Source organism: Leucopleurus acutus (genome assembly GCF_964270905.1).
Source record: "Leucopleurus acutus genome assembly, chromosome: X".
In the NCBI taxonomy this organism is placed as follows: domain Eukaryota; kingdom Metazoa; phylum Chordata; class Mammalia; order Artiodactyla; family Delphinidae; genus Leucopleurus; species Leucopleurus acutus.
The window spans coordinates 96564160-96629762 of NC_139148.1; the positions used below are offsets into that span (position 1 = coordinate 96564160).

General features: G+C 44.3%; 1 protein-coding gene across 1 annotated transcript; it reads right to left on the reverse strand.

Moving 5' to 3' along the window:
• Positions 1-8939: 8939 nt before the first annotated feature.
• Positions 8940-32581, reverse strand: CAPN6 (calpain 6). Its single transcript, XM_082864145.1, has 13 exons — positions 32486-32581; positions 26005-26184; positions 17129-17260; positions 15874-16082; positions 15169-15361; positions 14413-14606; positions 14079-14156; positions 13793-13979; positions 11739-11861; positions 11358-11560; positions 10665-10786; positions 9970-10106; positions 8940-9130 (listed from the first exon to the last, which is right to left on the reverse strand). The coding sequence occupies exons 2-13, from the start codon at positions 26167-26169 to the stop codon at positions 8948-8950; spliced, it is 1926 nt and encodes a 641-aa protein (XP_082720271.1). The 5' UTR covers positions 26170-26184; positions 32486-32581; the 3' UTR covers positions 8940-8947.
• Between the last annotated feature and the right edge of the window lie 33022 nt (positions 32582-65603).

Sequence of the window (65603 nt, forward strand, 5' to 3'; positions counted from 1 at the left end):
GTGCTAGTGTTTGTTCAGAAAAGCACACCTGACCACGTCGTGACCCTTCTTAAATCCTTTCCATAGACTCTCTGGCACCATCAGCATGGACCCCTTGCTCTCCATTATATGCCCTTCATGTGGATCCTCATATCAAGTTCAAAAGCTTGTCTAATACTTTCTAAACAGAAGCCATGACCCCTGCTTATAGATCCATGGAGAGATATGGGAACCACATAACAAAGTCACATCAATAAATCAAAATTAATGATCCCTCTGCCAGTAGGGAGTGGAAAAAAGATGCTGAAGAACATTGACTGTAGTTCGTGATTGCAAACTCTCCCTGTATGATGATCCCATAGGAGAAGCATATAAGGCCAATGATATAATTAGTTCTGAGGCTGAGAATGCACAGACTGATAAAGAGGGGAGGGCATCTTCGTACTGGGCAACATTCAGAAGAAATCACACCGTGTTCCCTATTTTGTAGTGTTTGGATTTGCCCTTCCAATTGCTGCAAGCCAGCCTCCATCCAGGAAAGTAAGCTAATTCTCCTCTCTCCTTGATGCTCAAGAAGGTATAGTCCTTCAGGGAGAACAGACTTGCGGTTGCCAAGGGGGTGGGGGTGGGGGGAGGGATAGAGTAGGAGGTTAGGGTTATCAGATGTAAGTTATTATATATAGAATGGATAAACAACAAGGTCCTACTGTATAGCACAGGGAACTATAGTCAATATCCTGTAATAAACCATAATGGAAAAGAATATTAAAAATAGAATGTGTATATGTATAACTGAATCACTTCGCTATACAGCAGAAATTAACACAACATTGTAAATCAGCTATACTTCAATTAAAAATTTTTTTAAGAAAGAAGGTATGGTCCTTGGCCAATAACCTGGCTGGGTTCAATATATTCAGAATCCTTGGAAATGGCCTTATAGTGGTCTAGAGATAGACACGCAGAAATTTTCCATTATGGAGTAAAATGGGTTCTTTACACAATTGTCACTGAGACCTTTATCCCAAAGGTTTTACCAGGTGAGAGGTTTACCCTAAAATCCAAACGTATGAGTGTTGTTGGTTTGTCTCTAAGTCCAGCCCTGGGACAAAAGGCAATGCCCATCTCTGGGCAGAGCTCTTCTGGAGAGTTGTGCCAGAGTCCAGGTTAGCTGGGATAAGAACCCTGGCACAGACTACAGACTTCCCTTGTGACCCTTGACATCTGTAAGGAGAATGTGGGAGCAACTCAACAGCCTAAGAAGGTCCAGAGAAAGGAGGTGAGACCCCTCTGCTAGGTCTGGGAAGCAGGTTTAAAAGGGATTTGGACAGATGTTTTCATACTCTCAGTGCTCTCAGGGCATGGGAGCACTGGGACTATCAGAGGCTCTGGAGTTAGAACAACTTTGTTTCAAATCCCACCTCTGCCACCTAATAGCCCTATGAGTTTGATCCAATTTCTTAACCTCCCAAGGCTTTCACTTCATCATCTGTAAAACTGGAATTGTTATACCCATGTAAAATGTCATGGTAAAGATCGAATGAGACCATGTTGTGGGAAAATGCAGGGCACTGGACTTGGCAAACAATATGCTCTTGATAAATGATAGTTTTCCTCTACCCTTGCACAACATGGGACTATACAACAGAGAGTCTACAAAACCAAGAATTCTCAGGGTCAGAACTGCCTCTTTTTGATATGCCCCAGTTCTAATAGCAAGGTCTTTGTTTCTGTTTCTAAAGAACCAGTTAGAAACAACACGGGGCTTCCCTGGTGGCGCAGTGGTTGAGAGTCCGCCTGCCTATGCAAGGGACACTGGTTCGTGCCCTGGTCCGGGAGGATCCCACGTGCCACGGAGCGGCTGGGCCCGTGGGCCATGGCCGCTGAGCCTGCGCGTCCGGAGCCTGTGCTCCGCAACGGGAGAGGCCACAACGGTGAGAGGCCCGCGTACCGCAAAAAAAAAAAAAAAAGTAAAAAAAAGAAACGCCACAAGAGGGAGATGGGGCACTTGCTGAGAGGGGACCTTAAATGAGGTTAGTGCACCATTTTGTAGACAAATAATATTAGTTTTACTTTAATCTAAAAAGTAATGCATGTCCCATGTTCATTTTGATGTTGTTCAATTAAATGCTATTTAACATTGTTAGATGGCAATATTACCCAATTTGATCTACACGTTCAAAGCAATCCTTGACAAAATACCAGCTGGCTCTTTGCAGAAATTACAAGCTTACCCTAAAATTTATATGGAAGTGCAAGAGAGCCAGAATAGCCAAGACAATTTTGAAATGGAAGTACAAAATTGGAGGTCTCCCATTCCTGATTTCAAAACTTACTACAGAACTACAGTAGTCAAGACAGTCTAGTATTGGCATAAAGACAGACTTATAGATCAATGGAATAGAATTGAGAGCTCAGAAATAAACCCATACATTTGTGGTCAACTGGCTTTCAGTAAGAGTGCCAAAACTATACAATGGTGGAAAGAATAGTCTTTTCAAGAAATGGTGCTAAGACAACTGGATACCCATAGGCAAAAGGATGAATTTGGATCCTTGCCATACATCAACATACAAAAATTAACTCAAAATGGGTCAAAAATCTACATGAAAGAGCTGACACTACAAAACTCTTAGACGAGGACATAGGCATAAATCTTGTGACATTCGATTAGACAGTGGTTCCTTAGATATCACACCAAAACCATAAACAACAAAAGATACAAAAATAGATACATTGGACATCACCAAAATTAAAAACTTTTTTACTTCAAAGAACACCATCAAGAAATAGAAAAGACAACCCACAGAATGGGAGGAACTATTTGCAAATCACATATCTATTAAATGAATTAGATCCAGAATATATAAAGAGAAACTATAACTCAATAATAAAAAGACAACCCAATTAAAAATGGACAAAGGATTTGAATAGACATTTTTCAAAAAAATATGTACAAATAGCCAATAAGCACATAAAAAGATGCTCAACAGGCTTCCCTGGTGGCGCAGTGGTTGAGAGTCAGCCTGCCGATGCAGGGGATGAGGGTTCGTGCCCCAGTCTGGGAGGATCCCACATGCTGCAGAGCGGCTGGGCCCATGAGCCATGGCTGCTGGGCCTGAGCGTCTGGAGCCTGTGCTCCACAGCGGGAGAGGCCACGGCAGTGAGAGGCCCACGTACCGAAAAAAAAAAAAAGATGCTCAACATTCTTAGCCATTAGAGAAATGCAAATCAAAACCACAATGAGATATCAACTTCACACCCACTAGGATGGAAATAATTAAGAAGACGGATAATAGCAAGTATTGGCAAGGATGTAGAGAAATTGGAAACTTTATACACTGCTGGTGGGAATGCAAAATGGTGCAGCTGCTTTAGAACACAATCTGTCAGTTACTCAAACAGTTAAGCATAGTTACTGTGTGATCCAGCAATTCCACTCGTAGCTACATACCCAAGAGAATTGAAAATATATGTCCCCACAAAGACGTGTACACAAATGTTCACAGCAGCATTATTCACAATAGCCAAAAAGGGGAAGCAACCCAAATTTCCATCAACTGGTGAATGAATAAATAAAATGTGGTATGTCCATACGATGGAATATTATCTGGAGATAAAAAGAAATGAAGTACTGATCCATGCTACAGTATAGATGAACCTTGAAAATATTGTGCTAAATAAAAGAAGCCAGGGGCTTCCCTGGTGGTGCAGTGGTTGAGAGTCTGCCTGCCGATGCAGGGGACACGGGTTCGTGCCCCAGTCCGGGAAGATCCCACATGGCGCGGAGCGGCTGGGCCCATGAGCCATGGCCGCTGAGCCTGCGCGTCCGGAGCCTGTGCTCCGCAATGGGAGAGGCCACAACAGTGAGAGGCCCGCGTAACGCAAAAAAAAAAAAAAAAAGAAGAAGCCAAACACAAAAAGCGACACTTTGTATAACCCTATTTACATGAAATGTCCAGGATAGGCAAATCCATTGACACAGAAGGTAGATTAGTGGTTTCCTAAAGCGGAGAAGGGGATTAGGAGGAAGTGGGGAGTACAGGGTTTCTTTTTTGGAAGTGATGGAATTGTTCTAAAATTGATTGTGGTAACGGTTGCTCAACTCTGTAAATAAACCAAAAACCATTGAATTGTACACTTTAAATTGGTGAGTGGTATGATATGTGAATTATATTTTTACTAAAGCTGTTATGATAAAAAATGATACATGTCCAATATAAAAGCACGAGAAAATTCAGAAAAGAAGAAAAAGAAACTCCATTCACATTAAAAAATTTTTTTTCTGTTTCCCAGTTGTCCTCAGGATTGGTTAAGTCAAAAATGCCTATCCTGAAATATAAGACCTCTCATGATTCGTTCCGTTTACTGCTTGAACGTCATCTTTCATCACTCCCACATTGGCACCATATGTTTCAACCGCAACGAATTGTTTTTCTCCAAACATTCCATGCTCCCTTGCAAGTCCCTGCACTTGCACACGTCATTCTCATTGCCTGTCACTGTTGGTCCCTCCCTCCTTCATTTGGCCAATTGTATTCATCCATTAGGTTTCGGCTTAGACATCACCTCTTCCAGAAAGCTTTCCCTGACCCCAGGGATTGGGTGTACCTCCTTGGTGTCTAACGGTTCTCTGTGCTTATTTCTATCAAATCATTCACCCCATGTAGATTTTTTTAATTAAAGTTAAATTATGAACAAAGCTTCCAAGATCTCTGGGGCAATATAAAAATGTCTAATAGTCATGTCACTAAAGGTCCAGAGGGAACAGAAAAAGAAATTGGTGCAGTAAGTAATTTTTGAATAAATAATTACTGAAAACTTCCCAAAATTTGATCAAAGACATATATTTACACATTCAAGAACTCAGTGAACTCCAAACTGTATAAACATAAAGAAAATCACTCCTAGACAGTTAATAGTACTGCTGAACACTAAAGATAAAGAAAAATTTTGCAAGAAGATAGAGCAAAATGAAACATAATATATATAAAACAAGAATTTGAATACTGTGGATTTCTCAGCAGAAACCACAGAGGGCAGAAGAGAAAGGAATAATGTCTTTAAATCGCTTAAAGGGAAGAACTGCCAAACCTGAATTCTATATCCAGCAAAAATATTCTTCAGGAATGAAAGCAAAATAAAGATATTCTCAGATGACGAAAAACTAAGAGAATTCATCAACAGATCTAAAAGAAATGCTAATGGGAGTTCTTCAGGGTGAATATAAATGATACCAAAGAGAATCTTGGAACTTCAGAAATAAAGACACACAAAAAAAATTTTTTTAAAAATTAAAAAAATAGAAAAGAAATAAAGATACAAAACAGAAATAGTAAGTATAAAATACTATTTTCCTCCCCTTAAGTTCTTTAAAATATGTAGGACTGTTGAAAGAAAAAATTATAACATTGTCTGGAGGAATTTTTAATCTATTCAGATATAATACCTATGAAAATTTAAAAGATTAGAAGGGGATGGTAAAGTGGTTATAAGGTTCCACTTCTTAAAAATTTATTTATAGTAAAATTCAGTTGAGTTTTGAGAAATGCATACAGTCGTGTAACCAACGAGACAACTAAGATACACAATAGTTCCAAAATTATGAACCTAATCATTACTCCCCAAATGTTCCTCTGGCCACTTTGTATTTCTTTCCTCTCTCCCCTCCCCACCTCCCCAGGCAACCAATGAGAAGTTTTATGTCACTACAGAGTAGTTCACATTTTCAAGGTTTTATGTGAACGGAACCAGGCAGGATGCACCCTTTTTTTTCTGCCTTCTTTCAGCCAGCATAATTATTTTGAGAGTCATTTATGTTGTTATCAGATAATACATATTGATATGTATTAGTGCACTGGATTCCTTTTGGGAAGACGAAGTCTACTGACACTTTATATGTGTGCATACGTACATATACGCATGCGTATGTAAGTTAGAGAGGTAAAGATTCTGAGAGAAACGTTTGGTATTTGTACAGTTCTTGGTACAATATTATGGATACACAGCTGGTACAGATGTAGGGAAGATGTTACCACTTTCTGGGGGACAGCATATTTTTATGGAAAAGTTCAAGGTTTAGGAGTCGAATAGACATTATTATCTGATTAATAATCATTATATGATTACTGACTAACAACCTTGAGTTGTTACTTCTTTGTTATTTATCCTCTCTGATATGTGTGATAAATGTTATTTATCCTCTCTGTTATAAGTGTGATAAATATTATTTATCCTCTCTGTTCCTTCATTTCCTTATTTTTCAAAAACAGGGATAATAACAACACTTCATATGGTTGTTATGTGAATTAAAATGAGATTACATATATAAAGCATTGAGCATGGAGTCTGACACATAGCAGACAATCAAAAACGTGTTAGTTCTTTTTCTTTTCTACTTTTTTTTTTTTACATCTTTATTGGAGTATAATTGCTTCACAATGTTGTGTTAGTTTCTGCTGTATAACAAAGTGAATCAGCTATACATAACATATATCCCCATATCCACTCCCTCTTGAGCCTCGCTCCCACCCTCCCTATCCCACCGCTCTAGGTGGTCACAAAGCACCGAGCTGATCTCCCTGTGCCATGCGGCCGCTTTCCACTAGCTATCGGTTTTACATTCGGTAGTGTATATATGTCCATGCCACTCTCTCACTTCGTCCCAGATTACCCTTCCCCTTCCCCGTGCCCTCAAGTCCATTCTCTACGTCTGTGTCTTTATTCTTATTTGGGGAGAAAATTTCTCATCCTTAAAAAGTGGCAGAGCGTTTGAGCTTAATCATAATATCATAGTGCCATCTGGTGACCATATAGAACTATTACATCATCTGTATCAGAGACTTCATTTCTGAAAAAGTTCTACCACACCTAAATGCCTGTCTTTAAGATGTCATCTCTAGTGTGTTCTGGCTTAGTATTGCAGGGACAGGGAATGAGGACTGTGCTTGAGGTCAGTTCTGCTGAGCTTGGAGATGCCTCCCCTGTCTGGGCATCCTGTCCTGTCAGGAGGAAGAGCTCAAGGAAAAAGGAGAGGAGTTTCCCTCCTAGCCTAACCCTAAAATGGGCAGATGACAAATTAAGTGTGGAAGCAAGTGAATGAAGTCTTCACATCCGTTCTGCTCTCAGGGATATGGTGGGAGGGGGGATGGTATCGTCTCCTGTTGGAAGGCCTGCCCTTGAATGATCTGGCCACTGTAGCTTTGGCCTTGAGTCCAATCTCAGAGGGGTTTCAAAATCATGTAACCCCTGATATCACACAAATACCCCTAAATATGGACTAGAAAAGGACCCCCTCTCCATTCTACCAGCCCCTCCCCCACCTGGATGAATACAGCCAAGGGCTCTGCGTCTATCAGACTTAAGCCTGGGCTCCGGTTGCAGGAAGTACCCCTCCTCCCACCCCCACCTCTAACCGCTACCCCTCCTCCCACCCCCACCTCTAACCGCTCGCAAAGGAGTCTCAGCAGACAGCCACTCTTGCCATCTCTCCTGTGCCACCAAATCAAGTCAAGACTGGTCAATTTATTAAACGTGAACTTTATTGTGGTTTGGATTATGTAAGGCAGTGTGGTGAAGGCACTGCAGAAGTTAGACTGAAAAACATGGTAGGAAAAGGAGCGAGCTAAGAAAACTACAAAATTTTTTAAATGATCGCGTGCTGGACTAGACTAAGTATACTACAACTATGTCATTTTATTCATCATTGCAGAAGCGTTGAAATATTCTAGGAGGTGGAGCTTGGGGGATGGGGAAAGGCTTCATGGAGGAGGTGGCATTTATGCTGGGCCTTGAAGGAGGGGTAGAATGTTGATAGAGGAGATGGAGGGAAGAACATTTCAGAATGACTGACTCTAGAGAAAATTCTATAGAAGGACTGAAAAAACAAGAGGGCAAACAAACACCCCCAGGGAGTGAACGCTCCCAACTGGGAGAAAAGCCTGAGGGGTCTCAAGCCCCCAGATGGGGTCTTCAGTACCAATGATATTAGGAGGCACAGGACAACGGGCTTGTTTGTAAACCTAGCAGCAGCAGGAGGTTTCACATTTGCAGTCAGGGGCCCCAAACTGGCGAGACTCTGCCTGGATGGAGTCTCTCGTCCTTTTATCCTGCGTGGTCCTCATTCGTCCTTCCTCTTGCCCGCTGACTGCCTGAACGGTAGTTCGTGCGCGCCCACGTGCGCGTGTGTGAGTGTAGGTGTGTGTGGATGCGTGGGGGACCGAGGCTTTGTCTCCCACTGCAGCTTCTTCCACTTTTCCCTCTTGTGGCACACAGCTGGCTTCCATGGAGCTGGAGCTCGGGCCCTTCCCACTGTCTGAGCCTCACGGAACTCCAGCTCTTGATTAAGCACCTAGGAAGCTTCCTCAACATGAAGGTAAAACCTACCGTGGGGGGTGACTTGGGTCAGGGCAGGACTACGCTTTCCAGAGGTGGTGGTTGGTGGTGGTGGTGATGGCGGTGCCGGCGGTAAGGGCTGGGGATGTATAAACAGGCTGTGGCTGCTGGGTAAAAGGCTGCTGGGACACCTGTAGTGTTCAGTCAGGAGCTGGGATGTCAGGCTAGACCTGCTTGGCCTTGATCACCCCTCCGCCTTCCTCAACATGCCCTACAGGGGAGACATTTTGGGCACCTGAAAACAGCTAAGACATCGGTAGGGTATCCAGGCTGTTGTCGTTGTCCTGCATGAATCTCACCCCCGGAAGCCCCAGAGATCTTTCCTTGGCCAACATCTGTCTGATCTCCAGATAGGACTGTCACCTCCCCCTGTCCAGCTGCTGGAGGTATATAGGTTACGTAGCTACTTACGCTACTCGGATGGGGAGGTATGGGGAACTTATCAGAAGAAAGGCAAAGTTAATTACTGTGAATTTCTTTCTTTCAAAAGATTATGAATCCTAGATAAGATCTAGCATCTGACAGAAAATAAAAGGATGGGAAAGCTCTGTCAGGATTCCCGGGAGCTGGAGATTTAGAGCTCAGTGAGATCATCACTGGAAATAACCTTGAAGCTGATGTGGCCTTGTTTAACTTTGGCAGTTGGGCCACCCTTCTTACGCAGGTACAGGGACTTCAGATCACGGCAGTCACTGGGGTCAGCATCCAGAGTGACCTGCCCCAAGAACTGATCACAGAACTTTCGTCTGTTCCAGACCTGGAGAGAGAGACAAGTCAAGAAAGTGAAGATGAGCAACCCTCTGTAACATTGGACTTTGCCGAGTGGCATCTAGAACCTAATGCCGGGCTTTGAAAGGTCTGTTTAAAAACCAAGGGACTGTATTTCCTGATACCTCTCTGGCTAAGGGGAAAGTACCTCAAAGAGGAGAGACGAAAAGCCACCAGTCAGAGTTCAGAATCAACCTTGATCTATGAGATGGCCGCCGAAAGGCAGCTGGTCAGAAGCATTAAGTCAGAAAAACGGCCAAACCACAGTGCTCCATTCTGAGCAGCAGGGCGAGGGTCGTGTGAATTGGCATATACTTCCCCACATGGGATTTACAGTACCTGTGTTAACATGTGTGTCTGCCAGCATGCGGGCTTCTGCCCACAATGAAAGAACAGAGGAGAGGAGATTTAGGATGGAGATTCATGAGGAAGCCAGTGATTGTGCCTGGTGGGAGGTGTCTTCCAGTACAAAACAAACAGACAAAAAACCAGGATAGGGCTTCCCTTGTGGCGCAGTGGTTGGGAGTCTGCCTGCCGATGCAGGGGACGCGGGTTCGTGCCCCGGTCCGGGAAGATCCCACATGCCGCGGAGCGGCTGGGCCCGTGGGCCATGGCCACTGAGCCTGCGCGTCCGGAGCCTGTGTTCCGCAGCGGGAGAGGCCACAGCAGTGAGAGGCCCGCGTACCGCAAAAAAAAAAACCAAAACAAACAAACAAACAAAACAGGATAAGCCTTGCTCCGTATCCTAGACATCTGTGAGGCACTTGGGATCATCCAGTATCTGGTACTGAATATGAGCCACGTGAGGGTCCCTGTTCACATCCTTACCTGCACTATAATAGGAATGTCAGTGGTCCTTCTGTAGAAAATGGCCTGGGTGTCAAAAATGGCATGAACAGTATTCTTTTGGACAGGAGAACGGACTTCCTCCTTTCCACACTTGATGACCAAATATGGGTTTACAGCTGGAACAAAGTAACATTTATTTTTAACACAGTGATTAAAAGTCCTCTTTCTAGATAGTCAAGACACTATTTCACTAAGTCTATTCTGGGACTTTTAGCATCACACCTGGGTACTAGAATGACCTAGGACTTTGGTTCCTATTTCCCTTTTCTTTTCTATACTTTATATAGGGATATAGAAATGAATATTAGATAGGCCCTTGCCCCAAGACTTTTATATCCCATTTTCTCTTTTTTTAAATTGAAGTACAGCTGATTTACAACATGGTGTTAATTTCTGCTGTACAGCAAAGTGATTCAGTTATACACATATACATTCTTTTTAAAATATTCTTTTCCATTATGGTTTATCACAGGATATTGAATATAGTTCCCCGTGCTATAGAGTAGGCCCTTGTTGTTTATATATATCCCATTTTCATACCACGGTTGACAGCCATTCTGACTTTTCTACACGGAAAACGCCACTGGAGAGAATCATGTGTGACCATCTTTTCTAACCATATATGCAATAAATGAAACTGATTTTGCTTTCCCAGACACCCCTGCAGTTCTTACTTTCATTGGCATACTTCTTCTCCAGGCCCTCGGCACTGTGCACTGTGATCTGGGTGACAACCTTAGGGTAGCCACGAGCCAGATTCCAGCAGGACATCTTGGGCATGTCCAGAGTCAGCTCCCTGGAACATCAAAAAGAAGACACGTCATCCATGACGAATGCCCTTTGATGAGGAGATAGGCTCGCCAAAGCAGACCCTGTTGTTGAAAAACACGAAATGCCAAGTGACCTAGCCCATTCCTCCTCCGACATGGCTTATATTTTATGAGTATGTTTTCCTTTCCCCTTGCTTTAAGGCCCAGCAGATAAAGATCAGAGTAGGCAGGGCTGGGGTGAAAAGGTAGCTTTGGTGACCCAGCACTCAGAACGTAACAGAGGAGCAGTGAGGAGTGCCAGCTGTTTAAGAGAAGAGTCGGCCAGAGAACAGAAGATAAAATATAAGTGGAAAAGCTTAGGCTATAGGCCTGTTCTCCTTAAATGGCAGCTCAAAGCGCTGAAGCTCTGACCTCCGCAGGGAACTTCTCACAACCCACACCACTTTGAGAAATCTTTCTCCTGCCATCACTGCAGTTAAATCTGACTTGCATAAGTTGTCCCTTTGAGTGTCCACCTAGGGGGAGAGGGCCAAGAGGGTTAGGACTGGAGGCAAAGCACAGAATGGGAGTTGGCAGGGCTGGCCAAGGAAACGGCACCTGAGCTGGACGGGCACTTCAGAGAAGATTCTCAAGAGAAACTCGCTGGTGCGGCCATGCTGGAACATAGTTGGGACAAGCACGTAGTTGCCCTTCTTCAGGCACTTGCTCAGAAACACGGTGCGCGTGTCAATGTAAGTGGAGGTCCCCGCACGCTCCTGGATGTACAGGTGGTGGAGGCGGAATTTGCGATTCATCTCCACCTAGAAATGCAAGAGAAGGAGATGCTCTATTGCACTCAGATCATAGTTTTTGCGTTTGAAGAGCCTAGCTCTTCTACTTTCTTTATCCCTCGACCTTTCTTGATTCCCCTAACCCCAAGCCGTCCTAATTTTGACACTGTTTGCCATCATTCTCTCTGCTCCAAAGGCCCATTCTTACCTTGAAGAGCTCAAAGCCGATGATGTAATTGTCGGGTCTTCCCATGCGGCGGTAACTGCGCAGGTCTTTTTGCTGCAGAGACATGATGACCTTGTGCCCATCCTCGGGCACAGTGAAGATGTACTAAGGGAAAGAGGCCAGCAAGAAGCTTAGTTAGCACTTCTGTTTCAGATGAGCCAGCTCAAATTTCAGGGAAGAATACTCTACCTTGCGAAGCAGAGACTTGGGTCATGTTCTGGGCTTCGCCATTGACTTGCTAAATGCAGATCCTAATGTTTGCTTCTCCCTATGGCATTCAGCATGTGTTGAGAGAGCCAACTTCATACCTAGGCCTTTGATGCCAAAGGGGGTATGCTTTGTTTTAATAAGTTCTTGGGAGGATCTTGGGTTTTTTAAAATTGTCCCCTTGTGGGCTTCCCTGGTGGCACAGTGGTTAAGAATCCGCCTGCCAATGCAGGGGACACGGGTTCGAGCCCTGGTCTGGGAAGATCCCACATGCCATGGAGCAGCTGGGCCCGTGTGCCACAACTACTGAGCCTGCGCTCTAGAGCTCGCGAGCCACAACTACTGAAGCCCGCGTGCCTAGAGCCCGTGCTCCGCAACAAGAGATGCCACCGCAATGAGAAGCCCGCGCACCACAAAGAAGAGTAGCCCCAGCTCGCCGCAGCTAGAGAAAGCCCGCACACAGCAACGAAGACCCAACGCAGCCGAAAATAAATAAATACATAAAAATTTTTTTAATCTTATAAACTGTCCCCTTGTTTTTAAAAGCTGTACACAGGAAAATTTGAGAAGCGACAAAGACAGAAAGCATCCTTGCTTGACTTAACCTGACACTGCAGCATTCCCCTAGGCTAGCCTCCTATTGCCAGCCCAGATGTGTGACTTGTGGAAGGGGCCGGATCCATTTCCTTGGTGAATTGATGCTTTGCTATCACCATTTTAAGGATGCTGCAGTCCTTTTCTAGAGACTTCCCAAACATCATCTGCGGAATCATGGTGCCATTGGGAAGTAAGACTAAAAGACATCAGATTTCTCTTGCTCTCCCCCAAACCTCCCACCAAGAAACAGGAAACAGATGCAGAAACATGTGCTCACGAGGCCCCCGTCAGTTCATCCTGCACAGACACTTAAACAGTGAAGCCAGAAAGCCCATTTCCCCAGTTTGGTATATGTTCCTGATAGTTAAAGCATTTCTAGGGCTGTAAATGAAGGGGGGTGGCAATAGGAGCTTTCTTTTCTTTAGAGGCAATTAAGGTGGAAGGAATGGAGAAAACTATGAGTTAAGTAAATCAGCCCACCAGCTTTAGTATCCTTCAAAGTGGCTGGCCAATGAAGCTCATGGAAAGAAAAGACACACTTGTGTAAGGCTGCAATATAGTCAGAAGTCTTGTCTCCTGTGGTTAGCTCATCAGCACATTTGCAGATAAAACCATCAAGGTTATTATAGGTTCAGGCTTTGGATGTTTGGATTTTTTGCTTTGGGGTGTGCCTGGGCTTGACCTCTAATGTGTCATCTGGAATAGCATTGCAATGGGAGATGGATGGAACGGGGTCATTGACAGGGTAGCGATTCAAATCCTGAGAAGAATGACCTGGTATTCTAGATGAGAAAAGGGAGGCCTAATGATGGGGTTCAGAAGAATCACCTGCATGAGAAAGAGGACACATATAGTACATGCGTACCCAAGAGAGCAATTAGGCAGTAAAGAAATGAAAAGAATTGAGAAAACGTCAGGGAGCAGGTCCTTTCTCTCTAATGTGGGACCATCACAAGGAAGCAGGGAGTGTCAAAGCATACCCAGCAATATGGTCAGGAGACAGGCAGCCAGAGGAGATGGCTTGGATTTGATAATGTCACCAAGTCACATCTCTACAAAGAGACACTGTCTGCTTTACAGGCATCTGAGACAATCCCTATGCATCTTGGTTGATGAATATTACACAATAGCTGCAAATGGGAGAACTGATGTCAGAGAAATACTCCAAGGTGAGACCTGGCTTCCTATTGCCTTGATAACTTGAAGGCAAAGAAAAAGAATTTGATTTAAACCTGGGGATTCTGCAGGAAGGTATCACGGTTGTTATAGCAGCCTCCTGAACGGTTCATCAGCGGGTCATCATCCACAGTCCAGCATCCCACCACCGATTCCAGCTCCTTGCGGCCAAAAATAGGGTTGTTCACATTGCGGCAGACATTCAGTTCATGGAAGTTGCGGCAAAAGTCCTCCAGGCTCATCCTGAATGGAAGGAAAGAGATGAAGATGATACTTAATACCTACCCCTGCAGTTCCATGTGGAAGCCCCAATTCCCTTGAGCACAGAAAACCTCTACTCACCAAAACTCTCCATCATCAGACATAACAAGCCCCAGGTTCTTGCGATCTGCTGCAGTCAGTTGCTGCCACTCTTCAGAACTAAAGGCAAATGAACAAAGGGATAAGCCATTATGTTTGCCACTGACTTCCTACAGTAAGCAGGATGCCAAAGGAACAGAATACATGAGGACTGGGACAGTTTTGTCTCACCACCAGCTAAGTCACAGGCCCCATGTCCGAGAAGGACCCACAGATGTCACTAAGTATTGACAGCCCACTAGCAGTCTGGAGGGATGAGATTGGGAGAACGCATAGGGCTTTGGGGATGCAGCAATCAAAGTGGAAAGCCACTCACATCTCACTCCAGGGCCCACTCCATTCTTGTCTTCCCAAGGGGTTCCTCAGACGAATCATGTACAGCTTCTCCGTACTGAAGACCTCCACGAGTCTTTCTCCAAGACGAATCTTGCGAATATCAGTCATGGTGTACGTATGGCCCTTCAGTAGACCCCAATCAGTTTCAACTTCTTGTTCCTCCTGATTGGGAAACTGAGAGCAAAGAAAGATACATAAGGGCATAAGAATTGGGACATCCAAGGCTTGGCTCTTCCTCTTCTTTGACTGGTTTACCCAAGTATGGTTGAAACTAGTTCTCTTATGCAGATAGAAATTTGATCCTGCCGCCTAACTTGACACAAAGCAAGCCAAGGAAAGGAAATAAAGAATTTAATATAACAACTCAAACAATTCAAATGACCCACGGTAGTACATTGATATGAAAAGTATTGAAATTTGTTGGGGTTGGGGTTGGTTAATTCTTTGAGCAAACAGCTATAACCGCCACACCCAGGAGCAGAGGCAGGAGGAATCATTAGCAGAGACTATTTCCATCAGCTCGGATGCTACATCGGCCTCCAGCGGGATGACTGGTACAAAAGGAAAATAGGTTAAAGCTCCTTAGCCTCTGCGCCAGGGCTCAGTGCCTATCGTTAGCTTTCTGAGTTTCAAAATGACTTGTCCTGGATCTCCAGGGTAAGGGTGATGTTCTCCACTAAATGTCACGGTCTCCTCTGCCGGAAGTGAGCGAAGAGTGGTTTTGGTGAGTACAAACCTCAATGGAGCAACAGATCAGACCTCCTTTGGTAAATGTTTTGTACAGTTCTCCAAACAGCTTGTACTTCTCCTCAACGAGCTCAGTGTATCTTCCCTTCTGCATGTCAACAGTTTCAGCCAATGTGCCAGTGAAGTCCACGATGATATCAGTAGTGGTCAGACCATCGAGGGCTTCATAACACCCAAGCAGCCTGGGGGCAAATATGCAAAGTTATCTTTGTAAAAGTATTTTTCCAGGTCAAGGACATCTTGTCCCCCCAAGTTAAAACAGTCCTTGCCCAGCCAGCCTTTACCGGCTAGCTTTCCTCTAGGTACAAAATGAGAGATATTTTGAGAATATAGTCACATTTCTAGGTTTAGGCTATGTTATCTAGGACGGTCCATGCAGAAACTTCTTTCTACAGGTAAATATTAGACAAGGAGAAAATCTGCGGCCATAATGCCATGTGATCTGTAGATCAGCAGCAGGAAGAGGGCACCTGGGAGCAGTAAGGGCTTAATGGAAACTGGGACAGCTGATTTCTTTCTCATCCGGAATTAGGGAGGGCCATTCCCAGGTGCAAAGCAATGCCTTGGATCTGATTGATATCCTACCCAATTTAAAGCCCAAGGCTAAGCAGGGAGAGCATGAGTTCCCAAGGATGAATGTGACCTTCCTTTCCTTGTGTAGCCTGACCGCTGACTAGCCAACCCCCCTCCTTACTTGGCATAAGCTTTTTCCAACAGAGCATTCCAAAACTCATTCATGGAGGTGGAGAAGGAGAAAACGAGATCTCCATTGATGGTTGGCAGCAGGTCATCAATCACCACCTCGGTCCATTCTCCAAAATGCCAGAAACGGAAGCGAAATATCCCAGCATATTTATCTAGTTTTCGAGGGTCCCATTCCTGTTCCTTATGGTTGGGAATTGTCTGGAAGTATAAGAACATTCAATCAACTGTTATTCACCAGACCATATCCAAATATTGAGATTACAATTGACTTCTGACAAATCCCACGTGGCAACAGGAAGCACACCAAATACATTTGGTTTGGGTCTAGGTAGGAAGTCCCTGGTAGGGCATTTTTTTCTGCAATTTTTGCTCCCCCAGTTCAGTTTTGCTGAGGATAGTATTACCATGCTTGCCCTGAATACACACAGGGTGACTGGGGGGGCAGCAAGTTATGGGTTAAATTATTTACCACAGTTAATCTACAAACTCGATCATGAGAGACTGTCTACACAAACATATTCGTGGTTGCATACTTAACCACATAAACAAAGGCATTTTAAAGAGCAAAATCAATCAAAACACAAGGTCCCCTGTGGTTTCAGTTTTTAAAGGTCCATCCAAGAGAGTTCGTGCAGATTCTATAGACTATAGATTTTATTCACACCTTGAATAAAATTATATTGGGGAAAGTCTCCTTTTTAAATACAATTACACATGCATCTTCGAAAATTGTTATTTTCTGAAGAAAATGCTCTAATTTTTCCCAGGTCAACACTTCATTGCCTGGAACTCTGCCTAAATGCCAAAGGGATTTTTGTACTCTTATAATTTATTAGAACCTTTTCAAGGATCTAGTTCCACCTTTCTCACCTTTTCTTTTGTTCCCATCTGTCAGTGACTTCCTGGCCCCCAGTGGCTTTTTACCCCAGTAGGTACTGAGAATGCAAGTATGCAGAGCTACTGAGTCAAAGTACTGCAAGTGACAAAAGATCACCTAATATGTGCGACAAAGCAAATAGAGTAAAATGTTAATGGTAGAATCTAGGTGAGTAAATGGGTGTTGACTGTAAAATCCTTTCAACTTTCTGTATTTGTGAAAATTCTCATAATAAAATTGAGGGAAATCACCTTCAATCATTAATACTTCTGACTTCAGGGATTAAACAATCTGAGACAGTTACGAGCTGACTTTTCCTAAAGTTACTAAAGAAGACAAGAAGGTGGAAACCGAGTGAGGTCGGTACCTTTGTCCAGTGAGACTCCTGAACAGCCAGACAGGAAAACGCAGAGACCATTGGCTTGTGCCCCAGTCTCCCTTGGGTCAGCTGGTGGTTACTGATATTGCCCACAATCAGACGGGGGTCATCGCAGATGTCCTGTGGATACAACAGTTGGTTCTAAGAGCCTGGGAAGTGTTCCCCACGGGTCAGTGTGAGCTCAGCTAGGCAGGACAGACTTCACAGATGAGGTAAGGTGGAACGATTACCAGGACTTCCACAGGTAGGAGAAAGGAAAGGTTGGGGGGTTGTGGAAACAAACACAAAGCAGTAGCTCATCAAGACACAGGAAAAAGGGTCACGTGGGAAGGTGGCAGGAGAAATGGAAGGAGAGGATGCGACTGAGACAGGATGAGACGTGCTGGTGGGAGCCCTCAGACATAGCTATCGTTGAGGTTTAGAGAGTTTTCACTGCAGCAGTGAGTTTGTAAAGAGAGAACGAGGGACTAGCACATTACATTCTGATCCTATGTGTCAGGATGAGATTTTCTGAAGCGCCTGTGCTCAGATGGGTGATTGCACTTAAAAGACAAGGCCTGATAGAGGTGGACATTAATGCTTCTCCCTCTCCAGAAAAATGAGTTAGGAGACCTTATACATGAAGCCCTTTCCTAACATAAAGCAAAGGCAACGGCGGTGTCCATGCAACAAGATTTCCCCACATCTTTGGATGAATACAGATGGCAGCAGCACTAATAGCAGGTGGTAATAGACCGCGTCTAGGAGCACTTCAACAGATACTCTTTTCCCACAGGGGATGTTCAGAACCTGGACAGAGTGGGGCAAGTATTTGTTTGAGGCGTATGTGTGTGTCTTTCCCCAACATATCATTAGCTGTGCCATTCCCACTGCAAGTAGGAAAATGAGGCCCAAATAATACAATTCCAGCACAATGTAATGGAGGAATTTTCAAAGTATAATCAGTGCCTAAAGGAAGGATCCCCAAAATTTCCCTGGTGGTAGACAAAATAATTTGAATAGTGGTGGTAATGTTCACGCTGAAGGCTTAAGAATGACTAGAGTTAGCAGTTGGACAAGGGAGAGGGATGGAGGCATAAGGAGTAGAGAGACAGTCATGGACAGAGGTATAGTCACATACATGACACCATATAATTGAAGACACGTTTGCGTGACTCAGAGTATCAGCCCTTGCAGAGTTCAAAGGCAGGAAATACCAATGAAGTCTTGGGTAGATGGAGACAGCTTCGTGGAGGAGGCCGTTGGCCAGTACCTTGACATTTTGCTTACCCAGCAGAAATAAATCCTAGTCTCAAATGGAAAGAAAATCTAGACATATATCCTTTAAAAAATTATTAAATAGAGACAGCTATATTTTTCTGGTTCTCAAACCTCTTTTTTTTAATGGACATAATTCTCCTTGATGAAGGGTCTGGTCTACAGAATGAAACATTCCATATATTCTTTAAAAGCCAAAATAACTCTGGAAAGGAATAGGCATTCTGGGCAAGGACAAGTCCAAACTGAAGATTAATTGGTCATTCCTTTGCCAAAAGGAGAGTTAGGTGGGTTGCCGTCAGCTTTGGTTTTCTGGTCTTTTTGTTTTTTTTTAGATGCATGTCTGGTGTCTCATTACTTTTTTGTCTTAGTAGAAGACTTCTATCTTACTAAATTTTTTCATGCGTTGGGAGCTGCCTGTTTTTTCATTTATTGAACATAAAGCAGGTGTGTTGGGTGGATTCAGTCCTGATATCCTTTCTCTTCTGATTGTTTCTTTGCCCTTTCTAAGAGAAGACGAAATACAGTTTTTCCTTTCTGAGTCAGGCGTTTTACCATTTTATTTGTAGCAAGTTGTAAAGTTATACAGTGATTTCTGGGACTTAGATGATGCATATAATAGTTTCCAAGCATGAAAAAACAATAAAGTGAACATCGATATGTGGAAAAGTGTGTTTTTAGATTATTAAGGCAAATTATTTGCTGGTTTTATGTAGAGTTATTAGTGGTTGGAGTTACATTAAAGTGTCTTGATTTTCCACAAGGCTTTAATTCACAGCAGGGATCTAGGCTCAGCAAACACTTTTGGCATGTCAACTTCTATTTAAGACCTAAAGGATCATGTAAATAAGCAAAAAGACATGGAAACAGAACTCAAATTGAGGAACTGGATAATTATTCTCCTGTCGACTAACGTGAATGTGATTATATATATATATATATATATAGTGTGTGTGTGTGTGTGTGTGTGTGTGTAAAGCTGTGTGTAATCATGGGAGAATATACATTTGGGCAAAAAAACCACCTTATTTTCCATTTCCTCTCATAAACTGGCCCATGCCCCAGTTTTACTTCACCACTCTTCATACATGATAGCTGGCTATTTAACAATGTGTTTTTAAAAATGAGTTAACAGTCCATAGACTGTCAAATCTGGAAGGAATTTAGAGACTATTTAGTCAACCTGTTTATTTTACAAATGAGGAAACAGGCTCAGAGAAGGGCAGTAACTTGCCTCTCCTGTCATTTAGCTAGTTAGTAGACCTAGGACTAAAGTTTTAGGTTCTTCAGTTAGAGAAGGAACCTCTAGACATCAGCTGGTTCATCCTTTTGCCTTTAAGTTGATCAATGGTCGCCATGCAAAGGATAATACTGTGAAGCTCTTCAGGGGTGGAGATGCAACTCATTGTCTCAGTCATCCGTCCCAGTGTTTTATGTCTCTTTGCTTAATGCCCACCTAAAAGCTCTCCATCATTCTGGAAGACTGGCTTAACTCGTGTCTTAGCTTTTGGTTCTAGGCTAGATATCACCAATGTGCTTTAATCTCCTCAGTTTCATCCACTAAATATGAATCAAACTCTTCTGTATGTCAGCACCGTGATGTGAAGCATGGGAGAACATTTTTATTAAGACACATTTTTTTTTTTTTACCTCTTTAAGGAAGTGAAAGACTAGAAATAGCTAAGGAGGTAGAAAGGGTAAAGGGTAATGAGCCAATGCAAATCTAACAGCCAAATGGACATTTTGGTGACAAATTTGAAAACAATGAAATGGATATTTATTGAATTTTCCCCTAGATTTAGACAACTGGCTATAATTCCTGCGGGGGTAAGGAAGCAAGGCTGGAGACATTTTCCTGTAAGTCAAAGCTGGGATGCAGAGTGCAGATGGGACATTTCAGCCCAAGCTCTGCTGAAATGGTAGGGAGTGGACTTGGAGGAGAGGTCACAGCTCACATAGTCACATATTTGGGTGGCTTGAGAGGTAGGGAAGATTGCTGAACCTCTAATGGTTCCCAGCTGTGTTGGCCTAGTCGATGTGATCCTTAAACTGGGCTGTTTGTCAAGGCAAAATAATTTCTTGGGGGAAAACACACAACTAGGAAGTCAAGCACCAAGAGTAAATCCAGGAATGGTCTCTGCAGACCCCTATCCCTGAGCCAAAGCCTTCTACTGATACAAGCAAAGCAGCATCTCTAGGAAGTATGTTCTCTTAGCTGAGCATTGAGAGATCCTCCTATTGTCCTTACCTCATCTCCTTTCCCAGAGACCTCTGGGTGGGGGGAGGGAGGCATACAGTTATAAGCCTTGGAGCCCCACGCATGTCACTCTATGTGGCTCTCTTCGCACCTACCACATCCACATATTTAGCAATTTTTTTTTTTTACACAGGTGAAATTTGCTGACAATAAACATTGAGGTCCAGGGTAAACCTCAAGAACCACAGTAAAATGAAAGGCTGCCTAGAAAACCAGCAGCCGGAAGAGTGGAGGCATTTCAAAAGTGCTATGGGCAGTCTAGCAGTCCCATGGGGATGAGGACAGTGTGGACACTTACAAGTGAGGCCAGCCCTGCAGTAGGTACATTAGGACTAAGTCCAAGGATCTAAGTCGTCCCAGAAGGCCCAGGGCTGCCATCCAGGGCCTGAGGGCTTTAACAGCTAGTCCAAGCAACCATTATCTTATCCTTAGAAAATCGTACCATCTCCAGACACGGCATTTATAGGTGGGCCTCGGCTCAGGGACCGATGTTGAACCACCTGCACAAGGAGTCAACTTTACTTGCTGGGGAGTTTTGCTTCTGCATGACGATCTTGTCATTGGTAAAACATTCTCTTCCCTCCTAACCCCTCCAAGGAAAACTCAATATGGAACCATAGAATAATATCTTAAGCCCAACTTCCACTTCCAAACTGGACAAGCAAGTCACTACAGAATTATCTTCTTCTTTAAACCTTCAGACTTCTGCAAGGAGCCTCCAGGTGTAAATCCCAAACTGCTTTATTGGGAAAAATGTATATATCCGTGCAATGGAATACAGTTCAGCGATAAAAAGGAACATACATGCTGCCACATGGATGGTCCTTGAAAATCATGCTAATCTCAAGAAGCCAGTTACTTTTATGATTCCATTTTAAGTGAAATGTCCAGAATAAGCAAATCTAGACAGAAACCGAAAGTACATTACTGGTTGCCTGCGACTGGGGGGAGGAGGGGTTTACTCCCTGCAAATGTGCACAAGGGGTTGTATTGGGATGATGCAACTGGTCTAAAACTGGATTGTGGTGATGTTTGCACAACTCGGTAAATTTATTTTAAAAAATCATGGCTTTGTATACTTAAAGCAGCTGAATTTTATGGTGTATAAATTGTACTTCGATAAAGCTGCTAGCGTTTTTTAAATCCAGAATCTAAAATAAATAGGACAGATGGCAAGAGTATTGGCCTATTCAACTCTTTTCGATTGTGTCAACAGAGAAAAACACTTAGGACCATTCACGTGGAGGCACATGATCTCTGGGAAGAAAAAGAAATTCATGAACAGTCTAGGCCAAAACTACTCTACAGAGGTGTCCCATTCAGCTGGGTGTTGGAAATTTCTATTCGCACAAAGAGAGAAATATTTCCTCCTTTAACGGGGTCCCTCATATGCAATCTCTCTCTGCTTCTAATGTCCCCTCTCAACCGATCCCTCCCATTCCTCCCACCTTTGCTTTAATCCAGAACCTCATCGGCCTCTTCTCACCCAAGGTAGTGAAAAGACCTGGGCAAGGGCCATGGTAGTGGAGGCTGAACTCAGAACTTGACCAGGAGAGCTGCCAGATCTTGTGCAGGTGCCCTGGCTTCCTCCACAGCTGGCTGTGCAATCCCCGAAAGGCCTTGCTCCATTTTAGCAGGAGAAGAGCTGTGTCTGACTCGAAGACACGATTGTAGCTGGGTACGACTCAGTCAGGAAAAAAGCCAGAGGCGGGTAGGAGGGGAGAGTCGCTGGAGAAGAGATTTTCTGTGGGAATTTGGTGGCTAGATTTCAGCCTAAAAATCCTACCTGCCGTCTTAGGATCACACTGTAACTCAGGGGAACTCAGCTCTTAGAATCTGCTAAGACTTTATATGTTGAAGGTCCAGGAGGACAGGTATCAGGCAATATAGCTGTGTACCCAGGAAGCTAGGCCAGTAGCTGGGGTCATTGGACCAATGGAGGTGTTAAGGGGAAGGATCTTCCTCTGAAAGGTATGGGCGGATGAAGCGGCACCGAACAATTGCAAAACACTCTCATAATCCCTGCCCATCTAAAGTGGCTCCTTAGGGTGCAGCAGGGAAGTGGCAAGTGGGAAGAGGGGAGCTCGATCCTGCCCTGGGATGGTGGCGCTGGACCGCAGTTGGTTGGTTTGATTAGCAGTGGTGTTTACAGACACAGAGGCTTTGCAACCCAGGAGGGAAAGAGACAGAAAATATCTGGTTAATCGTGCTTCTTCCATTTTAGAGACTTCAGAAACGAACCCTGTTTGAGTAGGAGGCGAGGTGGCATGCCAAGGGACAAGATGTCTGTAAGCTTCCCTGAAGATGAGGATCTCAACCTTGCCAATGAGGCAGGTGAGTCCAACGACCCATCTGGTCTTCCTGAGCCAATTTAGAGAGTCCGTCTCTTGGCTTTCCTGATGGGAGGCCAGAGAACTTTGACGTGGCTCTTGCCCCTAGGCTTGACCTCCACTCTGGCTGGAGAGGAATCTCCGGCTTTTGGAAGAGACTCAGATGATGGTCCGGAACCTTGTTTTTCCCCCTACTCCCCACAAGAGTCCCCCGCCCCAACTGCTCCAATCCACCGTGATCTCCTTTTCTTCAAAACCCTCTATGATTTACTGGCTATATGCCTGAAAATAGCATTTCCTCTGTGGAGCAGTAATTTCTTATTTAACTCTTCGACAGCTCAATATCCATCTCGTCAGCTGGAATGGGAATCCCTCACCCCAGGCCTCGTCTGTATCTTGCACAGAGGCTGGCATAGAGTAAGCACTCGATGAATGCTTCTCAACTGACTCTCTCTTTGGGCCTAATTAAGACTAAGCTCAGAGTATGCTCTCAAAAGGGAGAGTCTGGATCAATTAATGGGTGTACAGCATCGACACAGTGAGGGGGAATGTGAGAACTTACTGGAGGGAAGCTACCTATTTTACCAAAAGAGACACGAGCAAATCTATCTCCCTGACATGGCAGCATGGTAGAGTAAAAACTAATACAGGCTTTGGAGTCAAACCTGGATTCAAATCCCAGCTTGTTAGTAGTCTGACCCTGGGAAAATTCTTACCTTCCCTCTGAGACACAGTTTCCTCATCAATAAAATGAACATAGTATCTACCTTTTTTTTTCACACCAGGATAAAAGAATTACATCAAAGTGGTTTTTAAAGATACCTACCTTACTAAGCTATAGCAAATTAGGATGAAATGAAAAAATGTATAGAAAACTCCAAACACAGTATCTGGGCCCATCGTAGGCATGCCCTAAATGCTTCTGCCTTGTTCTACCCCATTCACTCTCTCTTTCTGACACTCCCTCACCTTGGAAGGGGTATCGCTTGCCTCAGAGGCAAGATGGATTATTGCAGTGGTTACTAAGTTTTTTTCCTTCCCTGCTAATTCATCTAGGACTCAATCCACAGAATTTGGAAGATGAAGGCAAAGGACAAAGGACTGAGCCAAGATGGGGGAGGGAGGATGTGTCTAAAGGCGGGCCAATACAGGAAGCACTGTCGGCTTGGTTCACATCAGGAGAATGGCTTCATGTTGGCTTGCGATTTTACTGCCCGTCAGATCTCCTGCCACCTCGTCCAGGACCTCACCCTCATCCATTATTCCTTCTTTCTTCTGTGTCTTTAACCTCTCCTTTACTATTTCCTCCTTAGCCTATACATATGTTCAAGTCTGTCCTATTTGTAAAAGACACCCTCCCCCAGAAAACCTCCCTCGATTCCCTGCCTTCTTTTCAGCTACTTCTGCCCTATCGATCTCCTTTCTTTCATAGCCAACCATCAACAAAGAGTGGCGGCCCTCATTATCACCATCCATTCATAGGAGTGGCTCCCAAACAGCATATTTCTATTTTCTCCATGCATTTGTTTTCCAGATTTGTATTGCAGGTCAGTGATCTACAGGGATGTCAACGACTGGAGGCACAGAAACTAGCAGCAGTGTAATCTTCCTTCTGATGGAGAGAACTTCTGCAACTCTTATATTCTCAGCGACTATCATACTTGATGGGCAAAAACGGAGACATGCCCTCTGAGTCACATAGAAAACAAGAGCCTTGACGCGACCCATGTATCTTGGCACCCCCTGGTGGCAACCTACATAAACCGAAGTAGCTCTTGTAGGAACTCCCTTCAGGAGTTCAAGCTGTGGAAATTGTTCATTGAAGAAAGCGAACCTTGAGCTGCTGACTGAGATGGTTAATAGTGCATAAAAAAGGTACATCGTGAAATAGGATCAGAAGGTTTTCAGGATGTGGTGAAAGTCCAAGAATTTGCATTTCATAACAGCCCCTGGTGGCTTATATACCTGGTCACCCACTTTGGGAAGGAGCCCAGGTTGAATATCCTTCTATCTAGTCATACCCTTTAGATATAACCAGATTACTGTTTATTCTCCAGATTCCAACATCCTATCATTTTGTACATTGACCTCCCACTCATATAGGACTTGTAAAGGGCTTCCGAGACTTGCTTTAGAGACACAACATACAGATGTTCCACAGAGAACCATAGTAACTATGAATAGGCGGTGAAAGATATACAATCTTACTTGGATCCCACTTTGCCAATTGTGGGAGAATACAGACGATGGTACCCAAAGAGCAGCAAAGAAGTCTCCCTCCCCCAATTCAAACTCCATCTTGTTGAGTTTACTTCATTTATGCTCACCATATAAGTCTTTCTCTTCAATGGTCTGAGATTATCTTGAAGTTGCTGTCATAGGTAACTCAGTAAAGAAACAAGAGTATAGTTGCTTTCTGAGTTACCATATTTACTCAAATGAACTTCCAAAAGAAAACAAGCACGGTATATCTCTTTTTTGTTCTTTCTAAATGACTAAATCTGATAAAATGTGACTAAAATTCAAGATTCCTCAAGTTAGAGCCAGAAGCACAAATCCATAAAACTTCCCATTTTAAAGCTGTCTGCTGGGAATTCTTAGGGCAGTGAAAATATTCGGATACTATAATTATGGTTATATGTCATTATACATTTGTCCAAACCCATAGAATGTACAACACTAGGAGTGAACTCTAATGTGAATTCTGAACTTTGTGTGATTATGATGTGTCCGTGTAAATTCACCAGTTGTAACAGAGGTACCACGCTGAGAGGGGGCATTTGATAATGGGAGAGGCTCTGTATGTCTGGGGGCAGGGAATACATGGGAAATCTCTATACCTTCCTCTTAATTTTGCTGTGCTCTAAAAATATAAAAAGGATATTATGCTATAAAAAATAAATAAGGTTGTCTGCTAAACTGGTCTATACGCAGTGGGCTGTGTGAGTGAAATAGTGGACCAAGTAGATTTATGATGAAAGAGATCAAGAGGGAAACAGAAATTGAAACAACAAAGTTACCTGGGGACGTTTCCACACCACCTTCCCAGGAAGCAGTCGGTTGTAGAAAAGTGAATCATTCTCAGGCAAAAAGGTTGGATCACAGAAAAGTCTACCATCCCTGATGCATTCCTGCTTCAGTTCCTGGTACTTCTGGTTTTTGAAGAGCTTCAGAGGAGGACCCATAATGTCAAACTATGTCTAGAATGAGAAAATTGTTGTTATTGAAGGAAGAAGTTCTCAAGTCTTTTAAAGATTCCCTGAGATTAGACAAACAGTTGTCATCCCAGTGATTTATTCCCAGAGCTGGGCACCTCAGTTTTAGCTTTAAAGGAAAAGTCACCATTTTCAGGGAAAGAAGGGCCCAGGGTCTGCAGCAAATTCGTTTGGGGGTTGGGATAAGGCATCTAAACCATTTCTGGGTCTCAGTTTCCTCATCTGCCAAATGGGGTAATATGGGCCTTAACAATCTTATTGGAAAAATAGATAATAAACGTTAAGATTGCTAGTTAAACGTGAGTCATTATAATTTAAAGGGCAATCTTCCATCTTCCACTGGCAGGGAGGAGTTCAAGCACAGAAAAATTCTAAATTTGAAGAGAAAGGGGGAAAATCGCTTTACTACATTCAGAATAATTTGGTGCCCTGAAGGGCCACACACTTTGTGCTTGAGGAGAGAAGCAGCCCCTTTCACTTCTAACAAGCCCTTTTACACAATTCCTTCCCTTTTATCATTAAAGAGGTTTGCGTTTTTATTACTGGCCAGGAAGACTAATGCAAGAAACAGAGCTCAGCAGATGGCCTCCGAAGACAAGGAAAGATAGAAAGATTGTATGTGTCTGTCTTCTTCAAAGTCTAGTGTGCAATCATCGGCCCACCATAAAAGGCAGACTCCGAAATTCAGTTACACCAATTAGGTGGATTCTTATCCCACGTCAATACACTGTTGCTTTCTTTTCTTAAAAAAAAAAACACAACGAAACAACTCTCACACGGCTATACAGAGAATTAATATAGTGGCTCTTCAGGCAATGTCTATCAGAGTGGCCCACACTCAAATGCCCCGACAACTGGTTTTTATGAGGATAATTTGAAAGGTAAATTTGATTTTAAACAGCTTTGGGGTGATAATAGGGTTTTCAATGACTTTGCTTGAGTCACAAAGATAGATTTGTAATGATTTTAATGATCTTCTGATGACAGTCAATGGTAAATAGAAGGGGGCTGTAAAATCTATATGCACCAAGTGTATCAAAAATATATTTTAAGGATAACGGTGTCTATATTCTATGATTACATGAGGGTTGAAACAAAAAATCTGGCTAAGGTCAGAGTGTCTGCTAAAAACTGGATGAAATTTGAAAAAAAAGGCTAATTAATTAGCACTTTAAAGAATATCTGTGTAGGTAACACAGCTCAAAACTCAGTTAATAATGAGGCAGTTGCTAGTTTATAAAAAGTGTAATATTAATCAGACCTGTCTACTATCTCACTTCCTGTTCCTTTAGTATTACACTGAAATGCCTTACCGGTAAAGAAGTCTCCCCATTTGAAAACCATAAAAAAATTTAATTCGATGTTATTTGCAACCTACAATATATGTAAACAAACTTACCCTTTCTCTGAATCCAAGGAATAAGAAGCTGAAAATAACCAGTTTTTCCATAGCCTTGTTTATTGGCAATTGTTTTTCAAATGGAAGGCTACAGGAAACTGCAAGTACTGAAATGCTTTCAGTCATCAGATTTAAGTCTGTCCACGGGTTTTAAATATTAACGTGTATTTCACTGTGTTTGAAGTCGTGGACAGTATCAGTAATAGTTTTCCATTAAGCAGCATCAGAGCCAATCTGAATGTATGCCCAGGCTCCTTTCTGGGGCCTTTTACAAATGGACCCCAATTTTTACATGTGCTCAAACTTACAACAAATCCTACCGTGCCTCTTGCTTTTCCTGGAAGGTTGGGTGGATTGCCAGAGGCTGGGGACTGCAAATGGGGGATCGTCTGGGACAATTAGGATATTTAGTTTCCCAGAGCCTCCTAGTTCCTGAACATTTTGGATAAGTGAGCATTTCCTGTTCTTGGGAAGGCCCGCTGCTGCTGCCAGTCTACCTTGTTACCTAGTCAAATGGCGAGGCAGGCAAGGAGCCTGCAAAGGGAATCCCTATTATATAAAGAGGCCTGTCTACAGATAGAAACAGCATCAATTGAGAAGAAAATCAAGTTTGATTTTCAAAACCGGTATGATTCCAGTCGACTTTATCAGAGACAGAATGTACAGCTGGTGCAGATAATTCAAGCTTTTTGGGTGAGGGCACACGCATTTTGGGGGCACACAGAAAATAAGGAATAGCGAGCAATAGCCTCAACTTTGACAGGCATTCGTTAGAGTACAATTGCAGTCCCACGCCCCGTCGGACTTGCAGAGTAGAATTGCCCCCGATTTCTGACTAGGTAGCAGAAAACTATATTCCATTTGCTGTGACCTTGGTTTCTTTGTGCCTCAATTTTCTCAACAGGGGAGTGGGGTTATTTATCTTGCCCTCCTTACACTGTGGCTCTCCCTAATGAGCTGGCTAGTGTACAGGTGTTTCGAATAAGCAGAAAGGGCTCCATAAGTGCAAGGTACACACTGTAAGCCCTCCCACTGCCTGGCACAGAGCTAGGTACCCAGCCACTGTTCAGGAAATAGTTGTGGAATGGATGAATGTCTTATGTAGAAAATTAATGTTTGTGCAGCAATTTATTGTTTGAAGGGTGCATTTCAGCTCATGTTCTCTTCATGGCAGCCACGTTCTGTAGATGTTATCTGTGCCCTTCATTTTGTATCTCCAGAAACGGCAGCTCAGACAAGGGGCAGCTAGAAAATGGCGGAGCTGACTCAAAGCCTGGTCTGTGTTAACACCCGATGTAGTGTACAGCTTCCTATCACACCACACTGCTTCTTTTGCTCACTGCCTTCTTAAAGAAGGGATTTTTTTTTTTAGCTCAAATGAGGAAAACCCTCCAAAGCAAACATGATACCTAACTTGGAGGCATTCTGCCTAGAATTCATTGCCGTGGTAGATATTGAAAAGGTTCTTTATTTCCATGGTTTGATGAGCATGGGAGAATCCAAACACTTCACATCTCAGGGTTCATCAGTTAAGTCTCAGAAAACTTTTGGAAACTCAGAAATTTGTCTTGGGTTTGTCATCAACAACTTGCCCTGTCAGGGTATAGGAGAGTGGAGAAGGGAATGTTCCTTCTTTGCTATCTTACTGTACCCAGCTGTGAAGACAAGAGAGCCTTTAGGTTAAAGACCACATATAGGAAAGTCAGTAAACAGAAGCAAAGCTGGGGTTTTGAGTATCAACCAAAGAAGGCCTCCAGCTAACAAAGGGAACATGCACATTTAAGAAGGGGGACCTTGTGTCCTGAGGGCTAGTATTATGGGTGGTTGGGTGAAAAAGAGTGTGGAGTTTTGTATTGAGACAATGGTCTTAAGAAGTACTGTGTGAGTGGGGATCCTTCATCCAGAGAGAATGAAGAAGGCCGTGTGAACCAAAGCTAGTGGGAGGGGTGGCTCCAGGGTGTGGTGAGTTAGGAGTTGCCAGGGAAAGTTGAGGGAGCCTGCCACGTGGAACACGAGGCCACAGTTAGGAGAGGGGGCTTTTGCTACTCACCGGACTAGAAAGTTTGGGAAGCTGGACAAAGTCTTAAGAGGAAAATCACTTGTTCTTTGCCTGTGGGTCAGCCTTAGAGTAGAAACCAGATTTTGCTCTTAAAAATGAAATCTGCCTCAGTTTACTCAAGAGAATTATGATCTGATAAGAGGAAATCCAGTCTGTGGTTTACAACCTGCTTTCCATTGCGGTGAGTGGGAGGGCAGGGGACGGAATTTAAGGGGGAGAGAGGGAGAGAACAGGGCCCCCGAGGGTGTTGTTCGTGGCTGGTTTCTCCTTTTCCCCAGTTTCCCCCTTGTATTCTACTTGGGGCAAAATCGGACGTCAAAGCAATTGGGAGTTTGCAGAGCAAAGTGAATACAGAAGACTTAACTCTGCCCCGGCATGAAGTAGCAGCCACTTTCACCACAGTCGGGGGTCTCTATCCTCACCCCTGGGGGTGGTGTGAGGAGAGAAATGGGGCTTGGAGAAGGAGAAGTAATCAAAATTCAGCATCCACATTTTACCCAGAGAAGAGTTGCTTTCCACGTCTACACAGGTAGAAGCATGGCCACACCTTAGAGAATGCATCTACCAAGGAACGTATGGTTCTTCAGATTCAAATTGTTGGCCAGATATTCTGAGGTCCAAAAGGGACCACAAAAGTCCTCTGATCCAGCCTTATGTAGAACACATCTACTCTGCCCAGAGAGAAGACCCTGTTCAAAGAAATTCCAAGAGAAAGAGTGCACAATTCCCTTTAATTCCATTGTTGCAGAACTCTATCAAAAAATGAAAAGCAATTCAAAATCATGAAAAGAGCACACATAGTCAGGAGATCCAGTCCCAAATACCATCATTTAGTGTAGATAACATCTCTGTCCCTCAGTTTCCCCATAAGAGCAATGGGAATAAAATGGCTGCCCCATATACACCTCAGGGTGTTATTGGGGAGATCTAACAAAATTAGGAATGTGAACATGCTTTTTAACTATTAAGTATAAGACCAATATAGGGCAGTAGTATTAGGAAGCGCTCGTGCTAAGCAAGTTAAATCCCTTTTCTGTCCTTAGTGGAAAATGAGGAGATTTGATCACATACTTTAAGTAAGACACACACAAACATTTGAAAGACCAATATAAAATGGCCCCTCTGCCATTCAGTACCTCCTCTCTCTTCCACCTCTCCATTTTGGCTGACTTGCCCCACTACCCCTTTTATTTTTCCCTCTTGGCTGGAATAAGCCCATCCTATAAGTCTAATTTTATAGCCCTGCGAAAATCTAATTCCAGTTTTTCTAGAATGTTACATTGGACGGACTCTTAGAGATAGATCACTTAGTCCAATTCCTTGCTTTTACAGGAAGGTGAAGGGACTTGTCCAAGGTTGCACAGTTAGTGACAGAGCTAGCGCTAAAACCTGGACCTCCTGACTCGTTTTACCACAATTAAAAGAAAAAGCTGGGGGAGCATGCCAACACAAAACCTCAAGACATTGCTTTTGAAAATTCTTATTGTCCTCTTCTTACAAGAATGCACTTAGGAGTTTTGTTTTTGAATTGCTGTCAGAAGGTGAGATGATTTCAAATCAAGGCTAATCAAAGAAACACTGTTTTAGGGTCACAAAGGGGCTTTTTCTGCTTTTAATTTAGGGACTGAAAACTCCCAAGGATACGGAAAGCCTGCTTTTTAACCTATTCCTGACTACACAAGTGTTTAGACTTCTGCCTCGCCTGCTAAGTACTCTAAGGATAAATAAAGAATGCTATTCAAATCCAAAGTATTCATAAACGCACATGCGCGTCTGTGCACACACACTCACATACACACAAACTGCAAGAGGAATGCAAGTTAATTAGCCGTCCCCCGTAGAATCTTTTCCTAAATTCCTTCAGACTATAAAATGTCCTTAATTTCACAACAAATATTAGCAAATGAGGCATTAGTCAAATTTCAATAAAAACATTCATTACAAACCAGGATGCTTTATCCTGAAGCCAGAAGTGACTGTCAGGATGGCAGAATTTGTTTAATTTTCCTATGTGCTTGTCACCATATTTCAAGCTCCAAATCCTCAGAACCAATTTTTAAGTGCAATGCTCCAATCCTTTGCCACCCCGTTCTCACCCCAGCCTGCTCTGGTCAAGTAGTCCAGCTAAGCCCCCAGAACAATGTAGTTGCGGTAGGGACGGATAGAGCCCCCAGCTGCAAATCTAAGTTTACACCAATGCAAGAATCAGAGAAAAACAAAACCAGGCCAGCCAGGGGCTGATCATGAAATAGCCAAGATCAACCTGTCACCAGGACAGGAAGATCCCGGCTCTGCAGACAGGACAGACTCTGCTGCCATTCCCTCCTGTGCAACAGTGTACCACCTATGGACCCCACTTCCAGGGCTTAAAGACCTTTTGCACACAGTGTGGCTCCAAGATTCTGCCTGCATTTCAACAATTTGCCTACAATTGCGGGTCAGCAGAAGCTAGAATAAAGCCCTGAAAATGGGGATTCTCCCCCCCTCACACTCGCCTCCCAGGTTTGTCCTTCCTTACCAGGTATTTTAAGTAACAGGAGACCAAAAAACAAAACAAAACAAAACCCTAGCAGATATCACCAGAAAAGTCTCATGGCCAGACAACCACAATTACCCCTTGCCCCCCCCCTCCAAATAAGCAATCCAAAATTCCATTAGTTTCGAAGTTTCCAAACTGCTATTACGCACACACATTCTATCCAGACAAACCATAAAATGATAGCTGCGGAGTTTACCTATAAAGTGCAAGTTCCTTCACTTCATTTAGACTCTAAGTTATCCAGCAAATAAAATTGCAGGATGAGTTTGCGAATGTCCTCTCTCCTCACCTGAGTTATCCAAGGAGCCTTGTTGCTGCTGCTGCTGCTGCCGCCGACGCTGCCGCTGCCGCTGCCGCTGCTCTTAGCCAGGTAACCCCTACAAAGTCTGTTCAGTCAGTGCGGCTGAACAAAGATTCTGGCTTTCTTAACCTGAAAACTATTTGGGCTGTACCAAGCTCTGCTCACAGGGGGAGGTGCCTTGCAGAAAATTCAGGAGCCTTTGCCCCGCCTAGCAGTCAGAAACTGATCCAGAGTCATGAGGAAAATCTGGAAAGCACCCCTACCAGATGTGCAGACGGGATGCCCACTCCAGACCCACCCACCAGCAAACTGAAAAACCCAGGAAAACACGTTCCAAAGCTCTTTCTGTTCCAAGGAGAAATAGGACTTTTCAGGGAGGGGTCTGAGAGATTTCTGACTTTTCTGTCCCAGGGTTAAGAGTGCAGACCTGAGCATGACTCGAGAGAGGACGTGGAGAGAAAAGTCTTGAAGCGCTGGCACAGTTCTTGTGGGCTCGGCCCTGTACACGGATCTACGCTGGTGATGAGGACTTCAGCGAGTGGGTGGGTGTGAAAGAGGAGACGGTGGGGCACAGGCAAGAAAAGGTTGCTTCGTGAAGCAACAGGTTACATCTGGCCAAGGGCAGAGAGAAGGGAGCAGTAAGAGGAAAGTGAATGGAGTTTGATTGCACGGCAGCTGTAAGAAACCTAATTTCTAGCAACGGGGCTGTGAAGAGTCTGCCTGGCGATGTTAGGTAAAAAGCAGAACACGTAACTGGGTGTGCACTGAACAGCCGACCAAGGGGCTTCAGTGAGATACTCAGACTCCTGGGAATACTATGCCGCACCCCCATCACGGTCCTTTTCCCTGAGACATTCCCTGGGACACAGTTCCAGGGACTAGATTCTCAAGTCGTTTTTTTTTGTTTCAATTTTCAGAAACGGTGAGGACTCCCATGGTCTCATTCCCCAGCTCTCCCAACCAATGTGGTGGTAACCTTTGACCTGAAATTACCACCCTCTGCCCCATCCCTGCACCAAATCTGCTGCTGGCTAGTTGAGGAGAGAAACAGAGGGAGAGAAAGAGAGACTTAGAAGGAAAAGAAGTGTGCTTGCCCTACTCACCGGCCCCAATATTTTCATGAAACAGATCTGAGCAGTTCTCTTAACTCTGATCTCTACGACCTCCTCCTTGGCACTGCAGCACAACTCCCTCTGTGCCTTCTCGCCCTCTATGCCAGGATGGAAACTGAGCAACAGGTAGGGGGCAACACAAAACACCAGAACCCGGGAGAACGAGGGCTCTCAATATTGGCACCTGATTTGGTTCCTGAGTGACAGATTTCTCAAGCAAGTATGCCCCATATTGTGGGATTTTGGCTTTGAAACCAAGGGAGGGCGTTTTGTCTGGGTTCATCAGCCATCTTTTCCACGTCCATAACTTTCAAATGAGTCGGGCATCGTTGAATCTGAGATTTAGAAGAAACTTTAGAGGTTATATCTACCCTCCCGCTCAGTGCAGGAATATCATCCCGATAATCTGGAAAGCCCATCCCTCTGTAAAGCAGCTTGTTCCGCGTTTGGACATCCCCTAATTGTTAAAAAAAAAAAAAAACGTATTCCTGGGCGTCCCTGGTGGCGCAGTGGTTGAGAGTCCGCCTGCCGATACAGGGGACGCGGGTTCGTGCCCCGGTCCGGGAAGATCCCACATGCCGCGGAGCGGCTGGGCCCGTGAGCCATGGCCGCTGAGCCTGCGCGTCCGGAGCCTGTGCTCCGCAACGGGAGAGGCCGCAACAGTGAGAGGCCCGCGTACCGCAAAAAAACCCAACAACAACAACAACAACAAAAAAAAACCTATTCCTTAGGTTGAGCAAAAAGTTAGCTTTGCATAAACTATTTCTAATTCCTCTTTCACATGACAGATATCTGTCATGTCAGCCCACGTCTTTTGTCCTTCAGGCCGAATATCCTCAGTTCATTTAAATCATGCCTCATGGGACATGGTTTCCAGATCTTCCATTCGGGTTGTCTGCTCAACGTGGAGCTTGTAGCTCAATTAAAACCCTCTTCTGTTTCTTGCACGAACTACTATTATTTGCCTGATTCTATGCTTATACAATTGACTTTTATTTTAGCCTAGGTGTCGGGCCTTACATGCATCCTCGATAACCATCACCTTGTTTATTTGTCGTATTTATTTTTAAATTAAATTAAATTTTATTTTATTGTTTTGGCCACGCGCCAGGAATCTTAGTTCCCCGACCAGGGATCGAAATTGCGCCCCCTGCAGTGGAACCACAGAGTCTTAACCACTGGACTACCAGGGAAGTCCCACTTTGTTTATTTTTGTATTTCAATTTACCTCTCATGATTTTTCTAGATCTTGAGTCTGTCATCTAAAATACCATATTCTTTATACCAATGTTTCTCAACCTTTTTTTTCCATTTTTAAACCTCTAAGGAGCCTTCTAAGACATTTTTCTCTAATCTCTGCCTGTGAAATTTTAATATTACTGATATGCTGTGTATATGTTTATTTACTCTCTACATGTCTGGGCTCTATGTGTAAAGGTTTTTTTTCACTCCTCAAGAAGCAATTTTGCCCTCTTGGGGGCGATATCGCCTCCATTGAAAGTGCAGCTCTGTATCACCAAGTTCCTTTTATCTGCATATTTGATCAACTCGACTAATAAAAATATTGAATGAGAGAGAGTCCAGGACAGAAGACTGCAGCATGACCTTAGAGCCCTCCCCTTATTAAAAATCATTTTTAATAAGGTTGTTCAAACTTGAAGCAATCCATATAACTTCTGCTACCAACCAGCTCCAATTTTTCCACCTTCTCCACGAGGATACCGTAAGACTTTTTCAAATGTCTCACTGAAATCCAGATACATTACACTATGGTATCCCCTTCATCTACCCTTTTAGATATCCATTCAAAAAAGGAAATGGGCTTAGTTAAGCATGACTTGCTTTTAGTGAGCTCATGCTTACCCCTAGTGATTTCCGCTCCCTTTCTAAAGCCTCAAAAATGATCTGCTTAATAGTGCATTCTATGCTTTTGCCAAAGACCAATGCCATGCTCACTGGTCTGCAGTTTCCAGGATATACATTTTGCTCTCTGCAACACCAGCCCCCTCCCCTTCAATCAAACTTGGAACAACGTTGGCCTGCCTCTTTGCGTCTCTTACCTATTCCCTTTGCCATAATTTCTCAAAGGTTACTAAGACTGGCTCTGTGATCACATCTGCACATTCTCTCAGTAGCCTCGGATGTAATTTGTCCGGGCCTGGAAACTTGAACTCATTGAAGGCAACTAAGTACTCCCTTATTATCTCCTCATCTATCTTGGGCTTTAATTCTCTTTCCAGTTCAAAGATCATGCTCTTTGATGGAGAGGTTAAGTAACTTGCCCACAGTCACACACCTAGTAAATTGGCAGAGCTGGAATTTAAATCCAACCGTGTCCAACTTTAAAGTCTGGCTCTTAACTGGCATGCTATCTAGCTTCCAAGTATCAAATGAGTGGTATGGCCCACGAGTGCCATATGAGTTCCAAAGTGGGAGAGAGCTCTTCCAGCAAGAGTAGTCAGCACAGGCTTGGTAAAAGAGGTGAAATTTGAACTGCATCTTTAAGCATGAGTGGGATTCTAATAGGCAGAAAGGAGTGATGTGTGCATTTGTGGTAGGGTGATACAGGAGATTGAGGAGAGCATCCCAGGCAGGGGAAATAATAAATAATCGCCACTTCGCGTCTGCCTCATAGTACATTTGGTTGATCGTTATGAACACTGAGTGACCACAAGTGGTCAAGAGATAGCCAGGGTGCCCCTGCCTTCTCTCAGTAAGTAACGATTCAAGCTCTGTTGCTTACTAGTTGTCCTATACCCTCGGGCAAGGAACCATCCTCTTGTGCCTTGCTTTCCTGCTCTATAAAATGGGAATAATAGTGAGCCTATTTTAGAGGGCTGCTGTGAGGATACAATCAGCTAGTTAACACATGCAAATTACTTAGAGCACTGCCTGGGGTACAACTGGGGCTCAATACATATTTATTACTGTCATTGCTATTATTACTGTGATTCATTTATTCATTCAACAAGCATTTACTGAGCTTCTACTATGTGCCAGATACTATGTTAGGTCCTGGGGATATAATGGAGAGCAATAAGAAACATGATCTCAGCCCTCAATGAGTTAAAGATCAGCCATTCATTTATTTTGTGGAAGTTTTCAGTCTGTGCTATTTTTGTTTGTTTGTTTCACATTCCGGGTAAAGTGGTACATTTGACTTATTCTTTTTTTTTTTTTTTTTTTTTGCGGTGCGCAGGCCTCTCACTGCTGTGGCCTCTCCCATTGCGGAGCACAGGCTCCGGACGCGCAGGCTCAGCGGCCATGGCTCACGGGCGCAGCCGCTCCGCGGCATGTGGGATCTTCCCGGACCAGGGCACGAACCCGCGTCCCCTGCATCGGCAGGCGGACTCTCAACCTCCTTCCAAAGTTTGCGGGGATAGTTGTAAGAATCGTTTTGATTCAATAGCCCAGGATTGGTAGAGCACATTGGTGGCTACTCTGTCCAAGATGCTATAAGATTCTGGTTAATTCCATCTCAACACACACCCAGGTCTTGGCGTCTGCCCTTTTGCATCCTCCAGCTGCATTCCTCGCCCGATCTCTTCTCCCATCTCGGGCATTTTCCACCCCTAGGTTGTAAAATCGACTTCCCCTATGGGGAAAATCCAGCTGCACCCGGTGTGGAGTGTGGTACGGCCGTGGTGTGGGGCAGCATTTGGTTTTGGCCAGCTGACTGCAGTCCCTGCTTCTTTTGACTTTACAATCCCCCAAGGCCAGTGAGAGTGTGAACAGAAGCCACGGAAGAGGTTGGACTGTCAGCTTCCAAACCAAATAGCCTTGGGCCAGTGTGGGGTGGAGTTCAACCAAGACTTTGGGAGGGGGTAAATTGGATGTCTTCCCTGTTGGCCTGGTTAACACAAAAATAGTCTTCACTGGGCTGTCGGCAGAATTTCCTTTAATTAGGGGAAACAGCTCATTTTCCCTGTCAACTAAAGGGCTCTAGTTTCTTAATATTAGTCAAAGGAAACCTCTGTCCCTAGTAATAGAAATAAATGGTTACGGTGGTTCCTAATCTTTGACTGTATCACATCTGTACCCCTCTGTTTGGTTACCAAGGCCCTTCCTCCACCATGAGATGTCATTTTAGCCATTTCCTGTGATTGATTTCCCCACTACTCCTTGGTGCTGGTCTAGCTGGCCTTTGTGTTCCAAATCTCACGGCTGGACGTTTTCAGGAACATCACCACCACTGATGGGTGCTGGGGTAGGGAACTCAGGGTTGGGAAGGTTGGGTGGGGATGATTATTTGGATGCAGCTGGCATTCAAAACTTAAGCATACATTGTAGCTGAGCGTCAGCCCCAGAGAACGGAGCACTGGGTACCAGGTGAGGGTGGGCGAGGCCATAAGCAGAAGGCAAGACAAGAAGTCAGGAACTGAGGCGACCCAGAACTCAGGTCAGGAAGCATGGTTCAAGCCTCCCCCTGCCCCCATGTTTTTACTCAAGATGTCCCCCTACTGGGACTGTCCTTTCTCACTCCTCCATCTATCCAAGTCTGGCTTATCCTTTGACCCTCCAACCTTACTTTCTCCATGAAGCCTTCTTCCTCCCTCACTGATCTCCAACCTCTCTGACCAATCATCTCACTTTGAGTCAGTGTCCTATCCCACAGGGTTCTTCGTAATCATTCTCCAACTGTTTCACGTGTGTACTTGGGTTTCCTCAAACTGCAAACCCCTTGAGGACAACAGCTCTGGCTTTTGCACTCCCCACAGTGTGGAGCACAGGGCAAGGCCCCAGGTAGATGTGCAGTAAATACTTGGCGATGGATTCCAGAGACACTCGGAATGGAAGTCAGTAGCAACTTAGCAAGGCTCCCTGAGATGGACCCATCACACACTCACAGAAAGTGCTCAGAAAATCAAGCAGAACTGTCTTCTGGGATTTCAAAACTTGAGAAGCGGGGGCAGTCTGAGGGGAATGATAATATTGGGCTGGCCAAAAAGTTTGTTCAGGGTTTTCCATGAGATGGTCCAGTAAAACACGAACGAACTTTTTGGCCAACCCAATATCTCTTTGGCAAAGCTACAAGCCCTTTGAGTGCCGGGGAAAGCTCATAGAATGAGAACAAAAAGGGTGGAGGCAGCCTTGAGCTGTCATTGAGCCAGAGAGTGAAGGAAAGATTGGGAGGGGGTTAAAAACAAACAGAATTATGAAAGTTTTCCAACATGGGGTAAAGGACTCTTTTTCAATCCCAATAAAACGTCATTCATCTGGGCTCTACTAATCTAGGATTTTTGCAAAATTGGACTAAGGGAGACTATAGCTTGTTATAGGCAGATCTTGAAAGAAAAGAGCTGCTAAACTAATTAAGCCTCCCCAGTGTTGGGAGAGGGCGTGAGGGACGGGACAGGGTCCTGTTTGACTTAGTTTAAAGAAGTCTTCCCAGTTCCCTCCTAGAGCTCTTTAGAAGTTAAGCTAATTATAAGTCCCAGTTGTACACTCATTCTTGTCCTATTTTCCCCTTGTTGCAAATACTTAGGAGTATTCAAACTGCATTATTAAAATGTACAGTTTCAACTTTTCACTATTTTCGATTCATTCCCCCTCCTCAGCTGGTGTCAAGAAAGAAGGGACTCTGGAAAGCCCCAAAATACTGGGAGCTTTCATGTGCTATCTCATTTAATCTTCACAAAAACAACTCTGCACAGAGGTTTTGTTTTTCCTGGTAAACAAAGATAGTGGAGATGCTGAGTGGAGGGTGGGGTGATGATGGTGGAGGTGATGGCTGTGGAGTGTTAAGTAACCAGCCCCAGGCCACGCAGGAGGGAAATAATGGAGCTCTGTTATTATTAAAAAAAACAATTCTCCCAACTCCAAAGCCCTATAGCTTTCTCCTGGCCTGTGTTGCCTCTAAATTGAAAAATAAAACCATTGACTGATAGGAGATTCAAAGACTTTTCCTGACAAATCTTGCTTTAGTAACTCATTTAAAGTGGCCATGAATTCATAAGAACACACAGTCAAAAACAGAGGTGACATTCATAATAGCCGAAACCTGCAACCAGCCCAGATGTCCTAATTTTAGAACTGGAGAACAGATTAGTGTTTGCCACTGGTGGGGAAGAGGGTTGCAGGAGGGATGTGGGTGCAGTCACAAAGGGTAATACCACGAAAGATCCTTGAGGCGATGGCACTGTTCAGTATTTTGACTGTGGTGGAGAATACACGAACCCACGTGTGATAAAATTGTAGAGAACTAAATGCACACACAGATGGGTATAAGTGAAACAGGAAATCTGAATAAGATCTGTGAATTGTATCAACATCAATATCCTAGTGGTGATATAGTAGAGGTTTGCAAAATGTTATCATTAGAAAAAGCTGGGGAGAGGGTAAACGGAATCTCTCTGTACTGTTTGTTAAAACTGCAGGAGACTCTTCAACTATCTCAAACATTTCAATTTTAAAAACAAAAGGAGTGAAATCATACGGTATTTGCCTTTCTCTATCTGAATTATTTCACTTAGCATAGTACTGTTAAAGTCCATCCATGTTGTTGCAAATGATAAGAATTCACCTTTTTTATGGCTGAGTAGTATTCCACATCTTTTTTTTAACATCTTTATTGTAGTATAATTGCTTTACAATGGTCTGTTAGTTTCTGCTTTATAACAATGTGAATCAGCAATACGTATATACGTATGTCCCCATATCTCCTCCCTCTTGCGTCTCCCTCCCACCCTCCCTATCCCACCCCTCTAGGTGGTCACAAAGCACTGAGCTGATCTCCCTGTGCCATGCAGCTGCTTCCCACTAGCTACCTATTTTACATTTGGTAGTGTGTATATGTCCATGCCACTCTCTCACTTCATCCCAGCTTACCCTTCCCCCTCCCCATGTCCTCAAGTCCATTCTCTAGTAGGTCTGCGTCTTTATTCCCATCCTGCCCCTAGGTTCTTCATGACTATTTTTTTTTCTTTTTTTTTTTTTGGATTCCATATATATGTGTCACCATACAGTATTTGTTTTTCTCTTTCGGACTTCACTCTGTATGACAGACTCTAGGTCCATCCACCTCACTACACATAACTCAATTTCATTTCTTTTTATAGCTAAGTAATATTCCATTGTATATATGTGCCACATCTTGTTTATCCATTCATCTGTCGATGGACACTTAGGTTGCTTCCATGTCCTGGCTATTGTAAATAGAGCTGCAATGAACATTGTGGTACATGACTCTTTTTGAATTATGGTTTTCTCAGGGTATATGCCCAGTAGTCCCACATCTTCTTTATCCATTCACCCGTTGATGAGCACTTTGGTTGTTTCCATATCTTGGCTACTGTAAATAATGCTGCAATAAACCAGGGGGTGCATATATCTTTTCAAATTTGTGTCTTCATATTCTTTGGATATATACCCAGAAGTGGAATAACTGGATCAGATATGCTAGTTCTATTTTTAATTTTTCAGGAATCTCCATACTATTTTCCATACTAGCTGTACCAATTTATTCCCACCGACAGTGTATGAGGGTTCCCTTTTCTCCATATCCTCTCCAGCATTCTAAAATTTTCTTCCTCTTTGATTATAGCCATTCTGACAGGTGTGAGGTGATATCTCATTGTGGTTTTGATTTGCATTTTCCTAATAATTAGAGATGTTGAACATCTTTTCATGTGCCTGTTGGCCATCTGCATATATTATGCTGAGTGAAATAAGCATATATTGTGCTAAGTGAAATAAGTCAGAGAAAGACAATTACTGTACGATTTCACCCTTAAGTGGAATTTTAAAAAGTAAAATAAATGAACAAACCAAACCAAGCAAAAGCAAACATATAGATACAGAGAACAGAATAGTGGTTCCCACAGGGGAAAGGGGTGTGGGGAGGGCTAAAGGAGTGAAGGGGGTCAACTGCGTGGTGACGGATGGAAACTAAACTCTGAGTGGCGAGCACACTGTAGTGTATACACAAGTAGAAATACAGTGTTGTACACATGAAACTCATATAACGTTATAAATCAATATTACCTCGATTTTTAAAAAAAGAGATTATATGTAGTGGGGAGGTTTATATATGCATCAGATATATTCTGTCTAATCAGACAGAAACCACTTTGGAGAGATGGAGTGCCAGTGGTCTGGTAGAGCTGAGCAATGTAGCCAAGACTTGGAGGTGGCAGGGCTCTCTCAGCTCAGGGAGAAAGTTCACACAGGTCACTGAGCCTGACTGACTACAAAAGAATGGGAGTGTGGTGTGAAATTCACAGGAACAGATTTCATGCTTGGGGGCCTTTCATTCAAGGCCATAACTTTGCAGGTTCCTCTGCTCTTTTCTGGGAGACTGAACCCTGCTCCCAGAGAGGTGACTAGGTTGGGCCTCAGCCCCAAACGGCTACATCATTTGTGAGGCCCAGTGCAAAATGAAAATGCAGGGCCGCTTGTTCAAATTTATAAGTCATTTCGCGATGGTGATGGCAGAGCATTAAGCCAGGCCCGGGACCTCTCGAAGCACAGGGCCTTGTGTGACTGCACAAGTCCTGGCCCCAGCTAACATTTCTGCTAAATCCCCCAGCTGCAATGTCTAGAGAATACGGACGAGCTCCCACTGGCCAGCCCCTCCCTGCTGGTCTGGATTGACTGGGATGACTGAGGTCTAAGTGGCCCTTTGGAACCTATTACTGTGAAGTCACAGTGCTGGGCACTTGTAAAATCCCTGCTGACTGATCTAGAGCAAAAGAGGGAGGAGGGTGGAGTCCAGGGGGGGAAGGCAGGCTGGAAAACCCTGGGTGCCCATTGGCTAAGGGTAGCTGGTGGGTGAGGGGTAGATCAGGCTGGTGACCATTCCTGACTTGTACGATGAAGGGAGCCCTAAACTAGGGCCTGGAGGCCTGGGCTCAAATGTCAGCTCTGCCATCCCTGGGCAAATTAACTGATCTCTGAGTGTGTCCGTTTCCTCATTGATAAAATGGAGATACTAACAATAGTACCTACCTCACTGGATTGTCATGAAGATCAAATGAAATCCTGGATAAAAGCACTGGGAAAACTCTCACAATGTATAGAGATGTAAGACATGTTTATTACACACACATCGCAAAACCTCTCCTAGCAGGTGGTGACTGACTTGCTCTAATGCCTAAAATGAGACATAAGGTTAAAATTCATGGCCCAGACTTCTGGCTTTGGCCAAAATAGAATAATACCATTCTCCCCTCCTTCCCTCCCAGGTCCTCCCTCCTACAACTAAAAAACACTGGACCTACCACAACAAACAAACATAGGAAGACTGAAAGGTGAGAAGAAGGCAGGCAACCTAAGGACCTCAGGACTTGAGGAACAACACAGCCTTGAGTCCCCTGGGTTTTCTTATTTCCTCCCCATATATTCCAGATAGGACTCTGCAGAAACCCCAACCCAAAACTTCCAACAGGCACCAGCCAAAAATAGTTCTAAGGAAAGCCCGTTCCTCCTAGTCAAAGGCCTAGGAAAAGGGTCATCTAATAATATAACACCTTTTGGGGGGCACTTCCCACCCTACTCCAACTAAACATCAGTGGAACAATGGCACACCACTCCCCTGGGGTTTCAGTGGAGCTGAGTGGGGAGCTGATCTTCTATGCCCTGCTACCAGCCTAGTCTAGCTGTGCTGAGTCTCCAGGCCCATCCTGCAGGGAGAAGACTGAACAAGGCTATGTGAGGCGGGGTTAGTTGGCCTCAACGAGCAATTACAAATTCTTCTGAAACAAATGAAAAACATGGGAAATCCCAGGAAAGAAATAGAAAATGTAAAGAAGAACTAAAGGTAAATTATAGAACTGAAAAATACAATAACAGAAACAACAAAAATACTTACTGGATGGGCTCAATAGTAGAGTGGAGATAACAGGATAGAATCAGTGAATGTGAAGACAGATGAATAGAACTTACCCAATCTGAAAAGCAGAGAGGAAATAGACTGAAAAAAAAATGTGAACAGGGCCTCAGGGATCTGTGGGACAAAAGCAGAAGAATTAATGTTTGTATCATTGGAATCTCAGAAGGAGAGAATAAAGAGTGTGGGGCTGAAAAAATATTTGAAGAAATAGTGGCTAAAAATTTTCCAAATTTGTCAAAAGATATAAACCTACAAATTAAAGAAGCTGAGTGAACCCCAAACAGAATAAGCCTAAAAATATCCAAGACACACGATAATTAAACTTCTGAAAACTGGAAGTCATGGTCCAAAGGACAGAGTAGGTTTGGGGAAATTCAGTACAGAAGATCTTCAGGACTGTCAGTCTCCCCTTTCTGCCTCTTGCCAGGAAAGGAGAAATCTCAATTACTTCAAACCCTAGCTTCCTCTGGTCTCTATCCCCAGCCCCACTCATCAAATCTACCATTCAGTGATTCAACAAACATGTATGAGCACCTAATATTTGCCAGTCACTCACCTAACTGCTGGGGAGACAACAGTGAACCAGCCAGAGTCCATGCCCTCATGGAACTACAATCTAATAGATGGAGACAGACACACAGAGAATGTGTTGGGAAAGAGAGTAATTAAATAGAGCAGTAGCTATTTAGATACACACTTTTCCCAGAAAAGGATCTGGGACATTCAGATCATTCATTCAATGTTTATTAAGCACTCAAGCACTCACAGTATCTGAGAACCTGCTGGACCTTGAAGAGAGAGACCATAGTCATTCTTGTAGGACAGGATTTGTCATCTTTGGTACAATTGACATTAGGGACTGGGCAGTTCTTTGTTGTGGGGGCTGTTCAGTATGTTGTACCATGTTCAGCAATATTCCTGGCCCCCTACTGACTGGATGCCAGTAGCATCTTCCAAGTTATGACAACTAAAGATGTCCACAGACCTGCCCAAAGTTCTCGTAGAGGGCAAAACCAGCCCTGGGTGAGAAACAGTGCTGGAGGAAAAACTGACAAGTGGACAGATAGTTGATATAAAATATGTTCACTGCTAGCATAGAGAAAGCTCCCTCAGCTCCCATTGCTTACAGGATATGATTGAGATTCTTTAGCTTCAAAAACCAGGCCCTTCAGAGGTGGCCTCACTCTCCATCTCCAGCCATGTTTCCTGTTGTGTGGCCAAAGTTTGCACTACACGGTGCTCTAATCATCCTCGGAACATGGCATGACTTTCCCTTTCCCCAGGTCTCTCCAAGTGCCCTTTTCTCTACCTTGAATACCTGACCCCGGCCAGCGACCTCAAATGGCACAGCACTTATCTTAAGTCTTTCTCCGAGGTGTTTACCCCACTTTGAGGATAGGGACTGTGTCAAGTTCATCTCTAGCCCCAGAGCCTGGCATAATGCTTGCTCCTTGAAGGCATGCAAGGATATGGAAAAGAGAGAAGATTTGACTGGCCCTAGTTCTCAGATAGCCTCCGTGCTTCCTGGAAACGAAACAGTCACATTCGTACAACCAGGCTTGTTAAGGGTGAATATGTGTGGGATGTATTCACGATGATAGAGCATGGGAGGAGGATTCATGTGACGAGGAATTTGAACTGGGCCTTGAAGGATAAGTATGGCTTTGATAAGATGAAGGGGAGGAAGGAATAGCTAAGGGATGGGGGTGGGAAAAGATAGTGGAGCACAGCACGCTGACCGGACTGTGAGAAAACCAAAGCCCAGAGAGTACAGGCCTGAGACCTGCCTCGTGGTGCGCAAGAGGTCTTCTCCCACCTTGAGGTCTGGCTAAATCTTGGCTCCTTTAAGCAGGCAGCAAAGGGAGAGGGTTACAAGAGTGGTGGGAGTTCTGGACTAGTGGAAAACATTGGGAGTAACAGGTTTAGAGAATGAACACGAGCACACTGCCCCCCAAATGAGCTGATATTCCAAGCACAGGAAGCAAATTCTTCCTTAGCACCTCTGCTTCAGCTGATTTTGACGGAACATGTGTCATGCACAGTGTGCTTCCTGTATATCATCATGTTTAGTTTTCACAACACTAAGATGGGTCTTTCTGTGGCAGAGCTGAGATTCAAATCCCGGCTTTTGGGTGGAAGGCCGGGCTACTTCCATCGTGCCATACTGCCATGGTTAGCTGGGCCCAAGTTTGGGGTCTGGAGGCAACTTAGTGAACTTCTTCCTTCATTCCTTCCCTTTCACCCTCTATAGAGCTCTAATCCTAAGTAAGACACCCTCTTCAGAAGAGCATACATACCCTCAGGAACAGGGCATGCACAAACACTTCCAAGATTGGTGAGGGAATTATACGCAGATACAAGGATTCCTCTGGAAGATTTCCAGGCTGGTGCCTCATCCCTTTGGAGCCCCTTGCCCTAAGTGAAGTTCAACTGTGAGCTGTCCGACAAAGGCCTATGCCTGGTAGCTTTCTTCATGCCTTGGTGCCCTTTGGCGGCTCTGCCCCAGCACAGGGACCATGGGAGACGTCAAGTTGGAGATGTCAACAGTGGGTGATGTTGCTGCTCCCTCTGACAGAAAGATACTCAGTATAGTTTTTCCTGTTTAACAGAATCCTGCTTGGAGAGTGAAACTTCCTAAAGCTAGAGAACCATGGGAAGAAGGTCATAGCCAAGACACAAGAGCACTAAAAAAGCCAAACACTTATAGTGAGGATATCAGTTTTTGAAGGCATCTAAGGTGCTTACTCCAAGTCTTGGTGAAGGTTCCTGTGGTCCTGAACTTAGAATTACTCTTCTGAAGGCTGACTTTTCATACAACTGAACCCATCAGCTCTTGGGAGGAGGCAAGTGTGGTGGGAATGAAAGGGGGCAGCAGGGGGTTCCTAAGCGGCCAAGAGGAAATGTGATCTGGGGACTCTTGTCATGCAGACCCCCAGCAATGAGCTTCTTGCTTCCCTTGAGGTGAGGGGTAGCGCCTGTCCCTCAGTAGGGAAGACCCTAAGCCTTCTGTAGTTTGTGACTTACAGAATGTGGGTGCAGGTGATGGGGTGCATTTCTCCTTCTCTCTCCCCTTTCCAGAAGCTGAGGAGTGATTGCTGTCTACCAAGTGGTACTTTGTCCAGCTTGGCCTTCAACCAAGATAGTGCTTCCACTTTTCATTTCCAAACAGCCCCTGCAGTCTGGCATCCACCAGGAAGTCAGACCTCTTCCTTTCCCAACACTCCTACAGACATTCACTCTTCTCCTCCACCCCAGGGGCACTTTGCTTAAGCTGCGTATTTCTGCTTCTCTGTCAAAGCTTTTCCCTATAGAATCTTCAGCCTAAAGAAACAGGGACAAACCCTCCATCAGCCCTTAATGCCTCTTGGATCATGTCTAAGGCCCTGGAACAGAAGGGAGCAGCCCTGTGCCAGGTGCCTTACATGCATTATTTAATTCAGTTTCTCCATTAGCCCAATGAGGTAAGTACTGTTCATTTCCCCATTTTATAGATGAGGAGACTGAGGCTCAAAGAAGTTGAATGATTCAACCATAATTATGCAGCTAGTAAGTAGCAGGACCAGGATTTGAACCTACATGCTTCATTCATCACACTTTTACTATAATTGTCTATTTTATTTTCTACATCCTCCAGTAGATTGTGCGTTTGTAATTTCTGTTTTCATTTTGCAGAATTCAGAATTGTCTGGAACTTCTTCAGCAGTAGATGAGACTTGAGCTGGGCCTGAAAGGATCATAGTGCTTTGAGAGAAAGTAGGCATTTGGGGAATGGGGTAGAGAGATCTGCAGCGTTTCAGGCCCGGAGTCAGCCAGATGGAAATGTGGTGTGTGTTGGAGATGAGCTCCAGGAAAGAACAGTGAGGTGGATCGATGGGACTGGGTTTCAGAGTTCATGTTGGCAAATAATGGGAGATCACACTGGGGATAGCCTAAATCTGGAGGAGTGAGGAGTTTACGTGAGTTCCCCAAGCTGGTATTTGTAGACACAGGAGGCTGCCTCGCCAAATATAGTTGTAGACAGTCATGGATTAGTTGACTGGGGCAGCTGGGAAGGCTTCCACTGAGAATGGGTATAATAGAAACTTCTTTCGTACCAAGCTCTCTGGAATGGAGACAGTGAGCAAGGGCCCACCTAGGGCAAAATGGTGTGCCACGGGTCTCCTCGCCTGCACATTTTGCCCTCCTCCCTTCTCTCTCTCTCTCTCTTTTTTTTTTTTTTTTTTTTGGCAACACCGTGTGGGCTTGCGGGATCTTAGTTCCCAGACCGGGGATCGAACTTGGGTCCAGAGCAATGAAAGCCGAAGTCTTAACTGCTGGACCACCAGGGAATTCCCATCACCATCCTTTCTCTTTGGATGGCAATAGAGCCATCCTGCCTTCTCCATGCAGAGCTCTCACCTTCTATCACTGGCAAAGTCTCACCCAGGACCGCCTTCTCTATGCAGCATCTTTTTCTCTTACTTTCCTCCATCCAAACCATATCGTTTTTTTCTTCTGGGCTCTATCATGTTACAAGCGTAAATCTGAAAGGAAAATGCTCAGTAGATGTTAACGGTTGGTAATGTCTTAATAAGGTTTTAATTTGAATGGGAGCTTACAATGCTTTTGCTAGAAGCAGGGGTTATCAGGGGACTTCGGGCTGAGAGAAAAGGGCGATGGGGATGGGGTGAGGATGGGGGTAGAGGTGGGAATTTGAGAAGGGGGTATTTGGGTGACCTTTACATAAGGATAGTCCTGGTTATTTCTTAAATATTTGAAAAGAGGCTCTCCCCATTCCCCTCCCTGCCCCCTCCACATTCTTCCCACCTTGTTCCTGCATTCCAGTATCCTGCCAGGAATAACTGTATTAATTAAAACAACCCTTAGATGCAGAGAAAATGTCCAATTTGGTTTGGGGATAGGAACTCTTCCTGAGTTGTCGAGGACCCCACAGAACTGAAGCTGCTGCTATGAGAGCTCATGTTCACAGCTCCCTTGGACACTAAATTTAACAGATGGGACACTTCAATCCAGGCCACAGTTGTCAAAAACCACAGTTTAAATCAGTCACAGACAACTGTTTCATTCCCCACACTTGCCTGGGTGTAACAACTGCAGGAATGCCTCTGCTTAAATTACACCCAGTGACACCACAGGGAGAGACATGTCTCGGCCGCATTCATTCTCTGTCCTTTCTGAGCTTCTTTTATAGTAGGGGTCAGTGCCCTTTCCAAAATGGGGTGCCACGGCTCTGAACCATGCTCTTTTATCGGCCCGGTGCATGTTGGTGTATATATTCAATCATGCCAAGGTGGGGGGGTGATGAGGTGGGAGGGTGATGAGGTGGGAGGGTGATGAGGTAGGAGGGAGAGGACAGAGCTATACTGAGTGTTGCAGAAGGGAGTGGTTAGCCAAGGATTAGCCAGAGACATGGCAGCCCCGGGTGATGGCTTACAAACATAAATGGTGAGAAGCGGTTCTACCTGTGGCCCGTGACCTGTGTGCCTATAGTAACCAGTCCACGCTTCATCACCGGGTGTCCAGCCGCAGGGTACCAGCTCCTGCATTATGGAATCCATTCATGCGTGCATCCACCCAGGCATTTACTGAGTGACTGCTCTGTGCCATATGGTGTGCCAGGCACTGGGAACACAGACATGAATAAGATAGTGTCTGCCCTTAAGGAGCTCACAGTCTAGTTCCCAAGAGTTCAACTATTTACTCAGCCTAGAATTCACTGTAGTTCATTCCACTAGCACTTGCCGGTGCCTGACACTGCAGTGCGCTGGTTGGTGGAGATGTAGAGTTTCAGAGAAAAATAGGACCAAGTGGTTGACCTCAAGAGGATTCCAGTATAGTAGCGTAGACAGACACATAGACGTGTCCACTTGTATTCCATGTGGGAAGGGACGTTTGGCTTAGATGACGCCCTCTGACCAAAGATCGTCAATCCAGAGGGAGCATGACTTAGAACTGGGGAGCAGAGGATCTGGGGGAGGCAGACTTTGTCTGAGACTTGTCCTGTCACAGTACCAGACATCTAGGTAGGGGCTTGGTAAACGTTTGTTATTTTTGTTTGGGGAACAATCTCTTTCATCACTCCCTTTGCGTGGGGAAAAAAAAAAGGAACACTTAAGCTAGTGAAATAAAACAGCGAGGCCTCCTGATGAACAGATTCTGTTCTTCTTGTGGTTCATGGGATGTGGAGCCTCTTCAGCTGATAGCCATCCTGTCAGAGCTTCCACTACCTTGTACCGGCAGTTCTCAATCTGCAGGTCTCTAAAGGGAGTAACTGGTGTTCTTAAGCTATTTTTTGAAATATTTTTTAAAAAGTCTCCTAGAAATTGCACATACAGCCAAGACAAAGCCACAGAGAGCTAAGTACAATATCACGTTTCTTTGCTTTTGACTGCTTGGTGTGGTTATCTCACGCGGATCAGAAGCACCGAGTGAGTCAAAAATTGGGAAAATGAATTATTCCATAATAAATGTAGCTTTGCTAGATAAAAATTTTTCCAAATGTGAGGCCCACAGGGGAAAAAGTAATAAAAGGGATCCTTGGTGGTGAAAAGGTTGGAAATCACTGGCCTCTACGTCTGGATGCCAAAGTTTGGCTGCAGATTCAAAGCCTATGACCACAGAATCCTGGGATTATTGGCATCTGACACCCCTGATGTGGTTCCTGTTGGAAAAGCAAACATGCTCCCTGCCCAGCTTTCTAAAGTGTTATACATTAACCAGCTTACAAAGCACCATTCACGGGTGGACAGGGTTTTTTTGGATCGTGGTTTACTGTGTTTTTGTACCTGCAGTGAAAGAACATTTCAGAGGAAGCATAGGCTTGCCTGAAATCTACAAAGCTATGCTATTGCTGGACAAGCCCAGAGCTCCTTGTAACTTACAGGGCTGGAACAAGCTGTCCACACCTTTCTCCTCGTCAACAGCCTTCATCCAGTACCTCTGAGAATGCACATTCCACGAACACACTGGAAACAGGCTGAGAACATCCATCGGGTGTAAGCGAAAGAGGAGGGATTCTGCAGGCTGGGGAGGGAGGGAGGAGATTTGGAAGTGGCCTGGTCAGAGAATCATTCCCACTCTTCCCATTGTCTGAAAAAGTTTTCTGGAAGAGGCTCAGAAAAACAGGGGAAAGTGGAGCTGAGGTTTCTACAGAGAGAAGGAACTCCCCGAAATATCGATTCCAGCCCACATTTAATATTTTTTAAAGACTGTAATTGTGATAAAATATACTTAACATAATATTTACCATCTTAATCATTTTTAAGTACAGTTGGCCCTTGAACAACACAGGGGTTAAGGGGTGCTGACCCTCCGGGCAGTTGAAAATCCACCCTCCATATCCACAGTTCTGCACCACAGATTCAACCAACTGAGAATCATAATACTATAATATGTATCTATTGAAAAAAGAATCCATGTATTAAGTAGACCTGACAGTTCAAACCCATGTTGTTCAAGGGTCAACCGTATAGGGTTCAGTAGTATTAAGTATATTTATGTTGTTCTGAAACAGGTATCCAGAAATTTTTATCTTTGCATGACTGCAATTCTAGACCCATTACACAACTCCCCTTTTCTCCTGCCCCCAGCCCCTGGTAACCACCGTTCTACCTTCTGTTTCTATGAATATGATTATTTTAGATATTTCATAGAGATGAAGCACACAGCATTTGCCTTTTCATCACCGGCCTCTTTCCCTTAGCATAACGCCCTCCAGGTTCATCCATATTGTAGCATATGTCAGAATTTTCTTCTTTTTTAAGGTTGAATAATATTCCGTTCTATGTTTATGCCACATTTTGTTTATCCATTTGTCTGTCTGTGGACACTTGGGTTGCTTCCACCTTTTGGCTCTTTTGAATAATGCTGCTATGAACATAGGCATGAAAATATCTCACTGAGGCCCTGCTTTCAATTCTTGTGGACATATACTCATAAATGGGGTTATGAATCATATGGTAATCCTATTTTTAATTTTTTGAGGAACTGCCATACGGTTTGCCATAGTGGCTGCAGCATTCCCAGCAGTGAGGCACAAGGGTTCCAATTTCTCCACATCTTTGCCAACACTTGTTATTTTCTGGGTGTTTTTTTTCATAGCAGCCATCCTAATGGGTGTGAAGGGGTATCTCACTGTGGTTTTGATTAATAATTAGTGACGTTGAGCATCTTTTCATGTGCTTCCTGCCCATTTGTATATCTTCTTTGGAGAAATGTCTATTCAAGTCCTTTGCCCATATTTTAATTGGGTTATTTGGTTGTTGTTGAAGTGTAAGAGTTCTTTATGTATCCCGCATATTAACCCCATATCAGATATATGATTTGCAAATATTTTCTCCCATGCCATATGTTGCCTTTTCACTTTGCTGACTGTGCCCTTTGATACTCCAGCCCACATTTTTAAAAACAAGGAAAATATGATAAAATGAAGAAAGAACCCAGCAGGAATGATGCCTGGGGGCCTCATTAGGTGATTTCTCCAAGTCCTTTGAACTCTGTGTTCTTGAATTCCAGTCCTCCTGGTGATGTTCCCCCCAAGCTCTTTGTACACTGCTCTGTCTTTACCCCGTTAGCTCCAAACTGCTTCCAGAGAGAACGTGCCCCATTCTAAGTACCACCTGCCTTTAACACCCCATAACTTTCTCGCTGCTTCCTCCATGCCTGTGAGATGTGCCTTTTCATCCTGCAGCATCTTCAGCCTTGGATGTTGTAATACAGCATCCTCAATTACACTTGCAACCTCTCTGCCCTCCCAGGCAGAGACGAGTTTAAACTCTGCTTTTGTGGCAGCCATAGTGGTGGGACTGAGTGTACAGGCCATTTGATGGAGGTATCAAAATTTCTCTGAGAAACAAGGTCTAATGGAAAGACCATCAAACCATCACTTCCTGGCCGTGTGACTGTTGACAGGTCACTTCACCTCTCTGAGCCCCCGTTTCCTATCTGTAGGCATGAGGATAGCACCCCGACCCTGCTGGGATTTGATGAGCCTTGCTCGGGATAAAGCATGTGCGGTGCCGACTCAGTGCCTGGCGCATCTCTGGAGAGCTGGGCCGCTGGTAGTTTCTCCTTCTGGGCCCAGACCCTTCAGCCAGAAGGAAGCTCACCCAGCCAGGGCCCGGTCCACACAGAGGCTGCACAGCGCTGAGGGGCGGGAACAGAAGTCCCTCATCCGCCCCTGGCCTCTGGTAGCGGTGTGCCCCAAAGAGCCCAGGCTGCGTGAGAGGCTGCCACTGCCCAGCAGGAGGCCCCCAAATGTCCCTCCCTCGGTGACACCTTTCAGTGGCCCTCAGCTCTCCCTGGCCTGGAGTTCTTCCTGTCCTCTGACTCACTTCCCTCTAACCAGAAATAAAACCTTTTCTCCCTCACCTTCCCACAGATTTCATCCTTTACCAAGCCCTGTAGATTCCCTGTCCTGTACCTCGGCACTGCCATTACCCTTGTCCGAGCTGTTATCAGTTCTCTCCTGGATCAAGGACGTCAATGCCCCGGGCAAATGCTCTCCTTATCTCCTGTTCCTGTGTCCCTCCAGTCCAGTCTCCACAGGGCAGCAGCAGAAATGATCTATCTACAACTTTTATCTGCTCATCTCTCTCTCCTGCTTAAAACTTTTAAATACCTCCCTGGGAGCTCTTCAAAGGGGAAGTTCAAACTGCCTAACGTAGCCTACAGGCCCCATGTGTTCTGGCCTCTGTCTGCCTCTGGCCTCATTGCTCATGGCCTCTCCTGCATCATACTCCACAGTGCGACCATATTGGATTTCTTTCGGTTGCTCCAACTAACTTTTCTCAGGGCTTTCACATATTCTTTCCCCTAACCTGGAACATTCTTCCTCCCTCTGGCTTTTATTCATCTGCAAGTTTCCGTTAAGATGTCACTTTCTCTGGGAAGGCTCTCCTAACTCGTCCTCAGGCTGAATTAGGTGCCCCATATGATTCCCCTGCCGTTTTGCATTTTCTCCCGTCACACTGTGTTATCATTACTGTCTCCCTTAGCTAGACTTGGAGCTCTGTGAGGTCAGGGGCCATGTCTGTTTACCCCCTAGGGCCCAATACAGTGCCCAGCATGAAGCATGTTGTATGTTTGTCAGATGAATGAATCCCGATTTCCCTTTGCAACGCGGCCTTCATCCACTCACTCCCCTGCCCTCTACACCCCTCCACCTCACTGAAGGACTTTCTGATCCCCAGATACACTGGACGTGGATCAGACCCTTTGCCTTTGTGCATACAGGTCTTTCTGGCTGGAAGGCCCCTGCCCCTGCCCCCCAACTTCAAACAAACTCCAACTTGTTAAAGCCACGGCTCAAGTTTCATCTCAGTGAAGCCCGTGCCTGAAGGGGACCATTAAAATAAAGATTTACTCTAGGCAGGGTAATTCTTAGCTCATTCTTCATCATTAATGCTTTATTATTCTAACTCCAATATCTAGCAGCCTTCATTAGCCCACCCCAGCAGTCAGACTGCCCCTCCTCTGGGATCTCCCATCTCCTTGCAGCACCTCCATCATGGCGCTTGCCCAAGGTTTTGGGTGATGGTTTTTTGTTTGTTTGGTTAGTTGGTTGGTTTAATTTAGTTTAGCTTAGTTTTGTTTTTTTTTTTCCTGGAGGAGGTAGGAGGACATTGTGTGACCTTAACCCTCCTGGCTCCTTGTAAGGGGACCTTGGCTCATTTCTTCAATTAAAATGAGACATAAATTCTGTCCCCTCCCCCATCCTTTGTCCCCTCCCTGCTAGTGTGTCCACTCATTACTGAGACAAACCAGGGCTGCTTCCCTTTCAGGAGGCATCATTTTTCCAATTAGCCTTTGATTGGAAACAGTACCATTACAGCTGGGCTGCTTTTAGTGACTGCTGGTGATAGGCAGCCTGGCCATGTGGAAAGACCACTGGCCCAGGAGTCCCCAGTGTTAGCCCATCTCTGCCTCTACCCAAGTGTCTGAATGGGTAACTTCCTTTCCTTCCCTGGGCCTCAGTTTCCTCCTCTTCTGAACGATGAGGAGTTTGAATGTAATGTTTTGCTACTTAAAGTACGATCCGTGCACCAGGAGCATGGAGTATCCGTGGGTAACTTGTTAGAAATGCAAAATCTGTGCCCCACCCCAAACCTTGTAAATCAGAATCTTCTTTTTAACAAGATCCTCAGGCGATTCAATCCACAGTAAAGTTTGGGAAGCGCCGGGAACTTCGCAGATGAGAGAATCACTGAGGCTCTTGTTAAACATAGTTTCCCCGGCCACTGTGCCGGAGCCCTAATCAAGTGGGACTGGGATGGGGCCCCAGAACTTGTATTTGTGACAAGTATCCCATGTAACTCACATCCCTGAGGAAGTTTGGGCAACATTGGACAAATGGTTTATAAGGGCCCTTCCACCTTTGACATTCTGCAATTCTGTGTGCAACTGGTTCACTACTGAGGATAGTAAATAGTGGTACATAATGCAGACCCCTAGGACTTACCCTTCTTTAAATTGGGTATTTTTAGAAGCATCTAGCATTGTGCAGGTGGGGGGTGGAGGGAACGAAGAGGGGTTACAACAACTTAAGCCAAGTCTTCTTGATTGGAGAAAATCAGTAGCCTCCGGGGTTCAAAGAGAAATTACCTACTTACTCAAGACTGTCTCCTTGAAGCAGTCAGGCTTGATACAATCAAACTACCTGAAAGACCCTCTTGGAGCATTGAAAAGGGAGGATTAGAGATAGACGGGGCAGCATCTCTTTCACACTGGCGATGGGATCGAGGAGACGGGGCCAGAAAAGTTGACAAGGAAACCTGGGGGAAAAGCCTCTCCCGGAAGAGAGTCACATTTTCCAAACCCTCACTGAGGATGTGTGTCCTGACAAGGGATGTTTTCCCATTTGTTGAGTGTATTTATATAAAAACTTTAAGAAAGGTCTAAAAATGAAATCACATTTAGTTATATGTTTAACAAATCACCTTTATTTGGAAAAAGAAAAAAATTACCTAAGATCAGGACGGCCCTGGAAAGTCCAGGATAGGAAGTCGCCAGTTTTTCTCCATGTTGGGATTTGTTTTTCTTAAAAATATGCCTTAAGTTCCGTTGCTGGTAGGTTTTGGCTACATCTGAGATTTAGACAGGTGGAGAAAATGTGGAAGGGCATTCAGAGGGTATTTTTCTGGGCAGAGAAAGAAGGGTAGACTCTGTCAGCAAGAGTGAAGTGTGAATGAGCACGGCACAGCCAGAGCCCGAGTCAGGGGAGGAGCTGGATAAGGAGGCTGCTGAACTGTCCAGAGCAGAGGACCAAGTCTGGGCACAGCAGAAACTAGGACAGAATTGCACAAGTCGGGGCTTTCCCTTTTTCACATTATCCCATATACCCAGTCCGGCCACCAGATCCTGATGCTTCTATATCAGTAGCTCCCTCCTCTCTACCTCCACTGCTCTGGCCTTAATTCAGGCTCTCTTCATGTCCCCATCTGGACTCTTGCAACAGTTGCAAAGATCCAGTCTCGATACGTCTTTACATATGCAAGCTTGTTCTCAAGCTTGAAAAGGCCGTCTTTCTTCAGAAAACTGAATATAAAGAGATCTTATCAAAGTTAACAGCCTAGTTCTACTGGGCAAGATGCAAACTGCTCTAATTCAAACGGCCCATGAGCTCCTGTAGGCTACTTAGATCCTCACTGAGTCCTGGTGAAAAGGAAGTGGAATTCACAAGAGCAGGGATTCTCAAACTAGAGAGGTTCTCAGAATTCTCCAGAGAGCTTATAAAAACAGGAATCGCTGGGCCCTACTCCCCCAGTTTCTGATCCAGTGTAGGACCTGAGGATTTGCATTTCTGGCGAGTGCCTGGGTGGTGCTGATGCTCTGTGAGCACCTTGAAGGTAGAAACCCTGCGTTATCTCTATATCCCCACGGCCTTCGCATAGGGTCTGGAGTGTGGGAGGCTTTCAGTAGCCACTGTTGAAAGAAGGAAACCATAAAAGAGAGAGAGAGAGAGACAGAGTAGTACTCCTAGGAAGAACTTCCTTCAGATACCAAACACCTTTTTTCTTTCAACTTAGCTCATACTGGTTTCTCCATTTCTCCATTCTTTTAGTCTAAACCAGTGCTTGCCAAACTTCTAGAGTTCACAGATCATCCAATTCTAAGAAGAAAAGAAATACCGATTTGATTTGAGCCTCTCCTAGGTTTACTCACTTTTTCGTTTGCCTTGTTAGGACATTAAAAGACAAACACACACGTGTCTTCTACCATGACCAACATTTCATAAAAGAAAGAATATTTTAATAAGAAAAATGTTAAAAGGCTATGATCGCAAAACAAAAGATAGTCCTTTAAATGGAGTACATTGCTTTCTATGAAAAACCACACGATATTTCCTTAGTTTTCTCTTTCCACCATAATCTGGTGAACGTTTTATTACAGATTACCATTGGGTGCTGTACCAGCATTTGGGAACCACTGGTCTAAACCCACCCAAACTATAATTCCTCCCAGAACGCTGTGTACGGGGCCTATAACCTTGCCACCTCAGGTAATTTTTGGTTCTCAGGGAGGGCCATTTCTCATGCTATTCCGTCTGCTTGGAATGCTCACTGCCCACCTGGAAAGCCCTTAATCTGTTCTCAAATCCTGCCAGTTCCGTGATGTTTTCCTAACCTTCATCTTCCTGGGACATTAATTGTACCACACTTGGTGTTTCCATAGCACTCGCTCGTTTGCACTGGGCTCATTTATTAACAGGTCTAGACTAGAACTCCTGGAGTCCTAAGACCAAGACCTCGATCTCGCAGATACCTTGGCAGGGAACCTGGAACATAGTTATTTCTCCAGAGATGTTTTGATAAAAACCATGAAAAGGAGCCGGACTTGATCTGATGGGCAATAGACAACGATCATAAGTTCCTGGTCAGAGGAATGACACAATCAAAATGATTCTTTAGAAAGATTTTACTTGCAGTGGAGACCAGGATAGACCAAGGTGGGAGAAAGTGACATCATGAGAAATCCGTGATGAGAAGGGCCTGATGATATTGGGAATGAACACTGAACTGGACAGTCTTGTGGTTGTATCTAACTTTTCTTTGGATTAGGAACACTAAGAAGTCCTCCCCATATACTTTCATTGTCTCCACCAGAGTGATGGTCATGGGGCTAGCTGATAAAATACTGTATGGAGGAAGCATCCTCAATCATCTTAGTCCTTGCGAATACCTAGGCTGCTGGCATCTTTGCTTCTCCAGACACAGGTCAGATGGGAGCTGTAGGGTTGGCCTGCACAGTGAAGTTGGCCAAACTGTTTTCCAGGATCTCCGCCTCCGCTTTCTGCGCCCTTTCCTCCCTCCCTCTCCATCAACCTCTTCACAAGCCCTGTACCTTGTGTTCTGTTAATGAAACCCTATCTGAGAAAAATATTCAATTTGTCACTTACGCCTGAAGGTGACATGATACGTAGGTGTTCCCTCTCCCAGAGAGTAGCTGCACATCAACCTACGGAGGGAGAAGAGCTACACTGTCCAAGGAATTGCAGGCAGCAGGTAGAGGTATTTTCAAGGAACCCACATGGAGTCTTTCTTGGGCCACTGAAATCACAGTACTAGAAGTGACCACCTATGCCGTTGGCACAGACTGACCTTGGCCAAAGCATGGTAAGCATAAAGAGTTCATCTGATTCCTGCTCAACTCTGGAAGGGAGATCTGAGATCATATATGTTGCAAATGTGCTGTGCTGTTAGTTACGGTGTTTCCATCATACATTGATCCTCAGCTTCCTCATCTATAAAATTAAGGGGTCAGATAAAATATAATATAATGTCTAAGTTTTTCTGCCAGCTTGGAAATTTTGTGGTTATATGATCATCGGTTCACTGCTTTAAAAAAAAAGAGAGAGAGAGAGAGAGAGAATGTCAGCCAGAAATATTGAAATCAAATTTTATTTTTGGAAAATGACATTACACACATCTTGCAAATGTACACAGAAATGAGAATGAAATGAAGAACAGAGCTTGAGAGCCAAAATGATTGCAAGAGCAGCTCCGTGGCTGCCCGGTGTTGAACGCTGTGAATCCGCAGCACTCACAGTTCACAACACGTTACACACATGGGGAACTTCTCTAGACTTTGAAGTCCTCTGACCAAAGAAAGCCCTCATCAAATTGCGGAGGGAGGAAGAAGGATATTAACAGGCACAGGAGATGAAAAGGGTCTGCTCCAGCTGGCTTACACGGGCCTCGCCAAACCTACCAGTCCAAGTGGGAACAGCAAACCATAAAGGAGGATGCCTTCTTGGAACACTGCTTTTGAATCACAGCCTAAGAGCGGGCTAGGCATTGCGTGGGAAACCAACAGCAATGCATATAAACCCAGGTCCTTGTCTTTTCTGGCTATAACTATTCTAAAGGGGCAGCTAAAAATCCCTAAATATCTATTGTCTTTCTCTGTTTTCCTTTTCTGTTTTAAAAATAATTATTGGTCACTGGTCAAGCAGAGCCTTCTGAGGACCTCTGAATATTTCAAAAATTCTGCAAGGATAAGGGACATCTTTGTTCGCTGTCTTTAGATGATATGTGATTCTGAGAACTATTCAATTCTGCAGTGTCATCAGATGGCCAAAGAGGCTCCCAGATTGCCATGATTTTTATGCAAAGGGGAGCCGGGTCTTTGATCACAATGCCAATCCTTGGGAAATGGTCAATAACTACTGAGAGAACGTTGAGAAATATCTCCCCCCCCGCCCCTTTTTGGTTTGTTTGTTCTTTGCTGACTTGACTTGGCAAAAATTATTGGCCCCTAAATCAGTTATTTACAACCGTAAGACACCTGGGAGCAGCGGGAGGGAGAAGGCAAGGGAGGGAAGAGGGACCACAAGGAAGAATATATTCTTTTCAGAGGTTAAAATGAGTTATTTAAGAAATGTGATGTACAATACCATGCATTTACTCTCCAAAGCTAGTCACTAGCAAGCTAACGGCTCTAACACTACAACCACCAATTACAGCTGTTTTGCTACAGTAACTGAGTTCTAACTACAGCTATAGGGCAGAAAGGGTGGGCTGTTTCCATTTTAAACTTTCTCCCTTTGAAAATGGCCATAAAAGCGTTTTCTGTACAAGTTTAATGGCACAAAAAGGTGACCGAAAACGTTTTAAAGAACTTACCACACATGAGAGATGTGAAATTCAATCAAAACATGCATTAGTTGTGTACAAGTCATAAGGGATCATTGGCTTCAAGCTGCAATGTATTACAGGACCGTATGTTGGAGACATTTTGGTATAACCTCTTACTTGCTCAAATCCCTTCAAGAGAACTTATAAAGAAACGGCATTGGAAAGGGCATTCCATACGGCATCGCTAAGCAGTGACATTCCCAAGGGCTGTGCACCCTGTTGAATAAATTAGAACCTACAAGATGGCTTCTTTAGTTCCATTAATTACTCTTATATGGACTGCCTGCACAGGATCATGAACAGTTGGCGTCAATAGTAGATGTTTAGGTGGATTTAGTAACAGAAGGAAAAATACAATTCAATTATGTGACTATTTCTTTTTATATTATGGAATTGCTAAATACCCTTAACCTTTAAACCAACCCCAATTGCCTATCAGTTTAACTTAAAAAAATTCAATATTTGGCAAGCCTTATGTTTATAAGGTTATTATAGAGAGCTTATTGTGTAACAGTAAAACTTTAAACAAATTGTTCCCCCACCCAACACCAAATGACAGGAGAAATTACCTATGGTTTCTCACTATATTGTATTGCAGCTTTTAAAGTTATGAGCAAATTAAACAAAATCAATTCATAGTATTTAGCTGCTACGAATTCACAGGTGGATTCTGTTCAGCTGATTATTTCTCTGAGCACACTTCACTGCTCCACAAAGTGGTGGACTAAAAGGAACCGCAAAGTGTTCTGTACAATGCCTGGAAGGCAAAGACCCAAAGATACGTGAGTTATAGGGAAACTGCTTGTGAGGATCTGCTTCGGGGAATTACAACTGAAAATGTTGAAGAGAGGGCCAGGATCGGATTGATTCCCACCAACAAACTTCTAACGGGACTCAGGTAGGATCAGGGCTCGTTGAGTCTGGAAATAACCTCTCATCACCAAGGCAAAATCACAGGGCTAAGAAGAGGCATATGTCCAACACCTAGATAAGGAGGAAGGAAAAAAAATTAAAAAGGGAGAGAATAAAAGAGAGAAGAATTGCAGAGGACAAAGGAGAGATGTTTGTACTGTGGAAAGAGAGCGTGATAAAAGAGTATAAAACTGAGAGCAAATATGGTGAAGTAGAGAGAAAGAAAAGACTAAGAGATACACAGGGGAGGTAAGGTAGAGAGCGGCAAAAAGCCATTGATTTCCTCAGGTTATTAACCCATAAATGAAAAGTTCCAGTGTCTCTAAGTCTTTGTCTTAGTTTACAAGATGTTTGCTCTGACTTCTGTTGTGCTATCTGTCCTCTCCCAATTAGTCTGTCGTTCTCATCTGGAGCAGGAAGATGCCTTAATTCCCAATGAGAATTCCATACTCCCCTAGCCCCGGGCGACCAATGTAAGACAAGATTGCTTCTGATTCCAGAAGATGTTGAAGCCTATAGACTAAGGAATAAAAAGTTAGGCAGTTAGAAGGGGTAGGGGCTCAAGAGTCTTGTCATATGATAACCACTGTCGCACTGCCTAGGCCACAGTGGGAGGCCTGCTCGGATCCGTAACAGAAAACAAGCAGGAAGAAACACCAAGAGGCTAAGTATAAAGACCACACTAGATCTTTGAGGATGGAGATAAGCTTGGGGACCAGGGTGGGAGAGACAGAAGAGGAAGTCACCCTCTCCTGAAGAGACAGGAGGAGCAAAATTCTTTAGCCAGACATACTGAAAGACCGGCTGATGGAGAAGGAGCCTTCTAGTCTCTGAAAAGAAAAAGTGGAGGGGGCTGGGAGAAGCTGTCAAGTCTCAGTCCACAGTAGGTGGCCCGCTGGAGCCAGTGCTCTGTGCATTTTCCTCCCTAAGGATGTATCTTGGCTGCTGTATGGCGAGAACCTCCAGCCTTGTATCTACTAGGGAAGTGACTTCAGCTAGCCAGAGGAAGAATAAAATTGGGAATTCATTTTTAAGCAATGATTTGTGTTCCATGATCATAGTGCTTAGGGCTGACTAAGGGTAATCCATTGAGGGTTAACAGCACTGGACTGGGTCTGGGCCACCAGAAGCCAGAGAAAATGTTGGAGATGTACCTCCAGCCAAAAGGTAGGCGAGAGGAATCAAGGCAGTATTCTTGCTCCAGGTGGTCACAACTACGAAGAAGAGGAAACCCTGCATGGAATCACAGAACAGTGGATGAGGCTACATATGGGGTCTCCTTCTTGGGCAGAGGCAGAAGTGTGACAGCCTCAAAGTTTCGTACCAGGAGAGAGACCTAAGAAGCCCAGCAATTGCAAGGCTCCATGGCTACACAGGAGGTCTCAGGTCACTTCCGGCATATCCACGGCTAGGCCTTTATTCTATCTAGCTTCCTGGTACTAAAACATAGGACTCTAACCCCTCCCCAGTCCCAGATGAGCTTCAAAACAGTGATGGTTTACTTAGGAAGCCAGCCTAGGCCTCAAAGCCAAATCTCTTAATGCAATGAAGACAATACATGAGTGAGGCCTGGTCTTCGAAATCCAAGTGGCCCCATGTGGCCAAGGACAAGTTCCAATGTTTTTTTTAAAAGAAATATCCATGCTTTTTATTCCCATGGCAAACTGGACAGTGAAGGAGGTCATTCAAACCCCACCGTCCCAGTGCATCAGTCTGGGGAAGTCTCTAGGCATAGATGTTTTTGAGGTGCGCTGAGCTTGGGGAACATTCTCATCAGTGTGCTGGAGCTCATCTTGGAGAACTGGGCATGCTTGTGCCCTTGGTAGATGCATTTTTTAAAAAAGATAAGCTATTTAGAAAAAAATCTGAGGGGGAATGGGGACATGTCCATCCAGAGTACTGAAGGGACTAAGAAGTAGACACAATTTTGTCCAAGGCAAGCACTGGATTGCTGGTCTAAGACTTGGGTTGGGTGATTCAAAGAAGGATCTAGAGGCTCAGACCCCTTCTTCTTGCCTTCTTCTGATAACAACACATCTCCTTTGAGGTTCCTTGGTTACTTCTGATTGAGGAGGAAAAGCAGGAAGGAGACAGAATTTCCTGAGGAGTGGGGTAAGCCCAGAAGGAGGTCTTTTGGAACTCAACTAACGAACACCTAGTTCCCAGGAAGAACCTTGCTGTGAGGAAAACTACGTCTTCAGACCTTGTTGCCCTGGTTTCTGCCATGGAAGGCCACAGGAGCAGTGTACACAAGAAGATAAGTATGGTGTGTACAGCACATAGCTTGCTATTTTAGTGCAAACACAAGGAGTCAATGTTTAACATCAGCCAGGGTACATTTCAGTCCCAAAGCCCCTTGCTTATACCTGGAAATTGTCCCCATCAGGGCAGGATGGCTATGGGGACATTGTGGAGGAGGGCAACCAGGGCAAGGTCAGGTTATTTTCTCTAGTTTGTCTCACTCCCATATTTTAAAAGAAATCATTGCCAGTGAATGACAGCCACACTCATTTAAAAAAAATACTTCAAAGTCATCTCAGAAAGTCAGGATGAACAAAGCTATTATTCTTCCCTCCCTTCCTCTCTCCCATCCTTATTTCCCCTGCTCTAGGAACAAGAAACATTTCTCTCAGCCTACAAAGACCAACCAGTAGGAGATGAGATGAAGTGAGCCGACAGGGGACACCAGTCTTCCCCCATCCCATCTGAACAGGGAAGGAGCTCCGGGGGCTGTTCTGAGGGCTCCTCAAGGTAGGGCAGTGATCCCCTGTGTTGGATAGACAAGGTCAGCAACCCCACTGTTCCTGTTGGTCCTCAATGCCTCCTTCTCTTTGGGGACATCTGCAGTCCACGTGGATGGGAACCATGTGAATATAGGGAGAAAGAGCCGTATTAGGTTGCTGGGTGGATTTCCCACTGAGATCAGGGCAGCGGCAAATGGCTCCAAGATGCAACATGACCCTGGGAAAGAATTCTCAGGAGCCTAGTGGAAGGCAATACAGTTCAGTGGGAAAAGGCCTTGGAATAAGAGCCAGGAGATGTGGGTTCTAATCCTAGCTCTGCCCCTAGCCAGCTGTGTGACCTTGGGGAAATTACTTTACCTCTGCATCTCCGTTCCTGGCCTGAAAACGAGGAATTTGGAGTAGATGATATGATCTTAAGGTTCCTTCCAGCTAGAAAACTCTATGATTCAATCTAGGCTAACACTAAAGTCCTTAAGGACACAAAGCAGTCATGCTAATGGCTATCCTTTCCAAAACAGTGAAGAGAAAAGGAACTTTTCTCTCAATTTACCCCTAGTTAACACTACTTATGAAGTTGTTCAGCCCAGCCCCATATATACATTTTCCCTTTCTTTGTCCCTATTTCTATTTCTGTAAGGAAGGAAAATCAGGAGGTAGGAACAAGCAACAGATGGATTGTGTGTGTGTCTGTGTGTGTGTCCTAGAGGGAGGGAGATTGGGGCAGGGGGAGTGGCGGCGCTGCCTGTGCAGCAGGTAACACAATGGGACTTTCGTAGTAAAACTGGGTTGGATAAAATTGAGAACTAATGACAGGGGTGATGGTGCTCAGTAAGAACCAGATTTCTTTTTGCCTTGAAAATGGGCCAATTTAAAATGCAATTGTTAAAGGCTTGAATTTTGAACTATACCAAACTCCCCTAAAGTGGCAGTACAGAAACATTTCCTTATAATTGATTTTTTTAAAGGTAGAAATTCTATTATTTTTTTAAAAGGTAGAAATTCTATTATTATAGAAGACAATAATAGGAATTCTTTGATTATTATAGAAGGTTGAAAGATCATTCTAAAGAAAATATGGCCACTGAATATTTTCTAATGGTACTTATGCCACAAGCGAGGGAACAAGGGAACACTCAGCGGTGTAGCATGGACATGAGGAAATCTGAGTTTCTCCTCTGGTCCTGCTCTCTACCAGTAGGTCATTTGGCTGCCTCAGCCTGCATTTCATCTTAACTTGAAGGAATTGGACTAAATGAGATCTGGGGAAAGACTGTGGGTGAAATCTTTGGGGAATCGGGCCAGCAGTTTAGAAACAGACCTCCTACCACTCTCTACATCCTCCAACCCAAGTACCAATTTTTCCCAATTAACTACAAATTGCTCTGGCAGGCACTAAGCAAACCTTGAACTTCTAGAAAGAAGTAGGGGCTAAGTACAATGGGCTTCTTAATGGTTTCTAACAGCCTACAAATAAAGGAGAGGGGCAAAAAGAGATTCTCATAATTTTGGGTTCTTCAATGACCAGTTTTACCAGGAATCAATACTACCAACATCTGGGCTTTCCTTGAACCAAAACTGTTTTATGTAGCTAAGGACACCTGAAGCTTGTCTAGGGGCATCTGATCTACCCCTTCCATCACAAGTTTCCTCCTACCCAGTGCACATCAGCAATGCCACCAAGTTGTCACTGATCCACGTCGGGGTGTCCTGTAATATCTCCTAATTATGAAGCAGCTGCACACACACACACACACACACACACACACACACACACACACACACAGCAAGCTCATTCTAGTTAAAGTGGAGGAACAAATGCAAGTCATTCAATAGCCAAACGGCAGCTTGGCTTCAAATGCTGTGCCTTTCCAACTATCTGAACAATTACAAAGAAATAAGGACATCTTCATATCTGCTAAAAGCAAACACAGAACTGGCATGCATGGCTTTCACTTAATTCAGTTGCCTTTGCTATTATGGGCTATGATTACAGACAAAAAGCAGTGTTATGAACCTGTACCTCAAAGACTGAGAACTATTTCAAATGATCAGTCCTTAGCAAAGAGAAATCCTTTCTAGTGTTAAAAACAAGTGAAAGGACTCTCTGTCTTCAGTATGAAATATCAGGATTATAGATAAAAAAGAGCTGCTTAAAATATGCCATAACATTTCATTTAAAATATAATCAGAATGTCTGGTCCACATTGAAATTACTAATGTAAGCATAACTGTTAAAAAGTTATCAAAAGACTGATTCTATTGAATTGGCCTCTGCTATTCATTTTGTTTTTTCCTGGAGGTTTCTGTTTGGCAGTGACAGCATGATTTCTAAACTACGTTATTCTTCTGCATTTTTTTTTTTTTTGGTAAATTTTC

Coding starts and splice junctions, on each gene's coding strand:
- CAPN6 (XM_082864145.1), bottom strand. CDS start 26,169: ATGGGTCCTCCTCTGAAGCTCTTCAAAAACCAGAAGTACCAGGAACTG. Junction 17,261..26,004: donor TGGTGTGGAAACGTCCCCAG/GTAACTTTGTTG, acceptor TTGTATCCACAG/GACATCTGCGATGACCCCCG. Junction 11,561..11,738: donor TCGGCTTTGAGCTCTTCAAG/GTAAGAATGGGC, acceptor TTGCATTTCTAG/GTGGAGATGAATCGCAAATT.